General features: G+C 46.2%; 2 protein-coding genes across 2 annotated transcripts; both read right to left on the minus strand.

Moving 5' to 3' along the window:
- Window positions 1-11,284: 11,284 nt before the first annotated feature.
- On the minus strand, window positions 11,285-42,645 carry LOC310787314 (uncharacterized protein). Its single transcript, XM_083648700.1, has 9 exons — window positions 42,512-42,645; window positions 32,050-32,154; window positions 22,984-23,109; window positions 20,965-21,300; window positions 18,726-19,028; window positions 18,022-18,288; window positions 15,655-15,747; window positions 15,354-15,432; window positions 11,285-11,948 (listed from the first exon to the last, which is right to left on the minus strand). The coding sequence occupies exons 2-8, from the start codon at window positions 32,120-32,122 to the stop codon at window positions 15,395-15,397; spliced, it is 1,236 nt and encodes a 411-aa protein (XP_083504826.1). The 5' UTR covers window positions 32,123-32,154; window positions 42,512-42,645; the 3' UTR covers window positions 11,285-11,948; window positions 15,354-15,394.
- A 24,661-nt stretch (window positions 42,646-67,306) lies between these two features.
- LOC310787602 (ferritin, middle subunit) lies at window positions 67,307-71,865 on the minus strand. Its single transcript, XM_083649066.1, has 4 exons — window positions 71,554-71,865; window positions 70,581-70,727; window positions 69,366-69,491; window positions 67,307-67,762 (listed from the first exon to the last, which is right to left on the minus strand). Exons 1-4 carry the CDS (start codon window positions 71,653-71,655, stop codon window positions 67,607-67,609), a joined length of 531 nt encoding a protein of 176 aa, XP_083505192.1. The 5' UTR covers window positions 71,656-71,865; the 3' UTR covers window positions 67,307-67,606.
- Window positions 71,866-72,089: the final 224 nt, after the last annotated feature.

Below are 72,089 nucleotides of genomic sequence, written 5' to 3' on the forward strand. Positions count from 1 at the left end.
ACTGGGTCGTTAACATGGTAACTAATGGTCAGTTCTTAAGTAACTACCATTAAGGAACTACCTATTAACTATTCATGAACTAATCATTAACTATTCATGAACTAATGGTTAGTATCTGACTAGTTCCTCAATAACTACCCATTTTTTGTGTTACAGTATTGTAAAGTGTTACCAAAAAATGTAAGAAATGGAACGAACACTCTAAGAGACAGGTCAATAAGCTGGATACCAGTGCCAAGCTGAACGACACTGATACAGACTCAGATACTGAATTAGCCCTGCACATGGTACAAGTAGCTGATGATTGCATACAGAGCGAAAATGTCATACAGCAGGACAATCCAGCCTATTCAGTGATCTGGGTCAGACCTAAAGTAGAGGGATTAACAACAGAGATGGAGTTATACACTGGTGCAGCAGTCTCCCTCATTTCAGAAAATGTGTACAACACACATTTCAGGCACATGGCACTGCACCCAGGGGCGTATGCAGAAATTGAATTATAGGTGGGCCTGGATCAAATTGGGTGGGCCTGGATAGGAAGGGGTGCAGATGCCCGGCCTTTGGCCGGGCCCACTCGGGTGGCCGGCCGAAGGCCGGCCGCCCGAAAAATTTGACGTGTTATTTTACTAAAAATAATGCATTTGACCATCATTTCAAGTAGAATGATACCACCCAAGCAAGAATATTTCAAGTGTTTCAAGTGCTTTACTGAAATATTTGGACCATATAATGATAATACAATTATCTCAACCTTAAAAGGTTACATAGGTGCCAAATGTTGCATACATGAATGCTTATACTTGTGTGTATACTGTTACTTTATACAGAAATTAGAACCACTGATCCATATACTGCTGTGAGTTTAAAAAATAACAACACTGAGGCTGCTTCAAGTTTGAACAAGACGCCCTCTGGTTTATTTATCCACAGAGAGAACAAAATTCCTAGATGTCATGAAGTTGTCATGCATTAGACTCTGGAGATGATGTGCCCTGCGTTTTTACAAAAGTAACAAAACCATTGGCTAGCAATGCAGCAGCAAGTTTGCCTCTAGAAAACAACCAATTAAAAAAAAAAAAAAAAAAAAAAAAAAAAAAAAAAAATTGGGTGGGCCAGGGCAAGAAGTGGGTGGGCGTGTGCCTACCCAGGCCCACCCGTAGATACGCCCCTGACTGCACCAAACCCACATCCTGCTGAAAACCCGAGTGGGTGTTATGAAAGTCAGAGTGCATAAACCACAGTAAACAAAGAAAGAGCGCTCACTCCCTCTCTATGTGGTGAAAGGCGATGCACCACCACTGTTTGGTCGTGGTGAGAGCGATAAAAAAGATACATCACATGCAGACAGACACGTTGGAAACAGTGCTGGGCAGGCATGCTGATGTATTCAAAGATGCACTGGGGACACTGAAGGGCTTTTAATTTTCCCTGGCACTCAAACCAGAACATCAGCCCAAGTTTTGTCAGGCTCGTGTGGTCCCCTATGCTCTCAGGCACAAGGTGGAGGAGGAGCTACAGCGCCTGCAACAATTAGGTGTAATTTCCCCAATGGAATTCAGTGAATGAACCACCCCCACCATCAAGATCATAAAGAAAAAGGGGTGTCACAGAGTGATATGTGACTGATATGTATATTGTCAGATACCCCCTTGTTTAATTATAATATGTTAATTTACGTCTTTGCATCAGAGAGTCAAACAGGACGTGGGAGTGGCTTAGAGATTATAGCCATGGATTTCAGGTGCGCAGCCCCCCTCTCTGCCATTTTGAAGCCAAGCCATGGATTCTCTGGAGCCCCTGTTCTCTCGTAGTTTCCCCTCTGTTTTCACGTGTTAGTGTGTGTGTGTCTTTTGTTTTAAGAAGCGTCTTATGAGTAAAGGCTGCCTGAATCTGGCCTCCACACTACCGACTGGGCTGTCCACACAAGCCGGGCTGTCTAGATGTCATCGCCCCATGCTGTAGAACGTAGGCTGCTCCCATCGCTTTTGAGACTTCTGGCTTGATATTTCTGTGCAAAGACGCTCTATGTTATTGTGACAAAGTTTGGATTGTACTAGACACGAGCTTGATCCTATTTTGAGAGCCAGACCCTGTCACATTTGGGGAACTCGCCGGGATATGAGTCGGGGTGAAATGTTTGCTATCATTAGCAGCTAACAGAGAGCGAGTGTGGTTGCTACGCGAAGCTAACTGACGAAGTGGGCCTTTCCTCACACTATTAATAGTTCATTGATAAAAACGGAGCACAGTGCCACGTGTGCTTATTTACTGTTGCTGTCCGTATCTCCAAATGAGAACGTGAAGCGCTTTTGCGCAGCTGTGTGTGTTGTGAAAACTGCACTGAGCAGTGCAGGCTAACATGTGCTGCTACAAGTGTTGTAGGCTTGGGCCAGAGTTATATGATTATTGCACGGGAGTTTTCACAAACTTAACGCATGAGCGATTAATAATTGGATTGGATTAATAAACTTTTGATATTTTGGGATAATTAATAAAAAACAAATAATAATAAAATAAAATTTGAATCTGCTGTTTTGTGATTTGTATGTTTCTATTAGATTAGCATAGGGCTATTGTTGCGCCAAGTGGTAGTGGATTGGTGTGACAATGGGGAGTTTAGTTTGGAGGTCTCCGGTTAATTAGGGGGAGGCTTTCGGGTTATATTTGGCCTGCTAAAAAGGTTTGTACTTAGGGGAGTGCAGAGCTTAGGGGCAGTTTAGCTGCCTTTTGCTATAAGCCTAGTTAATCAGAGAACTCTTGTAACAGGATAAAATGATGGGGAAATGTAGACTAGGTAAATAAATTAGTAGTAAGGTACTCTGTGGTTGCTTGGATGTGTGGTGTGCGGTAGGTGTGAGATTTGAGTGTTAAGTGACTGTTGCTGTGTGTTAAGTGCTGTTGAGGGTGAGTGCTGAGTAGTTAGCTTAGGAATAGTGGCGTGTGCACGAGGTGTAATGTCATTGAGAGCTGGACGCTTAGACACGTGTTGGAATAACAGGCTGGCATAGGTAGCATAGCGCTATTTCTCATAATATCGTAACATGGCAGACGTACGTCAAATGACCAAGGACGCATTACGCAGGTTGACAGTGGAGCAGCTGAAAGAGATAGCTGGAGCGGAGGAAGTAAGATTAACCCCAGTCAGAGATGACAAAGAAGGAGATACAGATTGCAATTACAGCAGATTTGGACCTAAAGGAGATTTGGGAGGAGCAGAAGCAATTGAGAAGGGAAGAAAGAGAATGGGTAGAGCGAGAGAGAAAGGAAGAGAGAGAACAGGTAGAGCGAGAGAAAAGGGAAGAGAAAGATAGGCTTTCGCAGCAAGAGAAGGAAGAGAGAGAATGGGCAGAGCGAGACAAAGATAGGCTTTTGCAGCAAGAGAAGGAAGAGAGAGAATGGGCAGAGCGAGACAAAGATAGGCTTTTGCAGCAAGAGAGGGAAGAAAAAGATAGACAGCTGCAGTTGGACAGGCTGGAAAAAGATCGCAGTGAAGCTAGAGAGAGAGGAAAAATACAGCAGTGAAGCTAGAGAGAGAGAGAGCATAGGGACCGTATTGAAGCAGAGAAGGACCGTGAGCTACAAAAGGAGCTAGCTGAACTGGAACGGAGAAAAGTAGCCTACTGGACGTGGAACAACAAGTTTCATGGAGGTTCAAAAGTGGGCGTGGCCTAACACAAAATATGCCGTAACTTGACACCCGTTTGTAACTCCCAGGCTGTTTCTCCAATTTTCAAGCAACTTTTTTCCACGTTCACCTGAACGTGCTCTACAAATTTGCATCAAGGACTATTAGGTGTTCAATTTGCGCAAGGCTTGAACCCCTGCCATTGCCGCTTGTTCATAATTATTATTATGTTACATTATAAGGAATGCTGAATAAAAGCAATATGAATGATATGGCCTATCTTATATCTTGTAGATCGAAATTGACTGGCTGGGTGGAGCTGGGAACAGCAGAGCTCAGAGGCGTCATTGGGCTGCTGATCTTGGCCGGTGTATACCGGTGTCATGCCGAGTTTTGCACCCCCGCCGAGAATTGCATCCCCACCTTCCGGGAGCATATTGTAATGATTTATACGGAAACTTAAGTGTTTAAAAATGATATAATTGTCGGTAGACGTGATCTCCAAGCCAGGGGGTCTGTCCTGGCTCATGGAAGCCGACTTTGGTGCTTAAAATCCAGGTACAGATGACCTCGAGACCTGGGGATCTCTCCTGGCTTCATGGAGGGGGTGCACATCTCGGCGGTTTGTACCTGCCGACATTAGCATCTCTGTTCTTAAGTTAAAACAGCCCCAAAATATGGTGGGGGTGCAATTCTCGGCGGGGGTGCAAAACTCGGCATGACACCGGTCAAGGGAGGAAGCAACCCTGAGCCTCTGGGATGAGTACACCGGGCGGCCCGTGTTCCGTGCCACTATGTCGCACGCCCGCTTCTCCCTGATCAGCTGCGCCATGCGCTTTGATGACAAGGAGCAGCGGGAGCATCGCATGGCTGGCCGGGCAGGCAAGCTGGCAGCCGTCCAGCCCCTGTGGGGGTCCTGGGTGGGTCGGCTCTCCCTCCCCTACAGCCCGGGACCACACGTCTGCGTGGACGAGCAGCTCCTGCCATTCAAGGGGCGCTGCCCATTCAAACAATACATGCCCTCAAAACCTGCCCGGTATGGGATAAAGATCTGGGCAATGTGTGACTGTGCCAACAGTTATGTCTTGAACATGCAGATATACACGGGGAAGAAGGCTGGGACTGCCCCGGAGAAGAAGCAGGGCCAGCGGGTTGTACTGGAGCTTACGGAGGGGTTGCGGGGGGACTGTCACTACCGATAACTTTTTCACATCCTACCAGCTGGGGCAGCTCCTGTCCCGGAGGAGGATCGGCCTCCTGGGAACGGTGCGGGCCAATAAGCCGGAGCTCCCCGGAATACTACTACTACTACTAATAATAATAATAGGCCTAATAACTGATAATAAATGCCTCATCATATAGCATATATGACATTCTAGCTGAATTTATTTGATTGTTGCTTTTATGAGGAGCAGCCTATTCATTTTTCTTTTCCCCCTCCCCCCCTTTCCTCTCCCCTCCAGTGCCTGGGGACTTAGCAGGGGAAGAACAACCGTCGCAGGCTGTTTCTGCAGCAGTTGGGGAGGGAGCTCGTGGCGGAGCAAGTGCAGACAAGGGAGCGTCTTCCCAGAGAGCCAAGGGCTGCTGCCCTGGTAAGACAGGCTCAAGCGCCTGCCCACCCTGACGAGGGCAGGCGCAGCAGGCCCCGCCCCTGCCTGGCCCGCACCCCGACCCTGGGTGGCAGGCGAACCTGCCATTTCTGCACAGGAGGCAAAAGCCGAGTCACCACCACCTGTGACCACTGCAGCAGGCCACTCTGCAAGCAGCACAGGAGGCTGGTTTGCCACCAGTGGGGGCACCAGTGAACTCTGGACTCTCTCTCTCTCTCTCTCACTCACACACACACACACACACACACACACACACACACACACACACACACACAGTCCTTTTGACAGTTTTTTTTGTTAGTATGCTAATAAATTGTTCTTTTTCAAAGTGAAGTTGCATTTCTGCTTTATTTCCAGAGCAAAAATAATGTAATACATTATGAGAAGGTAAAAAAGGCAGGGTAAACAGCTGAAATGGTCAATTACTAAAAACTGGCATTGAAAGGGTTGAAATTCTGAAAAGTAATGAACATTGGGTCTGTAGGATGAGATCTGAAGGTACTTCAAAGATTGAGCAAAAAAAAATATATTCTACCCTTATGTTGGCCAAAATAATTAGCCAAAAATGGTCAATTGCTTGCCCCGAAATGACTCACTCTAATTGACCAAAAATGCTCAATTAGATGGTCTAATTACTCTAATACATTTGACAGTGCATTTTTGGGGCCGGTGTGCATGCACAGCAGGGCCCTTACATTCCACTCAGTCGCCCAGACCATTTTAGCACGGATTCAGGCGTTGTAATTGTCTTTCCACTTTCCAGTCCGGTAGGTGGCGGTAATGCACCTCTGGCTAATATTGTGGCTAGTCAGAGAGTTCCACAAGAGCCGGTCGTCGGACATTTCACCGTCTGGTGCCTCTCTCGATCCGACAAGGAATTTATTGATTCGATTTTTGAGGAGTTGACATGTATCGTCTTTTTTGTCCTAATGTAAAGCAGCTGTGAATGTGAATAATAGTTTGCTCCTCGGACTAGGGCTGCCCCGGCGAGTCGACGTAATCGATGACGTCGACGCACGCTACGTGCAACGCGCTCCAATCGTCACAAAACAAAAATAGTGTAGCTCGTGTTAGCGGCTAACTGTTACTTGTCGTTAATTTACATGGCAGTAAAATGCCACTGAATGAGCAAATTGATTTAACTTTTAACGATTTCGATTTCCACTTTCGATACGGACCGCCAGCATTGGTTAGTTGTTAACGTTGTGACAATTTATAACGTTTATAACGTACTCTGTGATGATTTGCGTGTCACCTCTGACCTTAGTTTTCCTTCCTCGGACTACTACGGCATTAATAGGCACACTTTTCAAACCATGGGGGTGAGAGATCGTGAGACCAGCGGATCTCTTCCAAAAAGATGTAAACCAATTGTCTTACTTTCACTTAGGGAAAAGGCATATTTAGTTTTCTGATGAATAACTGCTATGTCTTCCTTTAATAACCTCTAAGCCCTAGATCATATGGTTATCTTCCCCCCCCCCCTTCCCGGACTCCGGGTAGACAGTCTACTGAGATAAGTGGCGCTAGACGCCTCTTCCTTTTACATGTAAGGAACCTTGACCTAAATAATAGAATTACCTAATATTCTGTGGAGGGGACTGAGGCCCCCGGACTAGTCCGGCTTTCCTTTTACCAATAGAGGGGGCTGCCAAGCTATCACACGAGTACCTCTTACCTTGGAGAAGTTGAAGGTCTCCTCACAGATGTTCAGAGAGATGCGAAATTAAAACATGAACAAAAAAACAAAACAAAAAGTCCAGGGTGTGTTTACGGTTTTTATATAAGATTCTAGTATGTTTTACAAAGCATTTAAATCATTGTCCAGTACATGTTGCCCAATATATATATATGTCGATGTAGTTCAAATCACTCTCTTGTCATTCATCACCCTTGGCTTAAATGGCATTTCAGTCCTTTTCTTTGTTTATATCTCCCCTGAAGGTCTCTATCTAATAGGAGCCTGTCTGGTAGTCAGTCAATAAAGTATCTCAACCCTACAAGCTATTTTTACGTCCTCCACATTGGGTTCCAGCAAGGGTATAAACGTATAGCCTATCAGCCTGATCTGCTGCACACTAACTCAAATCTACTATTCCCGTGAGGGTTTTTCCCCCGAAGGGTACTAATCTTATAGCCTATCTTTTCCTAAAGGTCCCTATCTAATAGGAGCCTGTCTGGTAATCTGTTAATAAAGTATCTCAACCCTACAAGCTATTTTTACGTCCTCCACATTGGGTTCCAGCAAGGGTATAAACTTATAGCCTATCAGCCTGATCTGCTGCACACTAACTCAAATCTACTATTCCCGTGAGGGTTTTTCCCCGAAGGGTACTAATCTTATAGCCTATCTTTTCCTAAAGGTCTCTATCTAATAGGAGCCTGTCTGGTAGTCAGTCAATAGAGGTCTCTATCTAATAGGAGCCTGTCTGGTAGTCAGTCAATAGAGGTCTCTATAGGAGCCTGTCAATCTCCCTGCATCTCTTCTCCCTGGTGGAGCCGAGACAATCTGCACTGAAATCTTCTCCCTTATATTTGTGGTTTTTAGGGGGGCGTGCTTTTCATATTTTGCTGAGTCGTCCTAAACTCAATGACCTCAATCCTAATTGGATGCCATTTGATCCCACTGCTCGTGACTGTCCTGCCTCTCAGTCAAGCCACCTCCTACATTGTCTGTGTATGCTCTGCCATAGGCCTACTCTCCTCCCAGCTCTGATTTGGAAACATTTGTTATATGACATAGGCTTACTTCAACACACAATATGCATCATTACATTTGTCATTTTCAAACATTGCGCATGTAATATAGAGTACTTCAGCATATACCGGTAAGTAAATCCACTATTATCATTGAGGTTACATTTCACTATTGTTTGAAGCCCATGGTCACATCTTTCAATCAGTACATTTTGATTTTCAACTTTCCATGTCTCATCATGCTACTGAAAACCCTTCACTGGTTAACACAATGCATTTCAATGATATACTTCAATCCATGCTTCACGTGACATATGGTTTAAAACATTGACTTCAGTGTGCACAGCATATATATAGGAAAACGTAATGCTCATGTTACAATGTGCTTTATGTGCTCATATAGGTACTTGTGAATTGTTAACATGCATATAGAAAACTTATAGAAACCCTTTGACTAGTATCTTATTATACTTTACTGAGATTCCTTTTTCCTCCGTCGGCCTTGCATCTTGCATCCAGATGAGCAAAGTTCATATCAAGTTTGTCTATCATAACAACTCCGACCGGTTTGCGGTGTTGCGCAATAGCTCCAACCCCTGGCTGTATTCAGACTGATAGTATAACCCGGAAGCTGGAGCACGTTATAAACATTATAAATATAGTCACGTTATAAACTAACCAATGGGTCCGTATGGAAAGTGGAAATCAAAATGGTTAAAAGATAAATCAATTTGGTCAGTCGGTGGCGTTTTACTGCCATGTAAAGTAACGACAAGTAACAGTTAGCCGCTAACATATTAGCCACATTACCCATCAGCGGAGCGTCATTTGACGTCAGCACACTCTTCCAAACAGGTCGCGTGCCTCATTCCAGTCGATTCCAGTGGGCATTCCCATGCTTTCACATGGACCCATGTTGGGTGTGGATGCTACAGACAGTCTTGTGTCTAAATGATGTGTGTATTTATTTATTTATTTGTTTATTTGGACGGGACAGTGCAAAATTAATGAACACTAATTTCCATCCGTTGTCCCCATAAAACACAAAACACAATAATGTAAAAATAAATGTAAAACATAGTAAAACATACATAAAACATAGGTGGTAGCAGCAGTACACTCTAAAACTAAGTAAAACATAAGTAGCAGCAATACACTCTAAAATACATGGCAGCAATTACTCATATAAAATTAAAATTACATAATACACTAAAAGAAAAAGAAGGAAAACATACTACCTGTGAGTACATGACTGGTTTGTTTTCAGCCATTTTTTGAGACTGCTTTTGAAAGTGGCAAGGGTGGGGCTGTCCCTTATGGAGACGGGGAGACTGTTCCATATTTGGCTGCCTTTTATTGACAGCACATTCTGGCCAAACGTGGTCTGTCTACGATTGACCTTGCAGTCTCCTCTGGTTTCTGACCTGGTGCCAAGTCCAGTGCTTCTATTTTTATGGATGAATTCCTCTAAAGGAGGGGGAGCTAGTCCATATAGGCACTTGTAGAAAAAACAGGCACTCTTCAAGACCTTGAGATTCTCAAAGCTCAGGAAGAGATGCTGTTCCAGAATGTTACAGTGGTGGTATGACAAAGGTTTTCTAGCAAATGCCTTGATGGCTCTGTGATAAAGCTGTTCAATAGGTTTTATGACAGTGGCACCTGCAAACGACCAGTTTACAGTGTACAGTCCAGTGTGTGACCATCTTACATGGAGCATTTTGTCTTTCTCCAAAATTAAGAGCACTGTTACTGAAAATTGCACACCATTGTACTGTAAGATGATGATTTTATGTTGGACTGCTGCTAAACTCAGTTGACATTGCACAAGGTTTTTGGTATTCCTCCTGAAAGTGACTTGAATTTAATTTATTCTATTTTATTTTGAATTGCACTATATTCATTTTATTTGAGGACAAGCTCTTGCTTTAATTTTATTTGATAGATTTTATGTTGGACTGTTAAAGAGAATGAGATGGTTAAATAATATAGACATCAGCAGGTGGTGGTGGAGGTGAGTCAGAAAATATTAGTGTTTTACCTATATGGCTACATCTGGGCAAGAGCAGTGCCACTCACTCAGCAAATTGATGGTTAAGACTGAAAAACAGTCTAATCTTAATGTAAATGGTCCTCTAATCTGGTTTCAAGGGGCCAAAAAAAATTTGCGCGGCGCCCAAATGACTCAATACACCTTGGCAGAGTTCTGCACTTTACTGAGCACACCGGCCCTATGCCAGGTTTCGACCTGGCCTTGTTTTTTATTGACACTGAATAAAAAGTAAGAATGGAACAAAGTAAATATTGGTAATAATCTTTTACATAGACCCCATTGTGATAATCCCACCCAAAAACATTCACTTTGGATTTTATCTTGTGCAGAGATTGTGGAAAGCTGAAAAAGCAGCAAGTGAAACTGTTTATAATCAAGAAAAACTGGCTTATAAAGGGTTACAATTCTGAAAATGAATAAATATTTTTGGTATGTATAGCTTCATCTGAAGTTAAAAAAAAGAGTAAAAAAGTAAAAAAATAAAAAAATAAACTTCACCAAAGCATAAAAAAATAATTGACCAGAAATGGACATGTAAAGGGGGCGTAGACTTGAGAGATAAGTATTCGTTAACAATCTACGAGGGTTTTAAAATAGAATCAGTTCCATAACACTCAAGGTCAACAGTCATGAAGTCATCTCTCATAATCAAGTGTATCTATATGTACAATTTGCCATGTGCCACTACACGCACACGCGTGCACACACCTCCTTACATAACGTTCTGGTTGGTGCTCTGCAGACTGGCTTTCAGTGGATCAGTGAAAGACAGCAATAGAAGCTCTCCAGAAAGCTTCCTTCAAAAGGTAGTTATTAGTTAATTAGTCATAATTTGAGCGATGCTTTCTGCATCTGCAACAGAAGCCTCAGTCAACTTGACTTTCATGATGTCCTAATTTACAGTAAGTTAAGCGAAGCTTTGGTTGGTTGGTAGGTAAGTTGGTTGGTTTGGTCTTTTTGTGTTATGTAACTGTAGAAATAAGAGTGTAACCACTGGCTGTGGTGGTTTACACAGTGATGGGCAAGCTACTTGGAAAATGTAGTAAGCTAAGCTATCAGTTACTCTCGATTAAATATAGCTAAACTACATTGAAGCTATCCCCAGAGAAATGTAGCAAGCTAAGCTACGAGCAACATGGCAAAAGCAGCTTGCTACATCAAAGCTACTTTTTTCTCACATTGAAATCAACTTCTTGTCAAAAAACAACTTTCCACTAAACAAATAGGCAGGGAAAAACAATCTAATTTTGATTTTTTATTATATTATAAAACACACTGAAACTCTCACTGGCACAATATTCAAAAACAGACAATAAAACCCGAACGCCTTCTTCATCACTGCCAGTGGCTCCCTCTGGCTCTGCCATCTTTCAAAGTTCGTTGCTGATATGACTTCGCCAGCACATGACATATTTTGCCCTACCCTTAACCAATCGTCAGTCTTCATTGCCTAAACCCAACCCAATCAGAGGCAGAGTAGTGCCGGGTCTTGCTGCAAGAGAGGCAAGGATGCTAAAAAGCAAGGATGAGACAACAACACTTGTTGTCCATCATAATGGAACTGGAAGTGCTTTATTGGCTACACAGGCACACTTGACATATGCAATGTCTCCTCCTGTTTAATCCAAACCGCAGCAGAAATCTCCACTGCGTGCTTTGCTCATGTATTTTCTCTGACGAGTAGCTTGTACCTTTTGCGGGAAGCTACAAGCTACTTGGGTCTATAAATAGCTTAGCTACTGAAAAAGCTACTTGGTTCAAAAGTAGTGAAGCTACCACCAAGCTACTGAGAAATGTAGTTAAGCTATGTAGCTTCGCTACTTGTAGCAAGCTACTGCCCAACACTGGGTTTACATGTTACAACCTGTTGGATAATCACATATTGACTTCATTCATTTGAAGGGGTCTCCTATAGGGTCTTCTGACAGGGGGACATCCGCACCGTCTGTAACACACACTAACACTAACACACACACACACACACACACACCCAGGTAAATCAGTGAAAAAAACAGCAGCTTCACCTCCTTGCATAACGTTCTGGTTGGTGCTCTGCAGAAAGCTACAAACCGCCTTCCAGTAGAAGTGCATACAAGATGTGATGCACCCCTCCTGCTAGTTAGCTTAGCACAATGAATGGTAGTTGATTGGTACAGCAGCATACCCCCGTTCAGTTACGGAAAAATACACATTCCAATAGCGCCAAAAGAAATTACGAGAAATGGTCATTTTCAAAGCAAATACATAGCCGGAACTACTTTCCAAACATGGTCGCCTGGTGTAGTGATTCTACACAGCGCCTCATGCATTGACTGAGGCGCAGGCACTGTGTGCAATCATAGTCTGTTCCAAACTTCTCAGCCTCATCTGGAATGGTATTTCTGACATGCTATTGTACCATTTGAGCAAAAGGGGGCGTGGCAGATGCCAAAACATGGCCTAACCAACACAGTCTCACAGAAAATTGTAAAATAGCAACGTTTTGGAGCAACGTTGCTACGTTACAATTTCGGCTCGAAAATTGTAAAATGGTAACGTTCTGAGATCTTAGGGTTAGGGTTAGGGTAGGGGTTAGAAACAGAAAATCTCCGTAAACCACGCCCAAACCTGTAGAAATGTACATTACCATACTGTTAAACCAGCATTTATCTTCCATAATGCATTAAATCATAATCACAATGCTATGAAGACATTAGCTGATCACCACAGAGCTGCACAGACAAGTTTATCAGATAATTTCGCCGTAAAATGTGTCCAGGTGATCAGCTCTGAAGCCCCGGTGATCAGCTCTGAAGCCCCGGCTTGTATGGTCGCTGCCCGTCCGCTAAAATCCGATTTCGATATAGGTCTTATTTTGATCAACTGACCTCATAACGGGGATCTATACTGTTACCTGTGTCTACTAACACCATTAAAAGATCATAAAGATAACGCTGTTTCTGGTAGTTTACTTTTAATCTATGGCTACGTTGATAGTTAGCTAGCCTGCCTTGGCAACTGGTTGTGCTGTGGTTGGGATCATCTGGTTTGCTGTGGCTGGTGTCAATCAAGGAAAATCCTGCCCCAAAAGTTAGTCTTTTTTATCGCCTCTTTTACTCGAAATGGGACCATAATTTAGAAAACAGAGCCCATGAGAGCATGAAAAAGACTTGAAATTGTTTATTCAGGCCATAAACTCATTCAGAAAATGTTTATTTAAGACACAGACCGAGAGAGAAGTCGGCTCACTTTTCAATTGAGGCCAATGTACGTGATGTCACTTCCGGACCGTGATGCGCGCCCCCTCCGGCCTTTCCAGAGAATGGAATTAGAGGACTGGCCTTATGAATTTACATATTCTCTCGCCCACTGGTTAAAGGCCATAACTTTCATGCCGTTTGTCCGATTTTCAAGCTAGTTTTTCAGGTGAACCTGCTCTACAACTTTCTCACTGGGACCCTCAAGACTGCCTGGAAAGTATTTGAGATATTTTGAAAAGTTTGGAAAACACATTTTTACCTCTACTCCGTTTAGTACGAGTTTGGTACAATGGGGAAAAAAGCAAACAATATGTATATTTTGAACAGCCAATACTAGTGCTCCACCTAGTGTCATAAATTGGTACAGCCTGGCCCTGTAGTGTATTAAAGCAGTAAACACTAACAGTGAACATAAACTCTCTTGCATTAGGTTATATTTTTATGTAGGTCTGGCTGGAGAAAAAAGAGGTCACAATCAGCTACAAAACTGAAAATGAAAAGAATAAAAAAAACGTATGCAATAGTACGTGATGTTCATACACAGGTCGCGTTAGTAGAAGAGGGTTTTTCATTTCCCACTAACTGTTGATGAAGTGGGCGGTCACCGTGAGGTAGCTTTCAGTAGCACTGGAGGTCCATCCATCGGTTGTTAGCGCAACGGCGGGTGCAGTGGACAGGTCGTGCTCAATCACTGCACGTGTGCGCCTGTACAGAGCTGGACCACAGTGTCGCTTATGTGTTCACGGGATTGGACCTTGTAACGAGTATGTTTAATAAATGTCTGAAGCCAGATTGCTCTATGACTGCATATGGGCGCATACCCATCGAAATGTAGATGCCAATCACCTCTCTAATGTTTATGGCCCTGTCTGTGTTGCCATTTAGAGTCTGGTTAAAAGCAGCGTGGAGAAACAGTTGTTGTCCCGTTTTCTTTTGCCTCTCTCCGGTGATCGGTGCATCTGGGTGATGTCGTCCAAAATGCGTGAGCATTTTCACGCACTGACACACTGTACAACCGCCGATTCGCCGAACACCGACAAACCGTCTTTGTTCGATCCACCACTCGCACTCCATCGCTGTTGTACTTAACTGGGAACCCGAAACTTTCCAATACAGCTGATTTGAAGCAGGCAGCTCTGTTCTAGCTTGTGTTGTGTTGCTTGTGTTGTGAGTGTTCTACACTCGCCATAGTCAAAGTGAAAAAAAAATCGGCTTCCTCATCTTGTTTTGGTGTGTCTTATTCTCTGGTTGGTTCTCGTTCTTTAATAACCTCTTCTAAAGCCACCTATTTCTGAAGAAAATGGTGAAAACGACATACCCAAACTAAAATGCTTACTGTGGCTGAACCGCTAGGGTTACAGACCTGACCTTTTCTGAAAGGTAAGACTTTGAAGTTTCTGTTCCAAGTATCAGAATGACTCTGTGTTACTGACCCTGATTAACACCAGCTCAAACACAGTGGTTGATTCTCGCCTAGAATAAAAAACACTTTTAGAGTGTAAACAGTTACCTGTGGTTGTTGTATTTATGGCTAGAAACCCAATGGAGACATAGCCACAAGCCTTACCACATCCAAACTCAAAGATGAAAAAATACCAAAACATGAGTATTTGGCACTGGTTTTTGTAGGGAGATACCTAGGCGGATTTCCAAAAAGCCATTATAAAAAGCCATTTGAAAAAGCCAAATAATCTGAAATGTTGTCTTTGTCTTTGTACAAAGACAGCTATAACTTCTGCTGTGTTGATCTGATCTGAAAAAGGAAGACAAGGTTCGATGCGCAAGATTCAGCCGGTTAATTTGGTATGTAGCATGAACAGCATTGTTCAGAATTAACTACCTAATTAATCACATAAATGACAGATGAACAGCAAAAAATCAGAAACGTAACGGCGGGGGTTATGGTGCCATGTAAGAGGCTAATGGCTTTACCGCCACCTTCTGGATTGGAGTGTGTATCGATGTATTCTTCATATAGCTACACGCACCAAACCGTGACTCCCATACCGTGACGTCACGGGACAAATGCACGTATCGTGACACCCCTACTAGTAAGAGACACTGAGATCTGTCAGACATCCCACAATGGTTAATGGTTTTCTAAATATGTTTTGGTGGGAAATGCTCACCTGGTTCATCGTCAGGCTTTTTTCCCTTCAAACAATCGATTTTATCCAGTTTGGAGCCAAGACGGGAGGAGGTCACGCCCTGAAATGAAACACAAAGACAATGGCAATATTTTATCAATGTAAGGTGTCATGCTTTGGCACATCTGCACACGCACGCACACGCACGCACCATATAAATATGTTTTATAGATATAAAATGATGAACAATAACAGAGCCAAATATGTAAATTTGCATAACATGGAACTTCTGATTAGGAACGTAACCCTCATGCGAAAACTTCAAGTAAATCAAAATACTTACTAAATTTCTTAAGTAGCACCACCGCAGTCACAGCAGCAATCAGGACAATCAAGACAATCACCACAGCAACAGTCCCACCGGAGTTAGAGGGAGCTGTTTAAAAACAAGGCTTAGTCATTGCTGGGTTTAATTCACTTTCAAGTCAAAAGATTCATAAGTAGGCTTTATTCCTCCTTCATGGGCAACCCACAATAAAAACAACAACATTGAAATAAAATAGTGTACTATACATTTATTGCATTTTTCAAATTACTGTACCGACAACAAAGTCCAAAAATCTAATAACCTTGACTAAAAATAAGATAATGTCACATGATGCAAAACCATTAAGTTAAACATCCCTATCATGCCCACGTACCATCAGGGTTTTCTGTGCCAAAATATTAGATCTGTGTTTATAGAGTACTGCAGGAATGACGTATTTTTGTCGCCTTAACCAGTATCAAAGAGAGAAAATCTCTGCACAACCGTGTACGTCAGAAAAGCAGGATCAGTTGAAAAAGGAGGACTCCCGCACACTGACTACCACTTCAAGGCTTTTATTAATATAATTGCTGCAACGTTTCGGTCACACGACCTTCATCTGGCATATGGTATGACAAAACACTGGAACCTGTTTAAGTAGGAACCAGGACAAGAACAATTATCCAATGGGAGCAAGGCAATTATGTCAAGACCCATGGAGCAAATCAGTGCAAATCACACTGCAGGTGTCACACAATTACAATTACAGTATTGAAGGAATAGTCTACAGCAGACCCTGGAATAAATAGAAAAAATAGGCTATATGAAAACAATAATAATGATATAACTCAAAGCATGACATTCAGAAGGAGTTCATCATTTAGGCCTTTTGGCGATAAGGTTTGTAAATGAAAAATCCAAAAGGCTTCTCTTCTTTTCAGTAGAAGGTCATGATCCCCGCCCCTAGGTGGCGGGGCAACCCTTTCAATGCCACAGAAGTGTAGGGAAGAAATATCATGCTTCATATCATTAAAATGGACAGCTACGGGGTAGTCCCTGTCATTACGCCGAATAGTACTCTTATGTTCACTTATGCGTTGTTTTAATTTACGTGTGGTCTTGCCGACATAAGCAAGACCACACGGACAACGGATCATGTAAACCACATGAGTAGAGGCGCAAGTGATAAGGCTGTTTATCATATATCTTTTCCCGCTGTGAGGATGGAGGAAGGAGGATGTCTTACAAGTATTGTGGCACTGAGCACAATTCCCGCAACGGTAATTACCGTTTTCCAGAGGAGCAAGGAGCGTCTGACTCTGTTGTGGGATCCTCTGAGTGAAGAGGAGAGAAGGTTGCATGAACCAGATGATCTCTTAGATTTTTCTCCCCATTCCCATTTTATTAAATCAATATTTTTGAAGCATTGGCATATTTTACAGTCTGACATGGACCCTTTATTTGTAAATAAACGGGCAAAAAAAAGACAGGAGAGAAGTTCTAGTTATTCATCTTCTTTCCTCCACTCTATAGCTGCTGTGTTCCCCATCTCCAGCAGCAGGCAGGCAGGCTGGGTGTAACGTTATAAGCACTCCCCACTAAAGCTTGTGGTTACTAATGTGTGTGCATCGTTCTTTATTTTAAAATGTATTTAAAATGTGTAATCCTGCTAGTAGATAGATAGATAGATAGATATTTTTATTTCTGTGTCATGCACCATATTCAAGGTGCCCAGCCCGTCTGGGCTTACAAGACACAACTCATTCAAGTTCAACAATACAAACAAATCAACAAACAAGCTACAAAACGCTCAAACATAAACAAGACAGAGTTATATATTCAGATGAACAGCTTCTCCATTCTGAGTTTCCAAGCCCTCCCAATAAACCTGGCCAAACTGAAGACTTCATCTCTGAACAACCATTCCAACTTCGCATCATCTCCTGACCAAAATAGTTCCGGTTTCTTATTTTGCATTAACTGAAATAGAGATAATCTTGGTTCCTCATATAGCGTACAATGAAACAAAAAATGAAATTCATCTTCCACAACACCTAATTCACATACAGTACAAAGTCTCTCCTCCTCAGCAATATAATTGAACCTGCCAACCTCAATAGCCAAAGGGAGGGTACCCGTTCTCAACTGGGCACATAAAGATCTTCTGGATCTATCCAGGGGTAAAGTAACATAGGGTTCTGGAGTGAACATATTTTTAATTTGAACATATGTTCTAAGTTTTGGTTTGAGCCAGATAGTAATCCCAATTTTTTTACTAAATGTCACTGTAATCTTGACTAGATACTTTCTTCTGTAACTGTAAGGGATTACAGTTACTTTTTTTGCAATCTGATTATGTAATCCTGTTACATGTAATCAATTTCTCCCGAAGATTGTACATACCTAACCAGAATGGATTGGCACAGGGGTCACTCTCATTGGCACCAAGTGGGTTCTTCATTTGGCAGATGTTTTTAACCTTCTGCCATTTGCCATCATTGGTGATGTTCTTCAGCTGCGTTGACTCTTCCCAGGCTCCTCCATCTGTCCTCCAGCTGTAGGTGACTGGTCCAGCATGTGTGACATCTCCATCACAGCTCAGAGTGCAGAAGGGTGAGGAAGAAGAACAAGATGGCGGCCTATGTGACACCGAGGGCTTTGGGACTTTGCCTGTTGATGGAGAAAATGGGAGAAGTTCTAGTTATTCATCTTCTTTCCCCAACTCTACAGTACCTTACTACCTTTTGACCACAGTATGAATGCATGTAAAGTCAATAGAAGGAGGTCAATGGAGCAAGATGGATGCAACTTCACCCAGTCAAGTTTAAATGGTAACTAAACTCCCAAATATTCTTTTTGGGGGGGATGTGCCAAATGAGCTAAACTTCCAAAAAAGTGGTGTATCCCTTTAAGCTTAAAGGAGAATTTCATTTTTTTTTACCTGGAGACCTCTCCTCACATTAATTCTTATCTGACGACTCACCTAACCTATCCTTAAAATATAAACATTTTCTCAATACATTGTGTCAGTTGACCACACTTTGCAATAACAAAAACACAACAACACACAGTTAAGATTTGTTTTGCAGGACAGCATTCATACTTACTGATGACAGGAATCGTATATTTCTTCTTGCTCTGGAGTTGGTTGTTGAACTCCACAGAATACTCTCCACCATCTTTTTTAGTCAAATCTCTGATTTCCAAACGTCCTGTCGATGTATTCAGGTGTGTGCGGTCTTTAAATTGTGCATAGTACTCCACAGGCAGACTGATACTCTGGATCCATTCTGCAATGTAATTGTTCCCGTGTCTCCACAGGATGCTGGTTAGGGGTTTGGAAACAGCAGAAGTGTCTGGCAGCAAGTCAAGTGTTCCTCCCAATTTAAGGTATATTGGCTTCCCTTGAGCTACAAAGAGAGAACAATTTGTCAGAGTCAAGGGGAAAGTAAGTTTACGACACTTTTCAGCCTTTCAGTTGCGACCTGGCAGAAGGCACAGCCTTTTGAGGGATAGGGGGTAGGGGATCAAATAAATACAAAGTTACTTAGAACAAATTAAAACACAAGTTAAAACACAGTTAAAACATAGCAAGACAGACAGAGCAAATAAAACAAAAACAGTCGGAGCAGACAGGCAGGGGATAAGAACTAGTTCAGGAAGCAGTTGCAGGTGTATTATAGAAGAGACTGAATCTCAATGTATGGATTTAAATATACTTTTATAAGACACTTCCTGGACTCCTGGTTTCAATTCATTTGGTTTATATAAGCTGTTATAATTATCATATAGCGAATCTATATGTGTGAGATGTCATGTCATGGTAACTCATATCATTAATTATGCTTATGCAATTATTAGGCAATTATTAGCTTATTGATTAGGAAATGCCAATGGAACTTCAATTTTCTCCAACACAGACTGATAGATAACATCTAGCTTTTGCAGAGTAGTTTTGCAGGCAGATCGGTAAATGGTGTCACCATAGTCTAGTATGGGAAGAACTGTCATTTTACCCATTTTAAAGTCCCTGGAAACCAGAAATATTTTTTTATTATGTAGCATTTTGAGTTCATCACATCACAGGAACCTATGTTAATAAGCCACCAGCCAAATTTGAACGATGATGAACGTCACAAAGTATATAAATTTAGGTTTGACAGTCATGGCAAAAGTCATGAGAATCAATTAGATTTTAGAGTGTATTTTCTCCCGCGGACTGTGTGGGCGTGTCCCGTCTGCAGCAGGTCTCCTCCGAGAGAGAGAGAGAAGGAGAGAAAGAGAAGGAAAGAGAGATGGAGTGTGTGTGTGTGTGTGTGTGTTTTAGGCCATGACATACCTGACCTGAATGGATTGGCATGGGGTTCACTCTATGCTATGCGCGTTGCTCGGCGCATAGCCTACTGAGAGAGAGGAAGAGACCTCTGCCGCTGCGAGTGCACAGCGCTACTGTGTGTGTGTCAGTGTGTGTGTGCGCGCATGCGTGCATGCGTGTGTGTGACTCGATTAAATCTTATGACATGATAAGATCATGCATTTTAGCATCGTGCGCACCTCTCTCTTCAATGAGGAAATGGAAATCCAGAAAAGTGTCGATTTTTGGGGTTAGGGTTGAAAGTAATGTCAACTACTTTCTGAGGCAAACAATTACTCACATAAGACCCTAAATTTAATATTTAGAAGGTTTTTGTGGATTTTGGTTTCCAGGGACTTTAAGTTGTTGTCGTGACGTCACGTGGATTCCTCGTATTCAACTTATGTTGACCCGCCCACATTTTCTCTTCCGTGTCAGAGGCAATTGTATTTGTTCTTTTGGTTCAGTGTTAGCCGGCCGGCCGGTTGGATTGTAAACTGTAAACTATGAATGAAGTTTGGGAACATTCAGCAGCTACACCGCGGCCAACTTCAGTTATATGCTGCTCATAGCGTTACTGCTGCGAGGAGCTGATGGCTGTCCCCAGTCGGCATAAATATGCAAATATGCCAAATAAATAAATTGCTAAATAGCCTAATATTGTGTGACCTATAACCTAAGTGATGTTTCCAATAAGCCACGACTTAAATAGAGATTTACACAATATTTTTTCCGCTGTTATGTTGAGTGTTTGTGAAAAAGAAAAATATAGCAGACGCTTTCTTTACTGTAGCGCGCCACTCAAAAGCCGCACACGCAGCATCACCGGCCAGCGCTGGACCCGCTGTGACTTGACGAAGGCGGAAAACCCAAATATCAAAAGAGACACGGCAGTCCTTTTTTTTAATCTATCGTGCAACAACACACACACACACACACACACACACACACACACACACACACACACACACACACAAAAAACAACTTCTCACCTGTGACGTTGAGTTGGACTCTATAGTGGATGGTTGTATTCACAGACGTTTTTATGAAGCAGGTGTATATTCCGCTGTCCGTCAGCTGGACATTCTGTAGAACGATGGAGAAGTTCCTGTCTTGGTGCAGCAAGGGGAAATCGTAGGTTCGATTCCTGAAGCGAGGGTCCTGGATGGACGGTCTCGTGCTGATGTCGTAGACGTTGAGGTCATCGTCAGTCCGCCAGAAGACTTCGAAGCACGGCGGACGTTTGTTAGACTCACTGGAGGTACATGGTAAGAGGACATCTTCTCCTCTGAAACCACTGATCTGCTCCAGGCTGTCCAGGGCAAGAGCTACAAGATAGCAGCAACATTTGGTTTTATTATAAAGAGCGTAGCCCTAGTGGGGTATAGCTACCAGCTAACAAGTTAACACGCTGGTCCGGTCGCAATATGCAATTAAGCAGATTGAAAACAACATTAGATCAGCAGCTGTGAGACGCCAGCGCTGCCGGCGCACAAGTGCAAACCTTTCTGTAACGCTCACAACTAGGGCTGGGACGGATCAGAAAACCCACGGATAGGATCGCGTGACGGATTTTGAGCCACGGATCACGGATTTTTCGGATCAGCAAAAAAAAAAAATAGGCTATATCAGATTTTTTCTCTCAAAATTAGATTTTCGATTTGAATTTTTAATACTATTATACTTCTCTAACCATTTGTTGCCCTGCACAGCTCAAAACATATTTTTTTCTCATGACACAATTTATGCTTTTATTCTGAAGGCAAAACAACCCGCCTTCTTGTTTTAGGTGGCACTGCGCCTAACTTCCTGCCTGTTGCTTGCTAACGTAGTCACATGACACGGGTACAGACCAGACCGGGTGAGTCTGGAAACATAACGTTGATGCTACGTTATGCTACTCGGTGGCCCCACGTGTTGTTTTGTTGTTATGTGTCCAAGGCAACATTTCACCGTCCGGTGATAATGTGTTCGTGAAACGTGTGCGCGTGTGTTAGTGTGTGTGCGTGTTGTGGCTCTCGCTATCTTGTGGAGCCCGCAACATGCTGCTCGCATTCCTGTGCTTTTTCAGAGGTGTTGAAATAAGTTTGTGTGACGCTGTCTTTAGTAGCCACTAGCCACAGCCTTCAGAGAGACTTTACAGAGAAGGGATGAGGAAGCTCACTTGTGCTTGCCATGATGATGCCTGTCTGTGTCTGGCTGCGCTGCAGGCGTTCTCATACACTAACGTTAAACGTTAAATGAAACGAAAGGGGGGGGGGGGGGGGGGGTCCGCGGACCACGACGTTCCGAACCGTGTGCCGAACCGTGGGGGCTGATCCGTACGGATCACGGATCAGGCCCGGCTCCAGACCCAAGTTACAGAGGGGGCCTGCCACTAGCTTGGGGGGGCCAAGCTACCCAAGGGGGGTCCCCCGGAAGAAGATTTTGTACATTTTAAAGTAAAATTCGTCAACCTGGTGCATTTGAGAGCAAAATGAAGAGGCTAAATCTGTGAAGAACTACACACATCTCTAATGTGTTGTGACTTTACAAATAATTAGGCCTAAACAATTAATATTAAGTGTATTTACACATTGTGCACAAATTGCATTCATTGTGACAAATTTACAATAGTTAATATCCAGCCAGAATCATTGCAAATGGATGTTCAAAGTAACAGTTAGCAATAGCATTCAGTTAATCAATGCCTAATGACAGCCAGATTCCACGTTAAACTTTAAAACAGAAAAACGGAAAAACGTTTAGCAAATTTTTTTTTTTTTTTTTTTTTTTTTTGGAATGGGGGGGCCAGTTTGTTGAATGGGGGGGCCCGGCCCGGTCAGGCCCGCCCCTAGCGCCGGGCCTGTCACGGATTATCCGTGATCCGTCCCAGCCCTACTCACAACTTTCTCTATACAGACTCTGTCCTCATTGGAAACAACTGGAAAACTGAAGAAGCTGGAGCTGTGGAAAAGAAGCTCAGTGGACACACGGCCATTAATGCAGTAGTGGCAGTGGCATACACTTACCGTGGCAAGAACTTGAAAGAAGTGCAGCGCCGTACAGCGGTGACCAGTGGGACGACCAGACCAGATGGGCACGCAGGTGGTCCCCAGGTTGTGGTAGTAGTAAAAAAGTATATGAAGATACCACAGCTGTGAAGAAAATGACACAGGACAGAGATAACTAGACAGAGCAATATTCATTACAATGTGGACATCATGAGATTAACACACACAAGCACACCTACAAAAGGACTACAAAAATGGCCGCAAGTCAAAATCTTCGTTCAGCCTTTTTGGGGCTCGAGTGTCCAGAGTGAAAATCCAAAAGGCCTCCGTTTTAAGTAGTAGAGAGTTGATGTCACCTCCACGTACAGGGTGTTTAACAAGTTCAATGCCACAATATCTAAGAAGAAATATAAGAAGCTTGTGTGATCAGAAGCCCAGTGGCTGTCCATTTCACACAAGCTTCTCATGTTTCTTCTCTTAGATATTCTGGCATTGAACTTGTATATTGAATTTGATATTTGATATTGCCAGTTGCTATTTGATTATTGTGTATACTGGTAGAACAAGTGCACTGTATGTCTAACTCTTCTATGTATCACATGATGTGTCAGGTGACCCCTGTGAGGGTACTTAAGGGGTGTGTCCTACACTTCATTCATGTCTGAGGAAGGGCTTTGCCCGAAACGTCACACTTTTTGTGGTCTCGATTAAATATTTGGGAGCAGCTGCCAGTGTGCGGACTCTTATTTTTTATTACTTACTTGCACTTCGGTCCTGCACCTGGTTTAAACCCCTCACTGGATGTGCGTGCCTTTTTGTACTTTTTAGATTTGGTACATCGTGACGTCACGGTGGGGTTAGCGCGTGCCCCACTCATGTGAAAAATAGTTTTTTTGCCCTCATGTGATTATTACTGTAGTTCACGCGGCGCGAGCCCTTTAAGAGCAATGCATCCATGGGTAGGGTTAGGGTTAGGGTATATTTATATTTACCTGTAGCCACGAGGGCAAACAGCAGCAGTATCCTGTAGATAGAACACAGCATGTTAATAAATACCCAGTAAAACAGCAACTTCTGTCACTGGCTCACCTGTTATTCCCTCATCATCTACCAACAATAGGCACCACCCACATAAGATAAACTGGTTATAGTTAATGTGATCATTGATTGATCGTTATTATCATTATTTATCAGTAAAAATACCAATGTCCTGGTTCCAGCTTCACAAACACACAGAATAGCTGTTTTTTTCAGTCTCATCTCATCAACTAGATAGGAGAAAGGATACAGACTACAGGCTGAAGGTGTTGTGACTAAAGTGAAAGGAAGAAGCAGTGTGCAAACGGGGACAGACCACCGTGAAGAGGGGATACAAGGAATCCCACACAGTCTTGGCACAAAAAAGGTGAATGATGTCACGTCACACACACCCAATACAAGCTCTAATAATAATAATAATATTAATACTAATAATATTAATACTAATAATGATGCCGGTCTGTGTTGTAAAGATCACAGGTGTCTGTGCAAATAGCATGCAGTAATCAGTAACCCGGGTACTAGTCCTGTACTTATGTATGTAAACAATAGACGGAGGCTTCTTGTAGCTTTAGCTTGATTTAATTGAGGGCAGCATGACATGTAGGCTACTAGCAGGAAACACATACTGAGGGTAGCTTGACACTTCCTGTTGTTGCACACAGTACAGCGCAAGCGTATTACACTACTCCTGCATATACTACCGTATATGACAATGTATACAGGAATATGAATAACCTGCTTTATGTGTTCCATGTAAACGCCATATCCCGAATATGATCAAAACCAGGATAAGCCTCAAAACCAGGATAAGCCTCATAACTGTGATACTCAGGTCCATGTAAAAGCAGTCAGTCACAATCAACCAATAGTCAATCCAGCAAGCTAACAGAGCTACCATAACATCTTCATATTAAACAAAATGGTAAATGGCCTGCATTTAGCGTTATATAGCGCTTTTATCCAAATCGCTTTACAATCAGTAGGTACATTCACCCATTCATACACCGATGGTGGCAAGCTGCCACGCAGCGTGCTGGGAGGAGCAATTTGGGGTTCGACAATCTGGAGGAACTACAGCTAGCGTTGTTAGCTGGTAAACAAGTTATCTCTCCTCTCACACACACACACACACACACACACACACACACACTCTGCTGCCAGAATATCACGCTTAGTATTAGTAAAGTAAATGTCATCCAGTTGTTCCTGTTTTAGTAAAGTACGGTAACTGTCATCCAGTTGTTCCTGTTTACTTATTCATTCAAAACAGACAAGCTGGAATGAAAGGCCGCACACGCGCGCACACACACACACACACACACACACACACACACACACACACACACACACACACACACACACACACACACACACACACACACACACACACACACACACACTCTCACCCGGTGATATGATGCATCTCAGTTTTCTATTATTCTAAGTGTGCTAGATTCCAAAACGGTCATGAGAATGTACCTAACCCCGGGGCGTGAATCCCACTTTCGGTTCTTCCGATTTTACGGCGGTTGGCATCCAAATGTTGCATTATACCACCATCTACTGAACTAAACCTAAACTGAAACTACTAGCTAAAATAAACAAAATAACACCATATCCACCCAAAGTACTCAGATTCATAATTACTTTCCATATCACTCAGATGCAGACGCCTGAGTTTGCACAAATGCATCTCTCAGTATTTTATCTATCTCTGCTCCAGATACATCAACCACATCCAGAAATCTCTTTGCAGCGTCAACCACCATTTCAGTCCTCTCCGTCTTCCCAGTCATACTAGCAGCACAGTTTTCAGCTGTGTCTGTCAGCGAATATTTTTTTTAAAGTAAAATACGAGTGGGATGTCATAGAGGAGGTCTACCCGAGGGTCCCGAGCGTGTGCATATGTTTGGCAAGCTCCCACTTTGAACACAAACCTGTCCAGTGTCCAATTTGTAAAGGCTATGCACTCTAGTGCAGTGGTTCTCAAATGGGGGTCCGCGGACCCCCAGGGGTCCGTGGCACTTTGCCAGGGGGTCCGCGAAAAGTTTTCAGGTAAAAAAAAAAAAAAAAAAAAAAAGTTTTTTTTTTTTTTTAATAAATAAAAAAAAATGCTACATGTTACTTATTCCTTCTCAAACTACTTCCTACATGGTGCTAGTCTATCAAAATATCTTGGCTGTCATTGATTGTGTTGCATAGTGGTTTTCTGTAGGCCTACTGTTGACAAATTGTGATATTGTAAGTCGCTTTGGACAAAACAAAAGCGTCTGCTAAATGACGTAATGTAAATGTAATGTAATAAAAAAAAAATATATATATATATACAGTATATTTTTGCAAAATCTTCATAGTTCAACGAAAATAGTTTATGCTTTAAACCTAAAATGGTTCATGGATTACATTCTAATAACAAACCTATCAAATTAAAAGTCAAGCACGTTACCGTGGCAACAATTAAGCGTAGCCCAAAATCACAAATCAGAATGAGGGGGTCCCCGGTATATTTTATATCTTGTAAGGGGTCCTTGGCTAAAAAACATTTGAGAACCTCTGCTCTAGTGAACAGCTTTTATCTATTAAGATACTGAGAAGAACGTTCTCAACAGGGCTGTGGCGATTCACTTATCTCCCGATTCGATACTATCACGATTCTTGGGTGCCGATTCGATTTATATTGCGATTCTTAAGTATTGCGATTCTACGATTATTGCGATTCGATATTACGATTTATTGCGATTTTTGTTTATTTTTTTCTTTTATTTTTTCAGTTTGTTTGCTTTTTTACACTAGATTAGAACATGGGAAAAGTTGAATCATACACTAGAGACTGTATATTATATATCATGAGTAGAGCTGGGCGATATAGTTAAAAACAGACAATATTGATATATTGTCTGTTCTTTCATTACTATATGTACTGTTGTGTTATTTTATTTTATCACCAAATAAATTCATTCATTCATTCACACTCATCTCTAGGGGCATGTCCCCCATCTCCACCTGTAACGCTGATGTTGGTGTAGTTCTAAATGCCCCTGTACACAATCCTAATGCCTGATACTGAATATTATCTAACTTTTTGAGAGACGTGCTTGCTGCTGACCCGTACACAATACACCCATAGTCTATTGTTGATCTAATGAACCCGGTTTAGAACACGGCTCTCTCGAATACTCGATTCTGATTGGTCAATCAACAAGATTCACCGGTCATTATTTCTCGACAACCGACCGCTGCTCTGCCACACCTGGATTAATCAGTTGATAAGAGCCTTTTGTCAGCAAACACTACTAATTAGGCCAACCAGTTGCAGCTGTGGTGTCTTGTGTGCCAATTACGAATGAAACCGCTTTGCCGTTGAAAACGCTATTAAAAAATCTATTTGAATAATTATTTTTGTCAGATTATTGAATGATTTAGTTGTAGGCCGTGTTCTAAGCGGGATAATGTATATTGAGGCGGTGATTACTGGGAAATAATGACCTTCAGGTGAATCATTAAGCCCTCCGCTGCGCGTCGGGCTCAATCATCACCTGTCGGTCATTATTTCCCCCGTAATCACCGCCTCAATATACATTATCCCTTACGTATATAGCCTTCAGAGCTGTTCTATCCGCCCCCCACTCACTTCCAACTAGACACCTCATCACATTTAAAACCCTCTTACATTGATCTACTACCTTCTGAATATGTGCAGCCCATGTCATTCTTTCATCAAACCATAACCCTCAAAACTTAAAGTGCTTCACTCTTTCCAATTCTTGATTATATAATTTTAGTTTTACCTCTCCATCAATTATTTTCCTTGTAAAGAACATCGTCTTTGTTTCATCAACTGAGAGTTTAAAACCCCATTTATATGACCATTCTTCTACTTTCACAATAGCCTCCTGCAGTTTTTCCTTACAATGTACCCCACATTTCTTCCCCTATTCCAAATCGCCCCCCAAAAAGTGATATCCCCATTCCATTCCCCATTCCCTAACACATAATTTACAAGTACGGAAAATAACAAAAGACTTCTTATTGGTATAGATATCGGTATCGATATCAATATGCACGTGTCCAAATTGAATGAAATGCGGCACTGCACTCCGTTGGGTTCCCAGCAGCGCACTCCCACAGTTTGAAGTCTCAAACTCACAGTTCGCCCAGACCAACCCCCCGCCATTTTATTGAGCACATGTATTAGAATGCCAACTTCTTATCCATATTTCTCCATGTTGACTTTTTACCTGCACCACACGCTCTTTAAATAAGATTGCCAAGATCTACTGATTATTTCCTCTTGATTTTATTCACAGTCAGATTTGATGACATATTGACACTAGCCATCATTTTTGGCCTGAAGAAATGTCACCAGTACCTGTATGGTATGCACTGCACCATCGTGACTGATCACAAACCGCTGCTGGGTCTCTTGGGAGAGAGTAAGGGCATCCATCCCACAGCAAGCGGTGGCCAGGATGCAGAGGTGGGAGTTAATCCTGGCAGCATACGAGTATACACTGGAGTATAAGGAGGGCTCAAAACATGGGAACGCAGATGCACTGAGCCGGCTCCCACTGCCGACCAGCCTCGTCACCACGCCACGAGAAGGGGAGGTGGTGATGCTCATGGAGCACATGAATGGAACACCACTGCAGGTGAAACAGATCCAGGAGTGGACTCGCCGGGACCGCGTCTTGTCCAGAGTGCATCAGTGGGTGCTGCAGGGTTCCTGGCCCCGAGAGTGCACAGATCCAGAGGTGCAGCCGTACATGAGGAGGCAAAATGAACTGAGCGTGGAGGAGGGCTGCATTCTGTGGGGCAGCAGGGTAATAATACCACCGCCGGGGAGACAGACCATGATTGCAGAGCTTCACGAGGCTCATCCGGGGGTCTCAAGAATGAAAACATTGGCCCGCAGCTACGTGTGGTGGCCAAACATGGATGCAGATCTGGAGTCAGCAGTGCGCAAATGCCACGCATGTCAGTCAAACCAAGCCACTCCAGCCGCAGCGCCGCTACATCCGTGGGAGTGGCCCAACCAACCATGGATGAGACTGCATCTGGATTTTTGCGGGCCAGTATTTGGAAAAATGTTTCTGATCGTAATCGATGCCTACTCAAAGTGGATCGAGGCTCACCCAATGCCGTCTATAACTTCCTCGGCTACAGTAAAGAAGCTGAGGAGCATCTTTGCCACCCATGGGATCCCAGCAGTGTTGGTCAGTGATAATGGGCCTAGCTTGGTGAGTGCGGAGTTTGAGCACTTTTTGAAGAAGAATGGCATAAAGCATGTCACAACCGCACCATATCACCCGTCATCTAATGGCTGTGCTGAGCGTGCTGTGAGAGTGTTTAAGGAAGGAATCAAGAAGATGGGGGAGGGTAGTGTGGAGACAAAGCTATCCAGGTTCCTGTTCAAGTACCGATCGACCCCTCAGACCACGACCGGAGCCACGCCGGCTGAGCTGCTCATGAACCGGAGGAGCAGGACTCAGTTGGATCTGGTGCATCCGTCACTGGCGGGCAAAGTGGGACTGAACTAGGCCAAACAAAATGAACACCATGACAAGCATGCCCGGCACCGCACATTCACAGAGGTGGACTCAGTCTATGTGCGTGTATGCGGGGCAGAAGTGGATTCCAGCAACGCTCATTGAGATGCCAGGCCCAGTATCTTGGAGAGTGAAAACACATGACGGCAAGCTGGTGAGGCGACATCAGGATCAAATCCGCCCACGTTATGACAGGACACAAACTGAATCCAATCTTCAAGAGGTGAGTTTCCCGGTGGACCCGACACCACAAGAACCAGAATATCGAGAGCGACAGGATCAAGCACCAGAGGTGGTAGTGCCTGTACCCCCAGAACCGGAGCCTTACAGAGACAACCCTTATCCAGGGCGGGTTAGGAGGGCACCCCCTTATTTTAAGGATTATGTTCTTGAAGGGGCAGAATAATCTGTCTCGAGGAGGGCTGTCGACTCCCTACCTTGTAGATTAGTTGAAGTTCAAAGAAAAGAGAAAAACTGAAAAAGTTCAAGTTCACACAAAAAATATATTGTTATGTGTGGACTATGGGGGGAGAGAATGTTGTAATGTGAATGTTCATGTTTGGGGATTTCTATCAGGCAGGCAGAGGACCACTAAGGGGTCTGGGTGGGGTCCTAGCGGCCGCCTGTGTGTTTCAGTAGAATAGGAAAAGGCGCCAGTTGTAAGCAGCAACCTGTCAATAAATGACTGCAGTGCCTTTGCTGAGTCAATGGAGAATTGAGTCTGTTTGCTAGTATTGAAGTTACTACACCCACTATAAACTACAGTAGGATTCCAGGTAGGCCTACCTCTGCTGTACTCCATATTGTCATCATCTTGCTCCAACTCTGCCTGATCCTCCATCCTAATCCTGATCCAGTCACAAACGAGTTTATGCCAACCGCCAAGTTAAAAAACAAACAGTAATTTGTCGTATTTTAGACTAGCCGCGCGCCAAATACACTCCAGCAACGCAGAACCTCCATGACGTCATACAGCCTCTCCGACGTAACATCAGCTCTCCCTCTCAGACTCAGACAAACAGGAAGGGAGGGGGAATCACATGCATACGTCAAACGCGTCAAACCTCGTCACAGACACTCGCCTGCGCTACGCGACGTCGCAGACACTCGACCAGAAGAGACGCCGTCAAGGCAGCGTTATTACGAAACCCACCGTGGTTATGCCAAACGTAGAGGACGATAGACGAGAGCAAGAACCTGAGAGCCAGTAGCAGAGAATGGGTATGGAAAATGGAGCCGGAGGCGGACGAATTTGTTGCAAAAAGAAATAGCACTGGATCCATCATCTGGCAGTGGTTTGGGTATCGCAAGGACGATGTTGAACAAACAACGGTTATCTGCAAAACATGCACCAAACCCGTCGGCTCCATAAAGTCAACCCCAGTCAGTCAAGTCAACACAGCGAGGTGCATGTGTGTGTACGTGTGTGTCTCAAAACGAAGTATTTATTATAACTACACCATTTAAAGAAGCAGATTGATAATCAACTTTAATCCTGTTTTTCTGCAAATTGTGTCTCAGGTTTCTGTGTGGCACTCAAGGTTAGGTCTGGCCAATATTGTGACTAGATGAGACAGATCTCGTTTTAGATTTTGTTATGGTAATATCGTGATACTGCATACTCGTCTTTTCCTGGTTTTAAAGGCTGCAGTAAAGTGAAGTCATTTTATGAGCTTACCAGACGTTATTCATTATATCATTATTCACTGATGATTTTTTATAAAAAATCACATTGTGTAAATATATTTTGTAAGAGTCCATATCGCCTGGCCCAATTTACAATTGAAAATCTAGCCCACTTTGTAGAAAATACCAAGATATATCATATTTCGCCATTTCAGCCTAAAAATACTGAGATATGATTTTTGGTCCATATTGCCCAGCTCTACTAAGATCTTTGTTGTCATCAGTGTTGGGGCTAGTAACGTGTTTTAGTACTAAATGACCATGTTAGTTTTTCAATTATTGTCATCTTTTAGTAGTTCCATTACATAGAATATTTTTACCACCGCAGAGACCCAGGTTCATTCCCCGCCGAGGGCTAATCATCTAGTCTGAACTGGGCATAACAAACGGATGCCCCTTAGATTTAGTCAAGGACATGCCTTAGCGAGAGAGTCACTTCCGCTAAGGCTTAGTGGAAATGACTCTCTTCCCCGTTATCCTCTATAGTAAAACAAACTGGAGATACAGAGAATCACTTTGTATCATGGAAAGCTTTTTAAAACATTAAAAAAGGATGTCCTGAGCAACATTACTTTATTTGATTGTTTTATCAATGTGTGCTCAGCACATGACCTCTGCATGTCACCACCCCAATACGAAGGCCGCCCTAAAGACTCTGGATTGGTTCTGTAATCTTAGTTTTGTCTGTAATGGTTTTAACAAGGAAAGTAGGGAGAGAGTCCTTTTGCATAAATTAAAACCATGTAACCATGTGATTATAGTTCATGGTGCTTCTTTCCACTCTTTTTTCCTACATTATCTGTGTACTTACCTCCATGCGTGACGTCGCTCATGCCCTTCAGCGCCTGCTGTGCCTCCTTGTCCTTCCTCCTCCTCAACCTCATCTTCCTCACCAGGGTGTCAGGTGGGCTGGCCCCTTGACAGGCACACAGTCATTTAACACAGTTTTAATACAGTGTTCAGTCTCGAAAAAAAGACACACATATATAGTCAGATTCATTATGTTTTGATTTGAACTTTTGTGGGATTTTTTGGGAGATTAGCAAAACTATACATTTTTGGAAAGGGTATTGTATAAGGAATCATAAAATCAATGTTTCCATTTGCCCATATGTCTATGTGGTGGCCATATTGGAATTTACAAAATGGTCACCATAAAATTTACGTTTTGTAATATCTTGATGGAAGATGGAACATTGATTGTAACTGCTATACCTACATTTTCAGGGTCAAGGAATCCAATGGTGGTAGTTACAAAGCTACAACACTTTATAACATTAACCCTTAGATGCATCAGTGGGTCAAAAATGCCCCGGTGTAGTTGTTTTATTGCAATAAAGTCTAGACGTTCGGCGCATATCTTTCTAATAAAAAGTTATCATTTCAAATTCCAGCTGTTCCTCAAAAAACATGTCTTTTTATATCTCTCATTAAAAATTGTAACTTACCTTTGATACTTTTTAAGAAACTGTAGTTTTGTATTACTGGCTGGTCGAGTGGTGGCCAGTGGTGACTGAAATGTCATATTATAAACAAACCATCAAGTGAGCATGCAGACACCCCCGACTGATGATGTCATACACACTGATGATGTCATGCCCAGGGCATGATGCTCCACAATCATCGTGTGATGTGACTGATGATGTCATTATGTGGCCAGGGAAAGGGAATTTTGGGGTCCCCTGCTCATTTAGATTATCTTGCTGAACACAAAGTTGTTTCATAAACTTTTGTTAACTACAGACCTTATTTCATGCATTTAACCAAAATCCCATTACAAAATCCCATTGACTTTTAGATGTAAGAGCTGGAAGTGCTAACATCCAGCCCAGACTCATTCCTGCAGTACTCTATGCATAAAGCATTAGTAATCTATTAAGACTCAACTGTTAAATATTTACTGATGATCTATTCCTTCCCCATCATCTTGATCTGTTTTTTTTTTTATAAGAAATTAATCTGAAACAGAGGCCCTCTGTTACAAATAAAGTGAAAACTCATCAAAACGCAATCACCTTTCTTCCACAACGAGGGTGTTACATAACAATAAAAAGTAGCTATGCTTTGGCTGTAAACAAAGAAAGTTAAAACCAATTTAACCAATTTAATTAGTACTTTGCATCCTGGCTGCTCGGCCCATAAAGAATGCTGCCAAAGACAAACAATCTTCATTATACAGGTTGAAAGGACAGAACGTGCCCGTGGTCTGAGTTGGGCGAAAATACATCAAAAAGTATTTTAATACAAATTACAAATACTTGCTCAAAAAATTTATCACAATACAAATACTAAATACTGGTCTGAAAAATATGTATTTGAAATACAAATACGTATTTTGAAAATACATAAAAATAAATTTTATAAAAACTGATAAAGAGCTGCAACAATTAGTCATCGATTAATTGCCAAATATTACATGAATTGCCTATTTGGATGATCAATTAATCATTTTGAGCCATTTCTTTAAGGATAAATGTCCTAATTCTCTGATTCCAGCTCCTCAAATGTGACATTTACTGGTTTCTTTAGATGTTAAATCGTCTCTTAGTCCGTTGTTGTGTTGTGTTGTGTTGTGTGTTGGCGCCTCGGGAACCAGACTATTAATCTTGCGATCTTGGGGCCAAGGGTTCAAACCTCACCTGGAACAACTCTTGTATTTATTTGTTATAGGGTGATGGTAACTAATGGTAAGATAATCATGAAGTAATGATGCATTCCCTAGTAACAACTAAGTATGATGGCCTGCTTTACTTGAGGGGTCACAGAGATGGTAACTAATGGTGAAGTAATCATGAACTAATGATTAATTCCATAGTAACAACTAAGTATGATGGCCTGCTTTACTTGAGGGGGCACAAATATGGTAACTAATGGTGAAGTAATCATGAACTAATGATTAATTCCATAGTAACAACTAAGTATGATGGCCTGCTTTACTTGAGAGGCACACACATGGTAACTAATGGTGAAGTAATCATGAACTAATGATGAACTCCCTAGTAACAACTAAGTATGATGGCCTGCTTTACTTGAGAGGCACACACATGGTAACTAATGGTAAAGTAATCATGAAGTAATGATGAACTCCCTAGTAACAACTAAGTATGATGGCCTGCTTTACTTGAGGGTGCACAAATATGGTAACTAATGGTAAAGTAATCATGAAGTAATGATGAACTCCCTAGTAACAACTAAGTATGATGGCCTGCTTTACTTGAGGGTGCACAAATATGGTAACTAATGGTAAAGTAATCATGAAGTAATGATGAACTCCCTAGTAACAACTAAGTATGATGGCCTGCTTTACTTGAGGGTGCACAAATATGGTAACTAATGGTGAAGTAATCATGAACTAATGATTAATTCCCAAGTAACAACTATGGTAACTAATAGTCTGTTCTTAAGTAACTACCCATTAACTACTCATGAACTAGCGGAAAAAAACTTAAGGAAGTAATCATTACTTACTGGTTCGTTAACATGGTAACTAATGGTCAGTTCTTAAGTAACTACCATTAAGGAACTACCTATTAACTATTCATGAACTAATGGTTTGTTCCTGACTCGTTCCTCAGTAACTACCCAATTTTTGTGTTACAGTATTGTAAAATGTTACCGAATAAACATCTAGGCTATGTAAAAATAAAATAGCTGCCACAACCTGAACCCGGATCACCAGCATGGCAGCCCTACACCTTAACCACTCCGCTATCTGCCCACTGAAATAAAATGGCAACTTGGACTGATACATCATCTTTAAAACATTATGTGTTCGTTGAGGACAGTGTGAGTGCCATTTAACCACGTATTAAGGTGCTCTTATGCTCGAGCAAAGCTCCGTGGGGGTGGGGCCCCGCGAGTCTCCGTGAGTCACCGTGCAGACCTCGCGCTGGGGCTGATGCCATTATACTCAGAAAGTGATCAGCATGTATTGTAGCTATTGTACAATGGTGAGAAGAATAGCCCGTGAAAAGTCGCAATGAAACGCTGTGTAGTACTGAGTGCGCTTTCACTCTCAAACGACCGCACATCAGCACATGAAGGACTCACCAAACTTGTTTTTACTGAAAGCCGTTTTTACTTCTCAGCCCTGATTGCCTACTCTGTGCTGCTTTTAATCTCTCTCAATCATGCTCTCAACACAACACATTTACTTGGTGAAATGACTAAAAACGAACAGTTGCAAATCTAAGTTTATAGCCTACCACATGGGTCAAGAAATGTGGTGAAAACACAGCTCAGTGTTCAGGGTTCAGTGAATCGAAAGCAGCCATGTTTGGAGAGAAGCTCGCGCTGTTAGAAAAAAAATCAGGCAGAACGCGAGCGGCTGCTGGAGCTCGCGACTAACCACGCCCAACAAATTTACGTAATTTGACGCGCCCGCCCCTCGCTCCACCCCCGCGCCCTTCACGGCAGGGTGAGCATAATTCAGCCTTTATGCATGCTAATATTTGATTTATAATAGCTATTTTTTATTCTAATTACATGCTATGTTCAAGCTTTAATTTACTCTAGTTGTAATGTCATATAACCTATTACAGTTATTATTTGCGACAGTGGGTGGCACTGTGGGGCCGTTTTGTTGCGCATGGGCAGAGGGGGAGGAGGAGCCATGTGTTACATATAGGTATATGTTAGTAGCCTGTGTTACAGGGACACCTAGTGGTGCCCTTAAATGGTACATGTGATACCCGGATGTTGTATGTGGGCATGCGCGGGGGAAACCGCAGTTTAATAAAGCTATACTGAAACATGGCGTCAGAAGCGGGATTTCTGAATAACAAAGACAGAAATAAATAAAACCACGCTATGGCAAGCAACAGCATCCCAGCGCCCGAGGGTATGCGCATGTCGGGAGACTTGGCAAAGAACTGGGAGGTCTTCCGAGCGGAGTTTGAGGACTTTTTGCTGGCTACCGGACTGAGTGAGAAGTCGAAGCTAATCCAGGCAGCCTCGCTGAGACGGCTAATGGGAAGTGAGTGCTGTCATGTTTACACGCACAGCCTCACGTTAACCGAGGATCAAAAGAAGGACCCAGCTGCTATTTTGAATGCGTTGGGGGATTACTTCAAGCCGGCGAAGAATGTGATCTACGAGAGATACATGTTTGGATGTTGTAAACAAGAGACTGACGAGCCAATAGACCATTTTCTGACAAGGCTAAAAGAGAGAGCATCGTCATGTGAGTACCGTGCGCTGAAAGACGAACTGATTCGAGACAGGCTTGTGTTGGGCGTTGCGAGTGAAGGCACCAGGAGGCGCTTACTACGGGAACGAGAGCTGACGTTACGAACAGCGACGGAGATCTGTCGGCTTGCTGAACTGACAGAGAAACACATGAGAATCATTGAGACCCCGTTGGCGCAGGCAGACAGTGTAAATGCCATGGACAGACAAAGTGAGAGGCGCAGATTTCAAAGGAAAGCAGCGGAAAAAGAGCCACAGTGGAACTGCAAATACTGTGGGAACAGCCACAAACGGGGCAGAGAGCAGTGTCCAGCCTACGGTAAGGCTTGCCGGATATGTGGCATATCAAATCACTTTGCCAAAGTATGCCAGGCTAGCAGCAAGTCTGACAAAATAAAGAAAGTGAATGTGCTTGAAGATGATGAACAAGAGGAATCAGATACTGATGAGAGACTGTTTCAAGTCACAGAATGTGTTAATATCGCAAAAGCCCAGCAGGGGCGCAAGTGGTTTGTGAATCTATGTCTGAATAAAAAAAAGCAGCAGTGCCAGCTGGATACAGGCTCCACCTGTAATGTTATGGGCCACAAGATAAAAGAGAAGCTGTCACCCAGAACGGCGCTACGCCCGAGCACAGCCAGGTTGAAACTATACTCTGGGAAATTCATGACATCACTGGGGAAATTCCACACAGAATGTGTTATCCAGGGAGAAAAGCACAACCTCACGTTTGAAATAGTCAACACGGAGCAAAAGCCTCTTCTCGGGGGTGACACATGTGAGCGTCTGGGCCTTGTAAGCTTCACAGTTCCGGAGGAACTGAATAAAGTTGATGCAAGTCAGTCTACGCCCCGTACGAAAGATCAGCTGCTGAAAGACTATCACGATGTCTTCAATGACCCAATCGAGTCGGTCCCGGGCGAGACACACTTTGAGCTGGATCCTGATGTAATGCCAGTACAGTGCGCGCCGAGGAATGTGCCGGTAGCGCTGAAAGAGAGAGTCAAGGAGGAGCTGGATAGACATGTCAAGGCTGGCAACATTGTGCCGGTGACTGAGCCAACAGCGTGGATAAGTAGCATGGTGACTGTTGCAAAGCCAGAGAAGATAAGAATCTGTATCGACCCAAAGCCCCTCAACCAAGCACTGCTGAGGTCTCACTACCATATGCCAACGCTGGAGGATGTGTTGTATAAGTTGCCCAAGGCCCGCCTGTTCACATTGGTGGACGCTCGCGATGCGTTTCTACAGTGCAAGCTCGATGACGTGAGCAGCCGTCTGACAACCTTTTGGACACCGTGGGGTCGAATGAGATGGCTTAAGCTCCCTTTCGGAGTCTCAGTAGCGCCTGAGATCTATCAGCGCAAGCAGCATGAGCTGCTAACGGGCCTGGCTGGTATCGAACCGATCGCTGATGACATCCTGGTGGTCGGATGTGGCGATACAGATGCCGAAGCAGAGCTGGACCATGACAACAACTTGAAAGCTCTCATGGAACGATGCAGGGCAGTGAGACTCAGGCTGAGTGAGCGCAAGCTGCAATTCAAGCTCAAAGCTGTACACTTCCACGGCCACATACTCTCCTCGGAGGGACTGAGAATCGACCCAGAGAAAACACGAGCCGTGCAGGAAATGCCGACGCCCACGGATGTGAAAGCGGTGCAGCGCTTTATTGGGTTCGTGACGTACCTTGCAAAGTTCCTGCCGAAGCTCTCTGAGGTTTGTGAGCCGCTCCGCAGGCTCCTGGATAAGGACGTTATGTGGCACTGGCTGCCCAAACATGAGGATGCGGTGCGTGAGGTGAAGCGGATGGTCACCAGCACGCCCGTCCTCAAATACTATGACATCACAAAGCCCGTTACGGTCCAGAGCGACGCGAGCATGACTGGACTAGGGGGCTGCTTGTTGCAAGGGGGGCAGCCGGTGGCTTTTGCCTCGAGGGCACTGACGCAGACTGAGCAGAACTACGCTCAAATAGAGAAAGAGTGTTTGAGCATTGTCTTCGCCTGCCAGAGATTCCACCAGTACCTATATGGCAGGGAGACTATCACCGCAGAAACTGACCACAAACCGCTAATCACGATCTTCAAAAAGCCCCTCCTGAGCGCACCGAAACGTCTCCAGGGCATGTTGCTGCAGCTGCAATGTTACAATCTGGATGTCGTGTACAAGCCGGGGCCCGAGATGTATGTCAGCGATACCCTAAGCAGGGCCACGCCACCGTGCCGCGGGTCAGACGCCCCATACGTGCAGCATGCTGTGTGCGCCATTGACAGCACCCAGGCCGAATATGCACAGCTGGACCAGGCACAGCACCTCGATGTTACAGCTTTCAGGTTTCGCCAGATTGTGCAGCACACGGAAACAGATGATGTACTCCAGGAGCTAGCGTCTGTGGTCCTCAATGGCTGGCCAGACTTTAAGGAGGACACCCCGCTGGCGGTGCGGGAATACTGGCCCTTCAGGGATGAACTGAGTGTTCAAGACGGGGTGCTGTACAGGGGGCAGTGCGTTGTTATTCCGAGGGCCATGAGGTCTGAGCTGCTCAAACGCATACACGCTAGCCACATTGGTGGGGACGCGTGTTACAGACGGGCCAGGGATACGCTTTTCTGGCCAAATATGAGAGCAGAGATAAAGGACTTTGTGGCAAACTGCTCCGCGTGCAACGAGTACGCACGGGCCCAGCAGAAGGAATCTATGATGTCGCATGACATACCTGTACGCCCATGGCAGGCAGTGAGCATGGATGGTTTTTCATATGCTGGCAAGGACTTTCTCATCATTGTAGACCAGTATTCAGACTTCTGGGAAATCGATCATCTGCCAGATCTGTCTGCTGAGACACTCATCACACGCTGCAAAGCCCAGTTTGCGCGTTATGGACAGCCGGACAGAGTGATCACGGACAATGGCCCGCAATTTGCTTGCGAACGGTTCAGGAAGTTTGCAACAAGTTGGGGATTTACCCATGTCACGTCCTCACCCCGACATCCTCAGTCAAACGGCAAGGCGGAATCGGCCGTTAAGATCGTCAAATCACTCTGCAAGCGGGCGAAGTTGGATGGCACGGATACATGGATGGCCATCCTTCACTGGCGCAACACACCCACAGAGGGGTTAGACAGCAGCCCGGCCCAACGCTTAATGTCACGCAGGCTCAAAGCGTCACTGCCGGTCGCAGACAGTCTGCTTCTGCCACGTGTGGTGGATGGAGTGGCAGAGAAGTTGCGGTGGAAACGGCGGATTGCAAAATCATTCTATGACACGGCTGCCAGGGACCTTCCAGAGCTGAATGTGGGAGATCCCATAAGAATGAGGCCTCTCCCAGGTGATCGCACAGGGAGGTGGCGACTGGGCCAATGCCTCCAGAAAGTCGCTCCTCGCTCATTCATGGTGGATGTGGATGGCACACTTTACAGACGCAACCGGGTGGATCTGCGTGTTGCGGAGCGCTCAGCTCGAGCCCAACAGTTGGACACACGGCAGCCTGAGCGAAACAGCCCTGATCAGGCTCATGTCACTGGCGAGACAGCCCCGTCCGAGACACAGATTGTCTCGGGTCAGGGTGAGACAAGCAACGACGAATGTCCTCGCACACCGAGGGCACCGGTGCAGGGCTTGATGCCGGGGGGTTCAGGCGCGGCAGGCCAAGGTGTCTACTCACGGAGTGGCCGCCTGTCACGGCCACCACAACGACTGGACTTGTGACTTTGGGGAAGAAGAAAGAAAAAAAAAAAAAGAGGGGGGTAGACTGTGATTGACTTGGACTGTTTGACTCTGGGACTGATATGCTGGACTGGACTTTGTTCGTGGTTAGAAACAGAAAAAAAAAAAAGAAAAAAAAAGAAAAAAAAAAGGAATGGTTTATGCAATGTTATTTGAATATTTGAAATTGTTATTCTCCAAGGTAAAATGTTGTTGGCACGTTAATAATGTTTTATGCACTGCACTGTAGTGAAAGGCCATAAGCATGTTATTCAAACGGCTAAAGAAAAGGAGATGTTACATATAGGTATATGTTAGTAGCCTGTGTTACAGGGACACCTAGTGGTGCCCTTAAATGGTACATGTGATACCCGGATGTTGTATGTGGGCATGCGCGGGGGAAACCGCAGTTTAATAAAGCTATACTGAAACACCATGTGCTCGGACAAGCCAGAACAGCAGGAAATCTGCAGCAGATAACATCGCAACAAGTTTTAGACCGTGTAGACCGTGTAGACCGTGTAGACTGATTTAGAGTAACCATACGTGTTTATTTACTTTTTGTAGAATATATTTTTGTGGTAATGGACCATACTTGCAACTAGGGATGTTCATTTTGAAAATTTTCCAAAATCGATAATCGGTGAGAATTAACGATCAATTATCGATTATCGATTTTATTAATACTTAGAAAATTTTCAATATTTTCAATTTTTTTTTTTTTTTTTTTTTTTTTTTAACAAAATGAATGCCTATGGCAGAAAATACGAAAGACAACGTGTTCTCCTCAATGAACTCTTTATTTCAATGTGTCTCCTCTCCAACACTGCTGTCCCCGGCGCATGCCGGTGTGAATTTCTCATGTTTAAAACAGTTTTGTTGGCACAAAGGCCCGTGCCCAGCCAGAAAACTAGAGACTATATGAAGCTCCACCTCACGTTAGTCGGCTGTGCAATGGAGTGGGCGAGGAGGAACGAATTCCACCCAAACCTAGTCCAAAATTTTTTTTTTTTTTTTTTTTTTTTTTTTTTAATAATTAAAAAATCGATCCAAATGCCACAGGATCGATTCCAATCCTTAACGATCGATTATCGATTTTCGATAATTGATGAACATCCCTACTTGCAACTGAAAATAAATGTTCACGTTCAACGTTTCTCTGCCTGGACTTGTAATTACACTTGGGTTTTTGCAAGAAAAGTGGATTCTAAGAACACGAGTCAAAACAAGATTCTCTGCAGATTAGGTGGCCTAGGAATGTGGAAACAAGAAAACGGCCACCATAGACAGGCTTAGTTGTAACTTTTGCAAAAAGTAGACAGGGACACGCACATCCAAACTAGGCCACACTGGGCCTGGGTGCTGGATCAAAAGGGTACTCACAGTGAAAAAAGAATGATCCGCAGTTCCGCACACCAAAACGAGCTCCCGTTAGGTTTTTTTTATTTTGCATACAGCGTGACGTCTCGGGCCACACCGGCCCTTCCTCAAGACGCTTTCTGAAGTGGCAGAGAGACGCCGTCTTACATACCCGTATCAATATACATGACATGACTTCTGTCATGTCAAGACGGTGGGGGATGGGGAACTCTGCTTCCTCTTTTGCGTGCGTGCGTGTGTGTGTGTGTGTGTGTGTGTGTTTGTGTGTGTGCGCGCGTGTGTGTGTGTGTGTGCGCGCGTGCACTGAGGAATGCAGCCCTACTGCGGGCCTGCGATCCAGAGACAGAACAGGGGGAGGGGCCGGCTTCAGGATGTAGGCCAAAGTTATACCAACTGGGACAGATAGCGGGGAGCTGTGTGTGTGTATGCACACAATGTGTATTGCCTGAACATATGGAACAAGCATTGCTCTGTGTGTGTGTGTGTGTGTGTGTGTGTGTGTGTGTGTGTGTGTGTGTGTGTGTGTGTGTGTGTGTGTGTGTGTGTGTGTGTGTGTGTGTGTGTGTGTGTGTGTGTCTTAGGCCGAGTAGAATAACGTCAAGTTGCTCTTTGGTCAGGGGTGGCACAGTTGAGACTAAAAAGAAGTAACCAAGGCACTCTTGTAGGTGATTTTTCACCTACAAGAGTGCCTTGGTTACTTCTTTTTAGTCTCGTTTTATTCTCTAATTGTGTTAACTTCATGCAAATGTAAAGATAGTATAATGAATAACAACAAACACTGATCAATTTGCTGCGGACCCCAGGAAGCCCCACATACAAATCTCATTCCAAGCGGAAACTAGTAGACCTATCCTATAGGCTACCCACTACTAACCTCGCGTCACCAGGCTCTTTACTACAATAACAGTAGCTACTGCTGCTGCGCACCACTGTTTGATGATGTGTAGCCCAAAAGCATAATCCGTGATGAACTGACATGTAATAATTAGTGAGTTTACCTTATTGCCTCCACAGCAGCACCCTTCCCTTCACACCGTAGAGCAAAAATAATAGAGTCGATGTCCACATCTGTTTCTCAGGCTTCTCATTCCTTTTGGGCTGATGCAAGCCATTGCTAAAATTTCCAACATCATAACCACGCCCTGTGCCCGCCTACGCAACAGTCAAGCGCCGGAGCAAGTCTTTTGTGTTCTTCTTTTGAGATGGAGGAATCCCACACCACAAACTCTGGAGGGCACGCAGCCCAGCGCTTTCATGAACCAACTGAATAGGGTGGGCGGATCGATCCCAAAATATCGATACTCCCGATACCTGAGTCTCGTTTTGAAGATCGATCCTGACATCAAAAGATCGATACTGAACACAGCTTTTGTGCGTGCATTCATGCAGGGCTTCTCCGCCTCGGATTTGCTGTTATGGTGTCATCACATGTGCACTGAAACAACGAGTAGCCTATACATGCCTGGGCCAATAATAGTGCTTGAACGATATGCAGGGCGGGTCTTGTAAAGGAAGGCAAGCAGCAGAGCACAGAGTGGGATTTAAATCCGATGCGCACAATCGCATACAAACACACATGCCATTCCGGCAGGAACAGGAGCAGATCATTTGGAGTTTTTTTACATCAGTAAATGACAATTTGTGAAGTGTGACGTAGCCGCATGCAGGCTGTCCACTACTGTGGGACCACTAGCCTACTACCAACTTGTTTAAAGGAGAACTAACCTCCAAAACACTTTTTTTCAGCTTTTAACCAATATATATGACTTTGGGGGTGATGTGTGAAGAATTCTGGTCAGAATTTCCACATTTGACACCAAACTGTTGCCATTTTACCATTTGTATCATTTTTCAGCAGCATAACTGGCATAAGCGCCCTCTACGGGTCGAACACTGCTTTTTTTTCTTTTCTCAAATGAATGGGAGATTAGGGGCACACTGACGTCACAGTGCCCCCAAAGACTATGGGATTTCAAGATAATTACTCCCCTACCCCCTCTGTACCCTTTCGGCTCCTCAGAACTCCAAGCCTATTCTTATTGAAGTTTGCTCTTAAAATACTGAACCAAACGTTGTCAAAGTTGGCACATGTCTTAATTATAGTTAGTTTCCCGCTGAATGTGTCACTACTTTATTAATATCTTACCTGAATAAGCTCGAATGATGATGTATATATTATCAGTCCGAGTTGGAAGCAGTTGTCTCCAGCCCAGGCATGCGGGAGAGAGTCGTACTGTAAACCTCATGCACTAGCTCCAAGCTCCGCGGGCGCGCGCAGCAGAGCAGAGCTCTCTGTGCTCTGAGAGTAGAGAGAGCAGTCTGATATTTCCGCAAACAAATATGGTCGCAGTTTAGCGCACATGTAAAATATAACGCTATACTACGACGTGACAACGTGACAAAGCTTCTCTTAACACATCGGCTACTATCATTTCCCTGCATCCCTCCTACTGAGATTATATCGGTAATGATTTTGGACAGACTGAATGCGCGGAGGAGGAGGAAAGATCTGCAGCTGTGCCCTGAGTAGCCCTGAGAGACACTCGCATCGCTCCCACTACTGTGCCTGTCTGTGAAAAGCGTCCTGTCCAGTCGCACCTTCGCAAACAGATGCGGGATTCCCTCAATCCTGTACCCAATCTCAGACTGTATTCTCTAAATCGCACACCAGCTATTTCTGTCTGTTTGTTTGTTGCTCCGTGAGGTTACAAGCGCCCCATGCATGCAGCAGGCTGTTTCGCCAGCCGGGGTCTGGCAGGAGGGAGGAGGCGCAGGCAGCCTGCACTGCGCTGAGAGGAAAACTTTGCACAACTTTTAACAAGAATCACGAAAAGCCCCCAAACTAAAATGAAAAAGGGACTATATGGCAACTTGGACGAGGGAATGACGTAGAGAAATCTCGCATTGTGTTACCCCAGAACGGGGGGTTTGTCGTATTGTGCGGTGTGCTGCTTAAAACGAGCCCATGCCACTTTGCTCTCGTAACGTAGTTTAACACACTGCCATAGAGTTACATGCAGAAAAATAATTAAATTTCTAGTTCGCCACTGAATTACCAAATTGATATAACTTTCAACCATTTTGAGCAAAGCTCTTTCCAAACAGGCCACCAGCGTTGGCTAGTTGTTGATATTTATACAGATATGGCCCTTCTCAAATAAATTATTTTTGAGGCAGTAGGCAAACTGTAATGGCGTCGATTTCCGAAAAAAAATCTGGACTTCAACACAGCCAAAGAGTCCAGTATAGACAAGAGCATACGGTATGTCATTTCTTGGTTTTTTCCATAGGTATTTTCAAATCACTGTTCTTATACATATCTAGGGGGTTAGTCCCCCTTTAAGCATCTGAGAAACAAGAAAGAGAGCTCTGACCTGCAGAAAAGACGGGAGGAGGAGGAGGGAAATATCAGACAGACACCCCGGTTTTCACCAGAGAGCAACCCCACAGCACTTCCTTTTTCTCAGCATTCGGCAAACTGCAGAAATATTCACTCGACATCGTTACTTTTGTTTTCGCTGCTCAGCTGTATAGACGGTTTTCACGGAATGGTCAGTCCTGCACTTTTTTCTTTTATGTCCATAGCAAACACTGCAACAGGAAGTGAGCGGGGGTTCAATTTAGAATGTTTTTGTTGTCAAGTTAAAACCGTCTATATAGTCGTTCAAATAATATTAAGGATCTTCAGCATTGGTTAATGTTACATTTTCAAACTGTATCGGTCATAATTTATAGTGGTTGATAAATTGGTAAACCTATTGATAAACCTCATAAATAATGACACACTAGGCTACATGAAAGTTCATAAGCCATATTTAATAATAAAAAGTATCGGTATCGGTATCGATATCGGCAATTCTGGACCAGTATTACTTGGTATCGGATCGACACCAAATTTTGCAGTATCGCACACCCCTGAGCCTCTTGAGAACGGACAGCGATTTCAGCGGACATTGAGAGCGGACATTGAAATGAATTATGGTCGCATAATAATTGTAATCTACACAATGTACAAAATCTACAAAAACATGCATGTGTTCACGTTCACGTATCGTTAATTTCCTCATATAATATAATGTATCATATCGTTAATTTCAAGCTCAATTCTTACCCAGAGAAAAGGTATAGTATAAACGGTGTTGTGTTCACAGCTCATATAATACAATTGTGAAATATTGTCTAGTTGTCTAGTGGTGTATTGGGTTCTATTATACCAACTCGGCACCAAAAAGTATTTGCACATGAATAACAAAATGTGAATATTGATATAGGCCACAGTTGACGGTCAACAGCAAAAATATTCGACAATGATGCCGGTCCATATTACCTGAAGCATCCATGAAGCACATCTCCCCACTGTGCTTGAGGTTGCTGTGCACTCTTTTCATCAAGGGGGAGCAGATGGCAATTAAAAGCCGCTTGCCACTGGATGTTGTTACTTTAGCACATTGGTCCTTGCACTCAGTGTTGTACTGCTCAATCTGCCTCTCCAGAGCCGCTACCATCTGTACTCCATCATAACTGCCATACTCCTGACTGAATATCTGATGGTAAAGTCTGTCCAAAGACAATAAATTAGCGAGGCAATTGTATACTCAACTTTCAAAATTAACTAATGGTGCTTTTTATTTAGTAACGATATCTTCCTTGAATAAAACATTTCTCTTTCACAGGTTCTGACAAGGTGAATGAAGCACAAGTATGAAACATTATTCTTTGCAGGTTCTACACAAGTACTAATCCTGTTTCTGGAATGGCAACAACTGACAAAAAGAGTAAATTTATATAGGAGAGTTTAATAAATTACTTTTATCATGCATTTATTTGAAAAGAAAAAAGTATCAAACATATTTACCTGTAGCAGTCCATTAGAGTAGGACAGAGTGCTCTGTCTGCTGTGACGAACACATAATCATCCCCATGTTCCACCTGAAGATCATGCTTGAGCACATCTAAGGCTGAACTTGGGGAGTGTCCTGCTTCAAAAAGCTTGGTCAGTTTCTCTTTTGCCTTGTTGCCCACATCGCGGTGCCGCAGTGCACCAGCCACATAAATGTTGTGGTTGTGGTCGCTGCGGATGGTTACTATTGCAGGAAAGGTTAGCGCAGGCGTCGACCAGGAAGGTCGCTTGTTGCAATTGCTCGTTCGTTTCCGTGCTCTTTGTATTATTATTATTATTATCGCTCTTTTTCTAACACTTATCGTGTGTATATATTGTGTAAATAGTGTATCCGTCTGTAACCATGCGGTTCAGAGGAATTTTTTACGTATTTTTGACCGGTTTACTGCTCTTACAATGTATCGCCTGGGGACAACAGCTGGCGCCAGGACATGCGGCTATTGTTTACAGCAGAGAACAGCTGCTGGAGCTCCGCTCGCCGGCCGGCGAGTCGGTCCCAGCGCCGCTTATTCCGGAGGAACTGATAAAGAACGCACGGCGTGGAAGAAGGGGGAGAGGCAGAAGAGCGAGGCAGAGGAAAAACGAAGCCAGGAGAGAACGTCGGAGATTCAAGCCAAATCTCCCCTCGCTGATCATGGGCAACGTTAGATCGATAGCGAATAAGATGGAGGAATTAACAGGTCTGGCGAGGACTCAGAGGGAATTTCGCGAGTGCAGCTTAATGTGTTTCACGGAATCCTGGCTAAATAAGGACATTCCGGACTGTAACGCATCAATTGATGGCTTCCAGACGATACGGGCGGACCGAGATTGCACCTTGAGTGGTAAGAAAAAAGGTGGTGGCCTTGCCATTCTTGTTAACAATAGATGGTGCAATCCGGCTCATATCAGCATTAAAGAACGGTCGTGCTCACCGGACACAGAGCTTTTAGCTGTGGGACTACGGCCATACTATCTACCTAGGGAGTTTTCTCATGTGATTGTTGTGGCGATTTACATCCCCCCTTCTGCTAACCCGATATCAGCGTGTGACAATATCCACAACGCCATTGCTGGACTCCAGACTAAGCATCCGAGTGCATTGGTACTGATATCGGGGGATTTTAATCACGTGACTATGACGAAAACACTGCCCAACTTTAAGCAGTACGTGAGCTGCAGCACTAGGGGCGACAGGACAATTGACTTGATGTACGCGAACGTGAAGGATGCGGCCTACTCTTCGTCACCCCTCCCCCCGCTTGGCCGATCCAATCACAATCTAGTCTACCTCAGATCTAGATATACCCCGATGGTGAAAAAACTGCCTGTGACCTCCAGGACAGTGAGGGTATGGTCAGAGGAAGGAACTGAGGCTCTTAGAGCCTGTTTTGAGGTAACTGACTGGCAGGCACTCTGTGACCCACATGGCGAGGATATTGATGGGATCACAGAGTGCATTACGGACTACATAAATTTCTGTGTGGACTGCAACATACCCACAAAGGAAATAAAATGTTTCCCGAACAATAAACCCTGGGTAACTAAGGACATCAAGGCCATCCTGAACGCCAAGAAAAGAGCATTTAGGTCAGGTGATAGAGAGGGGATCAGGGCCATCCAGGTGGAGCTGAAAGGGAGCATCAGAGTAGCGAAAGAATGCTACAGGTCGAAGCTAGAGGCGAAGCTCCAGCAGAACAATGAGAGAAGTGTGGAGGGGTGTGAAAGCTATTACTGGCTTTAACAAAGCTGGCAGCGGGGGGGTGGAGGGGGGGGTTGATCGGGCCAATGAATTGAATCTGTTTTTCAATAGATTTGATACAGCTGGCCCGGGAGCCCCCTCCCCCGACTCTCCTGACTGCAGCATTCCAACAGCAGCCCCCGCCACACGGCTCTCCCCCCCCCTCTCTCTCCCTCTGGCTCCGGCTGATGGCCCTGATGGCCCACCTCCCCCCCCCCTCATACCCCGTCACCCAGAGACGAGGCCACTCACCCCCTCTCCCCCCCCCCGATGGGCTTCAGAGCTGATGATGCCACTCCCCCCCACCCACGCTGACCATCACAGCGGACCAGGTGAAGAATCAGCTGAGGAGACTAAACACGAGAAAAGCAGCTGGCCCGGATGGCGTCAGCCCCATGGTGCTCAAAGCCTGTGCCCCCCAGCTGTGTGATGTGCTACAGCTGATCTTCAACAAGAGCCTGAGTCTCCAAAAGGTCCCCGTGATGTGGAAAATGTCCTGTATCGTTCCTGTACCGAAAAAGCCAAGACCCAGTGGCTCCAACGACTACAGGCCGGTAGCTTTGACGTCCCACATCATGAAGACCCTGGAGAAACTCGTCCTGGAGCAGCTCAGGCCTATGGTCAAACCATCCCTTGACCCCCTCCAGTTCGCCTACCAGCCCCGACTGGGAGTGGAGGACGCGGTCATCTACTTGACCAACCGCGCCTACGCCCAACAACCCTGCCAGCACGGTGAGAGTCATGTTCTTCGACTTCTCCAGTGCGTTCAACACCATCAGGCCGGCTCTACTGGGTGAGAAGCTGATGGCGATGCGAGTGGATGCCCCCCTGGTGGCCTGGATTGTGGACTACCTGTCTGGCAGACCACAGTATGTTCGCCTGCAGAACTGTGTGTCAGACAGAGTGGTCAGCAATACGGGAGCACCACAGGGGACGGTCTTCTCTCCCTTCTTCTTCACCATCTACACCACGGACTTCACCTACCAGACAGAGACTTGCCACCTTCAGAAGTTCTCTGATGACTCTGCGATAGTGGGATGTATCAAAGATGGCGATGACGATGAGTATCGGGATGTGGTGGCCAACTTTGTCACATGGTGTGAGCAGAACCACCTGCAGCTCAACGTGTGAAAGACAAAGGAGCTGGTGGTGGACCTAAGGAGGGTCAAGGCTCCGGTGACCCCTGTTTCAATCCACAGGGTCAGTGTTGACATAGTGGAGGATTACAAGTACCTGGGCGTGTACATTGACAATAAACTAGACTGGGCTAAGAACTCTGATGCACTCTACAAGAAGGGGCAAAGCCGTCTCTACTTTCTGAGACGGCTGAGGTCCTTCAACGTCTGCCGGACCATGCTGAGGATGTTCTATGAGTCGGTAGTGGCTAGTGCCTTCCTCTATGCTATTGTGTGCTGGGGCAGTAGGCTGAAGGCAGCGGATGCCAACAGACTTAACAAATTGATCCGTAAAGCCAGGGACATTGTGGGGCTGGACCTGGGCTCTCTGACTGCGGTGTCAGAGAAGAGAACGTTATCCAGGCTACGCTCCATCATGAGCAATGACTCGCACCCACTCCACGGCGTGCTAGTCAAACACAGGAGTACATTCAGTGAGAGACTGATTCCACCCAGATGCAACACGGAGAGGCACAGGAAGTAATTCCTGCCTGTGGCCATTGGTCTATTTAATGCCTCTCTTAAAAGAGCACCTCGGAGATGCTCAGTCTCCCTGAGACTGAGCCAGCCGATAGGCTAACTGGAAAAGTGCCTGGCTGAGCCACGTGTAACGTATAGGGCAAGCCGAATAATATAACTTCAGTGTGCAATAAAGATAGGCTAACTGGAAAAGTGCATGGCTGAGCCACGTGTAACGTATGGGGCAGGCCGAATAATATAAGTTCAGTGTGCAATAATGACAATTGGCACGTAAGGTATACTTACTCTACGTATTGCTTACTTAGACGTACTCCACTTTTTTTGCTCCTATTGCATTTAATACTGTTTACTGTTTATACTGTTATACTGTTTATTCCATGCTATGTTGTGTTCTTTCTTCTTCTCATTCTGCTTATTTTACTATCGCATTACTACTGTGTATTTTATTTAATTTTATTTTATGCTATCTGTGTTATGTGAACGAGCAACTGTAACTTGTCCCAATTTCCCCCCGGGGATCATTAAAGTCTTTCTGATTCTGATCTGATTCTGATTCTGATGTGAGGGTCCTTGCTTCTGCTGAGAAATTTATAGACAAAAATGTCATGTTCTTTAGGAAAACAGTGCCAAACCGCATCCTCAATGTCATATTTAGAGCAAGCCTTACCTTACTTACCTAGTCTGTTTGCGCTCAGTGCTTTGGATTGACACAGTCATCGTCGCAGGGCAGTTTGTGTTCTTGCTCCTGCGTGGCGGCACTGCATTTTCTTTGAGTACGTAAGGTCGTACCTTATGCTGGCATCTTAAGTCCACCTTAGGACAATACATGTGTTATTTTACAACAGCTTATAGGTCTTATAATTATAATAGACTACCTGCATTTACCCCACCAAAAATGTGAATTTTCACACACACACACACACACACACACACACACACACACACACACACACAATTCTTTTTTACTAGAACATCAACCTAAAAAACCTAAATAAAAAACCTAAAAAAAATAGGATTGTAGGATGTTCAATGCAAAGTGTCTTACACTGTAAAGAACTTTCCGGCCCGTTACTGGACGCGTGCGGTTCACCCTCCAGGTGACTGTGTGAGATTTCAGCCATGCCATCAACTCATCCTTTGTTGACAAGGCCATCCGAAGAGTGGCCCTGAAGTTAACGTGGTCAGCTGTCTCACTAAGGGTGTCGTAACATGGTATGAATAGCCGTCTGGCATAGAGGCCTATCAAACACAAGAGTAAAAAAAAAAGTAATTTTTATTACATACCTATAGCCTATAATATAGCTACCATTAGCCTTTTCCACTTCACACCCAATTGACCCATTTTGTGTCTAAGATGCAAGCAAAACTAAAATGGCAAAAATGAAAATGGCTAATTTGTCTATTCAAAGCAGAAGTTTACTATGGTATTTATTTTATAGGCTACTATTCAAAGCAGACCTTCAAAACAGGAAACCCAGAGATATTACTCTTGGGGTTGATGCAGATTGATGGGATTTTCTCACAGGGCTTTCTGAGGAGAAAGATAATTATTGCCTCAAATATCAGATTAAGACGAGATGAAAAAAGTTGTGCTATAAGAACAATCTAACTGTGTTAGTTTTGCTAAGAAGTTAAGTTAAAACATTGTTAATTTACCCTTTTACCGAAATCATGTTGTAGCAGCACGCTGAGCTGCATGCAGGCTGAAGCCTTGTCAGTCTGCTTGTCACGCACCAAGAGCTTGTCAAGTAATCATCGTCCCATTGGCTCACGTGAGCGGCCAATCCCGGCGCTTGACTGCTGCGTAGGCGGGCACAGGGCGTGGTTATTGCCTATCCTATGGGGTTAGAAATCACGCGCCGCCGAGCGTTTCATGATGTGCACGTACCGTTATGCAATGAAACGCCCACATCCCAGTTCTCTGGAAGGCAGCATCTGCTGCTCCCAGCCAGCCAGAGAACTGGTCTGGTCTATCTATAGCCAACCGTAGACGCCACGCCCAATCGCTATTTCGAATCACACATAGAGACAACAGGGAGTTCTTGCTTCAACAGTGTTTGAACGGAACTTCTACGTTCGTCCCGCTCTATACTTATTACTATTTTGCATTCCGGTCTTGATCAACTCGACGTTTTCTACTTGAATACTACTGACAAAAGCGATTCGTGATTTTGAATCGCACATAGGTTCCGCAAAAACCACGCCCTGTGCCCGCCTATGCAGCAGTCAAGCGCCGGGATTGGCCAGGCACTCATGCTCATGTTGGGCTCTCTGTAGTCTCTCTCTCCCCAGACTCAAATATTACGTTGAATCGCTGTGCTCCGCATACTACATTTATATGCTGCATTGTCCATGTGGACTCTCGTATATAGGCAAGTCATTGAGACCACTCAAAACTCGTATCGCTGAACACCGCAGCACAATCAGAAATAATGTAACATCTAGCACGGTGGCTGTCCACCTTACCTCTGCAAAACATCCTGTATCCACTCTCAAATACATTGGGATTGAGGCTCTTAAACTGCCACGCAGAGGGGGTGACATCAACAACTCGCTACTCCAAAGAGAATTATTCTGGATATATACATTGGGCACTATGGCCCCAAAAGGCCTAACTGAGGAATTCGATATGAGACCTTTTCTATAGAGGGTGATGTAATCCTATACTCAACCTGGTATTAGGTTGTAATGTTACCTGGTATTAGGATGTAATCCTATACTTCAATCTGTTACTAGGATGTCCCTATTGTGATGCTCTTTCTCTCTCTAATAAATAAAAACAACAAAAGACAACAATAAAAGTTAAGAGAAGGCTCTGTTGAAGAGGAAGGTTTTTAGCCCCCTCTGGTGGTCAGGAAGGGTATTCCAAATGGGGTCATCCCTATGTTCCCCGTTTTTAACACTCTCCGTAACATTTGGGGTGTCTATCCGCTATGCCGACCACCCGCAATGCCGACCTTAGGTTTAGGCGTGAGGGGTGGGAGAGGTTAGGTTTTGGGTTAGGGTCTGGGGGAGGTTAGGAAGGGTTCTATGTTCCCCGGTCCCACAAAAATGGGGAACATAGGACCCGGGGAATATAGGACCCGGGGAACATAGGTACGCTCCCTTCCATACGGGGCGCTGCCGAGCAGAAGGCCCGATCCCCCATGGTGCGGAGCTTAGTCTTTGGGGGGTGGAGAAGGTTGGAGTTGCTAGATCGCAGGATGCGAGCGGAGGATTGTGGTGTTAGAAGTTCATTGAGGTAGGGAGGGGCATGTCCGTAGATGCACTGATGTGCTAGCAGAGATATTTTGTATGTGATCCTGGAGGAGACAGGGAGCCAGTGTAGTGACTGAAGGATGGGGGTGATATGATTGTATTTTCGCACTCTCATCAGGATCCTAGCAGCGCTGTTCTGGATGTACTGGAGCTTCTGTAGGCTCTTGCTAGAAATCCCGATGAGAAGTACATTACAGTAGTCAAGCCTTACATTGAAAGTGCATTTTTTGAGCCCCACTGGGTTTTCTCCGGGGGGCTCCGGTTTCCACACAGGCAGAGCAGCTGCAGGGCTATGGAGTTTCTCGCTCAATACAAATAGCCCGTCACTCTTTGCACTGCATTGTTTCTGGTAACACTTTAGAATACAGCCCGCAAATAAGCATGTAGTTATAGTATAACTACGGGGTACAAGGAGTGTAGTTATAGTATAACTACAGGGTACAAGGAGTGTAGTTATAGTATAACTACGGGGTACATGGAGTAGGCTATAACTACGGGGTACATGGAGTGAATTTAAACTTTAACTAGAGGGTAACAAGATCTGTAGTTATATATAACTACAGATCTTGTTACCCTACCTTTATTTATCTTTTTTTAATTTATTATTATTTATCTGTTCTCGTTCCCAAAAGTTGTGTTCGCCATTTCTCCTACAGTTTTCACACTACGTAGGCATGTGAGACATCAAAATGTGCGGCTCATTGATGACACCTGTGCTCAGGCTTTGCGAAGAGTTTCGTTGGACGGTTTTCGCGATATTCGCGATAACGTACAATTTTTTCCCCCATTCACTTGAATGGGGTTTCGAAATAATGATATGAATGATGTGTTCAGGGAAGCTGACCAGCAATTTATCTTCAGAAACAGTTTACGTTGTAGTGTTCGCTATATTAAACATCTATTTCTTGATTATAAAGAAAAATGGGCCAATGACATCTGGCTCAAACCAAAACTTAGAACATATTGTAGCGATGTGGGGTTGCCAGTAAACATGGGATTGTTTGAGTGTTAGGTTCAGTTCGCTGGGGGTGTTGTAGTGTGTGTCCTACAGCCAGTGGTCGAATTGGGGGGGAGCTAAGGGGAGCTGAGCTCCCCTAAGAAGGACATTGGCTCCCCTGAAAGACTGCTTTGTGAAATGTAGGGGGAGCTCTAAAATATTGGCTGTTTCTTTTTCAGACAGGTTATAGAGTTCGATTTTCTGTACTGAAATAAATAATACTACAAATACGTCAAAGTTGTGTCTTTATTTTGCTCTAAATCGCTTATTAACGTTCACACTTCGATGTTTATTATTTCTATTCCTGCTGGGGCCATCCATGCGTGGCGGCGCTGCAGTCAAATCCCTCACCTAGTTTGCACGTTTGACTTGTCTTTACTTGCCGGCTGTATTTGAAACTTTAAAAAATAAAAACAAACCGTGATGGCATCCTGGGCGATTGGCGAAAATGTCTAAACGAAATCAACCTAGCCTCGCACAATTTGGGTTTGCCAAGAAACCTAAAACGACAACTAATGTTGAACATTCTGCACCCGTGCTTCGCGTCAGCTCAGAGGGGGAGAGATCAGCTGTGTCAACCGCAGCACACAGCAACGCACCAGGGACGTCTACAGCGAGTTTGCCGAACAGGCAGCCGGTACGAGAGCCGCTGGTGGTTGATGTAAACATCAGCTCGGACTCAGGAGAAGAGAGCGAGGCTCTATGGGACGTTCACAATGACAGCTCGGAGGAGAGTTCAGGTGCTGAGCCGTCGGTTGACAATAATAATGACAGCTTGGATGAAGAGAGCGAAGCTTCAGTAGCCGCTCCTGCTGCAGCACCAGACGGCCCCGCGGACCCCGCCCCCACCACAGACACAGTGCTGTGCACAGACCCACAGGTATTTATTTTAGAAACATTATTCTAGAAATATTTTTTGTTAATTAATATTTAATTTTACAGCATATTGATTGTATAGGTTATACAGGATTCTTGAAGGGGTGTTTTGAGCAGAAAAAACGTTGCCTGTGTGTCCCCTTGCTGCTTTTCTTTACTCTGATTAATAAATGAGTTCGATCATCCAATACGGCTAGTAGAATGTTTTTCACAGGGTCTTTAACCCAGCAAGCACCGTTCTAAAAGAGGAGCAAATGATACATTTGTTTATTTATATTGAGACCCGTTATGTTGCCAAATTGCATCAATTAATTTGCTTCAAAGTGAAAATTTCGAGGGGGGGGACAAGTCCCCCCCCCTCCCCAACCCCTCAAAAAATTTGGCTCCCCCAGGACCCATGGTCCAATTCGAACCCTGCCTACAGCACTTGAACGCGCTGTGAATAGGAGTAATGCACCTGAAGGGAACATGGAGTCATGTGGGGTTGCTAGCTCGCTGGGGATTGGTTGAGCGGGAGGCGGCCATTTTGTTGGCGGGGAAGTGTGTGTGTTTTGACCAGAATGATAAGAGCCGGCTAACAAGAAGGAGAGCTAGGAATTGCTCGTGTGTTGTGGCTGTAGGTCTAAGCCTGTAACAGAGACCTGTGAACTATAATAAATGCACGGAATTGCAAGTCGACCTTCGTCTCCTTCCTCCTTCCTTCCGGTCCGGGAGCGGATTATTACATTGGTGTCCAGAAGTGACTACGAACTTTGGCCGCTCGCCTCGCGCAGTAACAGCGGGAAAATGGAGCGGAGCAGAGCCCGCCCAAGGGTTAAGTTGGAGAGAATGGAGATGGACGAGGCTGAAGCCTCGGAGTTCGCGAGGACGAATGCTGCAGTGGAGGGCTTGATGGGGAGCTACAGATGGGTGGAGGAGAGCCTCAGGCGGAGGGAGAACGAAGCCGAACCGGGCCCCTCTAACAGACAAGGACCCGTGCACGGAGCAGCAGAAGCCGGGGGGGATCCGGTACAGCTGGCGCCGGAGAGGAGTAGCAGCCGAGGCGGACGGGTCCCCATCAAGACGCAGAAGTACGCTGGTAAACATAGTTGGGAGGCGTTTCATGCCCAATTCGAACTGATAGCGGCTAATGAGGGCTGGACAAAGCAAGAGAAAGGGATAAAACTAGCTACGTGCCTAGTGGATGACGCGCTAGCATGCTTGCTACTGCTAAGCCCAGGGGAAAGGGGTGACTATGGAGCACTGGTGGGGGCCCTGCAAAGGAGATTCGGGCATTGTGAGCTGCCGAGCATACAACGCGCCGAACTGTGTAACAGGCGCCGACAGCCTGGCGAGCCGCTGCGTGTTTTGGCTAATGACATTGAGACTCTATCAAGAAGGGCATATACTCACATGTTGCCAGAGGTGCAGAGTGAGCTCGCCAGGGACCAGTTTGTTCGAGCTTTGACCCCGGGTTGGCTGCGCGCCCAGACCAAGCTGGCACACCCAAGGACGCTGCAGGAGGCGTTGGAACTGGCATCAGAGAGAGAGATTGTGGGGGCGGCAGCCGCGGAGGACAGCGCGAGGGGGGACACCCCCACCGTGAGGGCTACAGTGGAATACAACCCGGCCCAGGAGGAGCCAGCATGGGCGAACAAGCTGACAGGACAGATAACTGAGCTGATACGTGCTGTGACGCTGCAATCTCCGCCCGGTGCGGCACCACCGCAACTGGACGTGAGGCGCTGCTGGGAGTGTGACCGCCACGGACATCTGGCAAGGGACTGCCGCAAGCATGCGAGGGGGCGGGAAAACGGCGCAGGCTCGTGTAGAAGGGACGGAGCGGGCCCCCGGCGTCATGTTCCACGCTGCCCTGTCATCGGCAGAAGGAGCCCAATGGCACAGCTGGGGGAGTGAGGCTCCGTTTTCCCCTGGAGCGGAGAACGGCGCTGAATCGGACATGGTGGTGGGGTGGACAAGGGTTGGGAATCTTCTGGGGTCATGCTACGTCCCAGTCAGCCTGGCAGGGGTGCAGTGTGTGGCCCTGGTGGACGCCGGGTCCACTGCAACGATACTGAGTCCTGAATTCGTTCCGGAGGGAGTGCGGTGGGAGTCTACAGTGAAGCAACTGCGGACAGTGACTGGTGAGTTGGCTCCCATGAAGGGAAGGGCGAGGGTCATGATAAACGTGGGGGGACTGTCAGTGAGTTTCCTGGTATGGGTAGCAGATGTGCAGGAGCACTGCATACTGGGTTTAGACTTTCTTAAGTTTACTCGCTGCATAATGAACCTAGGGGAAAACACCCTGTGTTTCCCTGGCGGCCCCACTGTCAAGTTGATGCCCTGCCCACAAGCCCCCGAGAACAGGCCCACTTGCAGTGAGAACTACGGAGACATGCGGGGACGCTGCAGCTTTCCCGGCCATCAGTGATAGCTCCTCCCCCACCGGCCCTAGCATCCAGCAGGGCTATGTCTCGGAGCCACCAGGCTCACTTCCTCTCAACCCCTCCCCCGACGATCAGCCCCTTCCCCCGGCCACTAGCCAGCCCCTGTCGGCAACGGCAGCCTCCTTTACGCCACAGGGACCCCCTTCGCTAGTAGCGCCAAAGACGAGCGGGGGGTTGGACAGGGTGGCGGCGATAAGAGAGATGTGGGAGTGAAACCGTAGCGGGTTAGAACCCGGGGAGCAAGAGGAGCTGTGGCGAGTGCTGATAGAGTTTCAGGACAGTTTCGCCCTTTCGGATGAGGATCTAGGCCGCACACACCTGGTGCAACACCAGATAGACACTGGGGACGCACGGCCCATCAGGATGCCGGCCCGCAGAGTCCCCATGGCATACCGGGAGGAGTCAGAGGGGGCAATTGAGGAGATGCTAAAGGCGGGGATCATTGAACCATCGGACAGCCCCTGGGCCTCAGGGGTTGTGATGGTGAAGAAGAAAAAGAGCAACAAGAGGAGGTTCTGCGTGGATTACAGGCAGGTAAACAAAGTAACCAAGAAGGACTCATACCCGATGCCCCACGTCGACGAGTCGCTGGACACGGTGGCTGGCTCGGACTGGTTCTCCTCGCTGGATCTGCGCAGTGGCTACTGGCAGGTGCCCCTCAGCCCCGATGCCAAACAAAAAACTGCCTTCCGCATGGGGAGGGGGTTGTGGCAGTTCTGCGTCCTCAGCTTTGGATTGTGCAACGCCCCAGCCACTTTTGAGAGGCTAATGGAGAAGGTGCTGGCTGGCATTCCTCAGCGGGAATGCGTTGTCTACCTTGATGACATCTTGACACACGGGGGTTCGTTCCATATGGCTCTGGGGACGTTGAGGAGGGTCCTGGAGAGGATACGGGAGGCGGGCCTGAAGCTCCACCCAGACAAATGCCACTTTATGAGGAGGGAGGTGGAGTTTCTGGGGCACAAGATCTGGGGCGAGGGCATCAGCACTCAAGAGGAGAAGATCCAGGCGGTGAGAGACTGGCCCACCCCCACCACCAAAAAAACAGCTGGAGAGCTTCGTGGGTCTCGCCTCCTACTACAGGAGGTTCGTGCGGGGGTTCTCCAGTATCGCGGAGCCCCGCCTGAAGGAGAAGGGCGCCACGTTCATCTGGAGGCCGGAGTGCCAGGAGGCATTCGGGGCCCTTAAGAAGGCGTTGACGGAGGCGCCCATCCTCAAACCCCCAGATTCCGCCCTGCCGTTCGTCTTGGACACGGACGCCACCAACACGGGCATGGGTGCCGTACTGGCTCAGGAGGGGCCGGATGGAGAGAGAGTAGTGGCCTACTTCAGTAAGACATTCAACAAAGCTGAGCGTAACTACTGCGTCACTCACCGGGAGCTTCTCGCCGTGGTAGCGGCTGTCAAGCATTTCAGATACTACCTGTGCGGCATGCCATTCACCATCAGGACTGATCACTCCGCTCTCCAGTGGTTGTTGTCCTTTCGCGAGCCGGAGGGACAGATAGCACGCTGGCTGGAGAAGCTACAAGCATACAATTTCACAATTGTACATCGGGCCGCGGCACGCCACACGAACGCTGACGCCCTGTCCAGACGTCCTTGCGCTTCAAAGGGGTGTCGATACTGCGACAAGAGAGATGCACGGGAGGAGGAGCGCCGGGGAGAGGCAGGGTTGTGCCCCATGCATGAAGAGGCGGGGCCGATCTGCAGAGAACTGCGGGTGATCGGAGCAGCTGAATGGAGAGCAGGAGCAAGACCCAGCTTTGCAGCCGGTCCTGCAGTGGGTGGAGGCGGATCGGAGACCACCCCCGGAGGAGGTGGCAGGGGCAGCAACCGCCACAAAGAATCTGTGGCACGAATTTAAGTGTCTGTGGACACAGGAAGGAGGGCTACAGAGGGCCTGGAAGGAGCCGGCCACCGGGGAAAGCCGGTGGCGGGTGGTGGTGCCCAAAGCACTCCGAGAGACAGTGATGAGAAGCTCCCATGGGAGCACAGGTGCGGGACACTTCGGGGTGAACAAAACCATCCGCCGCCTCCGTCAAGGTTTTTACTGGGGGTTGATGCAAAGAGACGTGGAGGATTTTTGTCGCTGCTGCGACCTGTGCGCAGCCCACAAGGGCCCACCAGGGCAGTCACACGCCCTGCTCCAGCAACTCGCCGCGGGGGCGCCCATGGAGAGGGTAGCCGTGGACGTGATGGGGCCGTTTCCGTGCTCTGACAAGGGGAACCGCTACGTCCTGGTAGCCATGGACTATTTCACAAAGTGGCCCGAGGCGTACACGTTGCCGGACCAAGAGGCGGGGACGGTGGTGGATGCGCTGGTGGAAGGAATGTTCAGCAGGTTCGGAGCGCCCGAGACCCTCCACAGCGACCAGGGGAGGAATTTTGAGTCGCGTGTCGTTGCAACTCTCTGTGAGCGGTTGGGCACGAAAAAAACACGAACCACAGCACTGCACCCGCAAAGTGATGGCCTCGTAGAGAGGTTCAACCGGACTCTGGCTAAGCAGTTAGCTATCCTCACAGCAGAGCACCAGCGTGACTGGGACACCCACCTGCCTCTTGTTCTCATGGCTTACAGGTCCGCTGTTCAGGAGTCCACCTCCTGTACGCCTGCGCTGCTCATGCTGGGGCGGGAGCTCCAGACCCCAGCGGAGGTGGCGTTTGGTCGGCCGCCGGATACTCCTGCCGTTCCACCGGGGAGAGAGTACGCCAGGAGACTCCAGGATTGGTTGGAGTCCGCCCACAACTTTGCTCGGGAACAACAGGAGAAGGCGGGTATGAGGCAGAAGAGGAACTATGATGTGAGGGCCAGGGGGAGGCATTTCCAGGCCGGGGAACTGGTCTGGGTCTATAGCCCTAGGAGGAAGAAGGGTCTGTGCCCCAAGCTGGACAGTCATTGGGTGGGGCCCTGTAAGCTGTTGGAAAGGTTGGGGGAGGTGGTGTACAGGGTGCGTGATTTCTAACCCCACATAGGATAAGCAATAACCACGCCCTGTGGCGCCGGGATTGGCCAGGAGCATTGAAGCTTGGGACTAAAGCACCTGGGGTTTTTCATCTTTTAAAATAAAGATGTTTAAAAAACTATTGCTTGTTACATTTTCAATGCTGTACCTTTTCTCTGGGTAAGAATTGAGCTTGAAATTAACGATATGATACATTATATTATATGAGCTATGAACGTGAACACAACACCATTTATATTATTGCATGTTTTTGTAGATTGTGTACATTGTGTAGATTACAATTATTATGCTTATTATTATTATTACTATGCTAAGGAAGGTAGGTGACCATAAATTCATTTCAATGTCTGCTCTCAATGTCCGCTCTCGAAATCGCTGTCCGTTCTCAAGAGCTATTCAGTTGGTTCATGAAATCGCTGGGCTGCGTGCCCTCCAGTGTTGCTCCTGGCCAATCCCGGCGCCACAGGGCGTGGTTATTGCTTATCCTATGTGGGGTTAGAAATCACGCGTACAGGGTCCAAATGTCACTCGGGGGGAGGGTGGTGGCACTGCACAGGGACCGGCTGGCCCCTTACCGGGGGGATTGTCTTCCAACCACGGACGCTGTCTGCCCCAGAGACGTTGTGGTGGAATCCCCCGGGACATGGAGTGTTAGCCCCTTTAGTCCTCTCCCTGCTGCCCTCCAAGGGGGTCCCACAGGGTCAAGGAGGCCACAGAGGCGGAGAAGGGCTCCAGTGAGTCACCAGGACTATGTGTTGTAAAAAAAAGAAGAAGAAAAAAAAAGACTTGTAATGTTGATGTTGTTGTGCATGTTTACTGATCCGCCTACCTCTGACTCCGACCCGCTGCCTCTCGGTTAAAGGGGCGCCAGCAGGGTCCCCGGCAGGATTCTCGGGAGGGTTCTCAGCACGGGTCCCACCATTCTCCCCCCCTCCCTCCACTAGGTGGGAGGAGGCTCGTAGCTTGGTTGACTTTCACACCCAACTATGGAGTGAGTCGATGGAGGGCATCTCCAGGGGGTCTGGGTCTGTCTACCATGAGGACGACGTCCTCGACATCCATCCGCAGGATGACGCACCCTCTCTGATGGAGGGCCCGGATCGGTCGGGGATTCACCCCTCGGGGGTTACTCCCCCTGACAACATCTTGGCCGAGTCGTACCAGAAGGAGTTCAGGGAAGTATTATCCAGGGCCGTGGCCGAGCTCGGCATTGAATGGTCCGCACCCCCGGCCCCTGAGAAGTCTCTTTTCAGCGCGCGCCACTTCCGTCCCGTCGGACACGGCCAACGACGCAGTTTACCTTGCTGCGAGGATGTGCGACTCGCGGCCCATCGGTCTTGGGGTGCCCCCCTTACAACCAGGGCCCCCATCCAGGCTTTGGCCTGCTGGTCAGACATCGAACGCGGGTCCGAGTTGGGTTACTCGAGTTTTCCGCCTGTGGAGAAGGGCGTGGTAAAACACCTTGCCCCTAATGAGAAGCCTGTGCTCCCATCTAAAGCCTGCCGGGACACGGCAACGCTGGCGGAGAAATCCTACAGGGCGGCAGGCCAGTCGGCCGCCATGGCCAATACTGTAGCGATCTTACAGGGCTACCAGGCGGTCCTCATCGACCAGCTTCAGACAGCCCCTGACGTAGGCACGTTCACTGAACTGCGTAAGGTCTCTGACTACGTGTTCAAAATGCTGGAATGTGTGGCGGATAACGCTGGAAGGGTCATGGGGTTCTCGGTGGTCACCCACCGTCACCTTTGGCTACAACTCACTAGCCTGGAGGGCGCTGAGAGGAGTGAGATGCTGAATGCGCCGGTCTCACCAACCGGTCTCTTCGGCTCTATGGCGGATTTCGCCAGCCGGGCAGAAAGACGGCGTCAGGATTCGGTGGCGGTTACCTCCCTCCTGCCGCGCAGGCACAGGGTGACTCCCCGCCCTCTCCCGGTCCAGAACCGGGGCCGCCCGGGTCGTCCGGCGACGCCCAGTCCCACCGCCCCCCCCCACACGGGAGGTCCGCCCACTGGGGCTCAGCCCCTCCCAATGCAGGTGTGAGCAGACCAGGTGGGCCAGGCAGTAACGCCACACCTCCTGAGCCATCTTGGGAGCCCCGCGCGGTTCGTATGCAACATAACCAGCAGCCGGGTCGCAGTTTGGGTCAGCATCCGCGACCAGGCCCCAGGGCCCGGTGCGGTCCTAGCGACCCCCCTCGGGGGAGTGGGGGAGTGCTACACGCTGCCAGGACCCGGTGTCCCGCACCGCTGTCGAGCACCCAAAAGAGCTTTGCCAATGACGTGCCCCTTGCCAGCGAAAGCCGTGAGGGGTGCAGCGCTATTGTGCCCCATGACGGCTCCGGCCCTACGGGTTCCACAATGCGTAAGCATCGCTCCCCCACAACTTTCCCCCCCTTTTCCCTCCCCACGAATGCCGTCATGCCGCGCGGCCGACGAGACCTCGTCGCAGCGGGCTGCAGCCCTCTCGGGCCCGGCCCGCCTTACAAAAGTTGCCAGGAGATCACGCACGTCGGAGCGCGCCGCAGCCCTCTCAGGCCCGGCCCATCTCACGAATGATGCCAGAAGCTCACGGGCAGCGTAGCATACCACAGCCCTCCCGGGCTCGGCTTTTCTCAGGAGGCCTCGGCCTCAACAGCCGCCCTTCCGGGTCCAACACGGTACCCCTGCTCCAAGGCGCCAAGCCTGCCCTGTCGAGCAATCTCCCCACTTGGAATAGGCTCTGTTCTCCCACACCTTGGGTGCTTCGAAATCTGGCAAAGGGCTACGCGCTGCAGTTCGCTCGCCCCCCCTCCTCCCTTAAACGGTATCCCCGTTTCGGGACCGGCGGATGAGGGTTCCATAGCTGTCCTCAGCGGGGAAGTCTCCTCGCTCCTGGCAAAGGGCGCGATACGCCCCGTGTCAGGCCCGGACAAGCACTCGGGGTTGTACCACAGGTACTTCATAGTACCCAAGAAGGACGGATCCACGCGGCCCATTCTGGACCTCCGGCTCCTCAACTTGACGCTGAGGAAGGTGCCCTTCCGCATGTTGACGCTTCCCAGTCTGTTCAAATCGATCAGGCCTGGGGATTTCTTTACATCCGTCGACTTAAAAGACGCCTTCTTCCACGTCCCTATCATGGAGAGACACAGGAAATACCTTCAGTTTTCCTTCCTGGGAGTGGCTTACGAGTACTGCGTCCTCCCCTTCGGTCTGTCCTTGAGTCCAAGGACCTTCACCGTCTGCGTGAACATAGCGCTGGCCCCCCTTCGCGAGAAGGGGATCCGCATCTATGTCTATCTCGACGACGCCCTCATAGCGGCGAACTCGGGCGACATGGTCACCACGCACACCGAGGTAGTCACATCACACCTCCAGGCCTTGGGGTTTCTTATAAACTGGCACAAGAGCTCGCTCGTCCCGAAACAGGTTGCAATCTTCTTGGGTCTGGAGTTGGACTCTCTTTCCATGCGGGCTCGTCTTTCCACAGAGAGACTGAATCGCCTTTTGAGGACAGCCCGGATTTGGCATCGCGCTCACGTGATCTCTGTCCACCAGTGCTCAGTGATCCTGGGACTTATGGCCGCGGCATCCGCCGCCATTCCCCTCGGGCTGCTACACATGCTACACACCCTTCCAGAGGTGGTTCCTGAGTCATCGCCTGGATCCTGCGAAACATCGATCCCGCGTTCTTACGCTGTCGGATCGTGCTCGTCAAGCCTTGGCCATATGGACGGACCGCCATTGGCTCTCAGAGGGGGCACGGATGGGACCGGTCCCGCTCAGGCATGTCATTCGAACGGACGCCTCCCTATGGGGTTGGGGTGCAGTGTTCGAAGGCCAGGCAACAAACGGGCAGTGGCAAGCCCACGAGCTTCGCCACATAAACGTGTTAGAGTTGGAGTACTGTCCCAGGCGGGCGGGGAGATTCTCCACCCTTCCTCACACAAGTGGAAGTTGGCAGCCTGGTTCCTGAACGGGAACGGCTGTTAGCACAGGGCCTACCGACAAACGTGGTACAGACCATACAGAGCGCTAGAGCTAGCTCCACTCGCGCGCAGTATGCTCACAAGTGGCGGTCCTTTGCACGCTGGTGTGCGGAAAGGGACCTGGATCCAGTGTATTGTGGCGTCCAGCCCATTCTCTGCTTCCTCCAAGGCCTGTACGAAGCGGGCCAGTCGCCACAGTCCCTCAAAGTATACGTGGCCGCAATCTCTGCCTGTCACATTGAGGGCAAGACAGTGGGAAGCCTGTCTTTGGTTTCCCGCTTCATGAAGGGCGTCCGCAAGCTTCGCCCCCATACGAGGAGCGTCTTCTCTAAATGGGACTTGGTAACGGTGTTGGAGGGTCTCTCGGGACCTCCCTTCGAACCGATTGACACAATCAGTCTGAAACACCTTTCGCTGAAGACGGCATTGCTGCTAGCTTTGTCTTCCGGCAAGAGAGTTGGTGACTTGATTGCCCTGTCGGTGCAACAGTCATGCATGGTGTTCTCTGATGATGAGCGCAGGGTTACGCTTCGCCCCAACCCCACTTACCAGCCCAAGAACATTATGGCCGGGTTCAGGTCTATGACCATAGACCTGGTGGCGTTTAACCCTCCTTCCTCCGATCCATTGGAGGAGAGGAGACTCCAGGCGCTTTGCCCCGTACGGGCGCTTCTAGCCTATGTGAATAGGACACGCACATTGCGCACTTCTAACCAGCATCATGGTCAACCCACCACACCTTCGTGAGGTATTATAGCCTGGACGTGGTAGGCACGACATTCGCTCACGCCGTCTTATCAGCCTCCACGAGTTAAATGCCTCACGGCCCGCTCCGTTAAACCTACTGGGTTCCCGTGCGCTATGCCATGACAGACCTTTTTCGTCCGAAGGTCGCACTGCGGTGCTTCGTTGCAGCAAGGACGGTTGTAGGTAGCACTAGTGAGAGCTCGAGCTGAAGCGAAGTAAAACGTAAGGGTTGTGCAACAACCCGGGTTTTACGAGTGAAAGCGAGAGCTCTCACTATTCAGCCTTGCTGCCAGGTTTGGCTCCAATGTTGAATGCTTGGAGTGGAGTTCCCTGTCTAGCGGGACCGCTACAAAATGGCTGGTGGTCGCGTCCAATCACAGACAGGGATGGGCCAGGTGCCTTCAGGTGCGGCTGCGGTGTTCCACGTCACCGTCACGTCACCTGGGTGGTTTGAAAGGTTAACTTTTAGGGAATAAAAGGTAAAGAGCATTCAAGTCTGTGCACTATGCGTGCTAAAGCACTAGTGAGAGCTCTCGCTTTCACTCGTAAAACCCGGGTTGTTGCACAACCCTTACGTTTTGTGTGGCAAATATATCGTATATAGTTTTCTATTATTAGTCTAGGATTGCTATGTAGCTAGCGTACCACCATGGATGCTACTGTTTACAACAGCTAGTGTGGGATTCGCTGTGCTGTTTTGTAGGCATATTCATTCATTTCACAAGTGCAATTTTGATGGTCCTCCAGGGGCGGACTGCATAATCGGGCACGTCGGGCAAATGCCCGGTGGCCTGGCCTGGCCTGGCCTGCAAATTTTTTTTTTTTTTTTTTTTTTGCAGGCCAGGCCAGGCCACTCACTGAACAGCAGGCCAGGCGCCGCCTACTGGTTTACTAGTGGTTTTATTACTTTATTCAGGGTTAAAGTGGGTGCATCTCATTGTAAAATTGGACTTGGCCCAAATTGGGCTTCAAACGGCCCAAATCTGGCTTTAAACGGCCCAAGTTGGGCTTCAAACGGCCCAAATCTGGCTTTAAACGGCCCAAATTGAGCTTCAAACGGCCCAGATTTTTCGGCGGCGCCCTTCGGACGCCGGCACACGCGTCGGCCCGTATCGGCCTGGCCTGCTTGGTATCTAATGCCCGGCCTGAATTATGATCCCAGTCCGCCCCTGCCTCCATCTGTGCTTTTAGTTAACATTAGTATGTCTGTGCTCCATTTTTACCGGTGAGTAAACAACAAGCAGCGCTGCAGCCTGGCTGCATACACAAGAGCTATAATGTGTGTGACGTCACCATCTAGCTTTCAACATGGCAGCGCTCAGTGGTGAAACAGGGCAAAAACAGGGAAATACATTTGTTTTGCAGCCAATGTAGGTGTAATTCACATTTGATTGCAGGGTTCTGTCTTACCCAAGGTACAGAGCAAACAAACCACACTTGTATTGTTCAAATCAATGCTTCATCTCCACTTTAAATCCATACATGTAGCTTTTTTTGGTTAGGAAATCATGTTGCCTCTATGCAAAAGTTAATTTCCAACATGGACAGGCTAAAGCTGGGGATTGGCAAGGACCTCATGGGTATACATGGGTGACGATACCATGCACCGACGCTATGCCAGGTTTCGACCTGGCCTTGTTTGTTTCATTGTACACTATATGAGGAACCAAGATTGTCTCTATTTCAGTTAATGCAAAATAAGAAACCGGAACTATTTTGGTCAGGAGATGATGCGAAGTTAGAATGGTTGTTCAGAGATGAAGTCTTCAGTTTAGCCAGGTTTATTGGGAGGGCTTGGAAATTCAGAATGGAGAAGTTGTTCATCTGAATATATAACTGTCTTGTCTTGTTTATGTTTGAGCGTTTTGTAGCTTGTTTGTATTGTTGAACTTGAATGATTTGTCTTGTAAGCCCAGACAGGCAGGGCACCTTGAATATGGTGCATGACACAGCAATAAAAATCTATCTATCACAGGGCAGTTATGCGATTAGAAATGTCACCATCTTGTGGTTAGAAGGAACAGAGTTGGGTCTGTAGACTGGGTTGATAAATTACATGTTGGGTATTGTAGCTTATCGATTGTCCCATTTCCCATCTATGCGCCTTTTATGACAACTGGAATGGTTATTTAAAAAGTAGCAGCTGTAAAAATATTCCCCAGTCCAAAAATATTTACAGGCTCACTTGTAATACTCATTTAATTAGTTTGTTAGGTTACGAAAGTAAAGTAGTGTCAGCAAGTGAAATTGTGGTCCGAGACGCAGACAGACATAAGACTCCAGCTCAAAACGTTTATTCGGATTAAGAACAGATCAGAAACATTTAAGTCACAACTTGTTTGTTCAAAATATGACACAAGTGGAGGCTTAGGTGATTGAGAACAAAGCGCCATAAGCTGACACAAACATCCACCACTTCCTGACACAACAGTGACTGGCCGAACATTCACGGCATGGTTAACAGGTAGAGGAGCTCTGTGATTGGCTGGGTACACAGGTGGAGGAGCTCAGTGATTGGCTGGGTACACAGGTGGGGGGTGAAATCAAAGCTCCAGGTGAACGCTCGCTTCCCCGGTGTTTAGCTCTTGCCCCCCAGGGTGTGCTTGTCGAACAGGTACTCTGCCATCTTGTTGTTTTGGGCGTCCATGCGGGCGAGGTTGCTGATGTAGTCGCCCAGCTTCTTGATGGCCTCCACCTGCTCGTTCAGGTAGTGGGTCTCCAGGAAGTCGCACAGCTGTGGGACAGACAAGACGGTCTGTTATGATTGGTTTGGTAAAGACTGAGGGAGAGAACGAAAGCAGTTTTGTCAATAGCATGAATTCCCGAGTGCATGGGCTAGTATGAATTTGCATGTGTGAACAACATTGAAGACGAGAGAGGATTCTCAATCAAAAATAATATTCAACATTTAAGGGAGAAAGTTCCTCTTAGTAGACAAATGATGTCATTGGAGACAAAACAACACTAAGATTGGATCCACCAATTTCATGGATGAAATTTCAAAACCTTCTCATGACTTTAAGGATCCATAATAGAATTTCCATGCAATGTGAGGCGGTGACTCTGAATCAATATCAGACATCATTACTACATTGGACAAATAGGACACACCTCTAATAATTAATTAAACCGTAATTGTCTTTTGTTAGGACACACCTCCATTGGATTGAGTGATTTAGAGATATTGCATCACATGACATGGAAGCTGTTTAAAACAAGGATTTTCACAAAACTATAAAATACAAGCAGCACTAAAATCCAATATAAAGAGCAGTGTCCTATTACTACTTTGTCCAGTGTAGTGATAACCTGTGGTATTGATTTAAAAATTACATGGAAGCTATTGAGACTAAAAAAAAAAAATCATTCATAAGAAATATAAAATTTGCATTTTATGTTAGATTGCGTGGAAGGTTATACACAGAAGATTACTGTAACAATTAATTTCATTACACACAAATGCATGACTTTTCGCAAACTTTTATGGATTTTACTAATCTCAGGACTTTTCCAGGCCTGGAAAACAAGATTTTGAAATGACTTTTCAGGTCAGATCCATACATGAGGGTCTGTGTGGTCAGATCCATACATGAGGGTCTGTGTGGTCAGATACGTACATGAGGGTCTGTGTGGTCAGAACATGAGGTCTGTGTGGTCAGATCATGAGGGTCTGTGTGGTCAGATACGTACATGAGGGTCTGTGTGGTCAGATCATGAGGTCTGTGTGGTCAGATACGTACATGAGGGTCTGTGTGGTCAGATCATGAGGGTCTGTGTGGTCAGATCATGAGGGTCTGCGTTGTCAGATCATGAGGGTCTGTGATCATGAGGTCTGTGTGGTCAGATCATGAGGGTCTGTGTGGTCAGATCATGAGGGTCTGTGTGGTCTGATCATGAGGGTCTGTGTGGTCAGATCATGATGTCTGTGTGGTCAGATCATGAGGTCTGTGTGGTCAGATACGTACATGAGGGTCTGTGTGTTCAGATCATGAGGTCTGTGTGGTCAGATCATGAGGGTCTGTGTGGTCAGATACGTACATGAGGGTCTGTGTGGTCACATCATGAGGTCTGTGTGGTCAGATCATGAGGGTCTGTGTGGTCAGATCATGAGGTCTGTGTGGTCAGATCATGAGGTCTGTGTGGTCAGATCATGAGGTCTGTGTGGTCAGATCATGAGGGTATGTGTGGTCAGATCATGAGGGTCTGTGTGGTCAGATCATGAGGGTCTGTGTGGTCAGATCATGAGGGTCTGTGTGGTCAGATCATGAGGGTCTGTGTGGTCAGATCATGAGGTCTGTGTGGTCAGATCATGAGGGTCTGCGTGGTCAGATACGTACATGAGGGTCTGTGTGGTCAGAGGCCAGCTTGTGCAGATCCAGCAGAGCCTGGTTGACGTTCTTCTCCAGCTGCAGGGCCTGCTGCATGGCCTCCAGCCCGCTGCCCCACTCATCAACCTCTGGTTTCTACAAAAGGAAGAAACATTAGAATTAATTGACGCGAGGTCTAGTCACGCACAAAGCAATAGATTCTTTGCAGAGATTTTCCAACTCTTTTGGCCGATTGCTGAAATAGGCACATCTTTTTTCCACCCAATTTCAGAGATCATCAAGTCTCTGCTATAGTAGAATTAACACAATATGCCTACTCTTACGGTGATGGCCCACTGGCAGCTGCAGACATAAACTACTTCAACTTAGTTATGTAAAACATGCATAACATGCATTTTTTTTTAAATGTATTTATGTAACTTTTAATTTCGAATTGAGATGGATTCTACTTAAATACTGGACTGTAATTAAAGTGTCCTTTTATCGGCCTATTGTATCAGCAGAAATGTTTGTTTCGGGCCAGTACTGATATTTCATTTGAAAGCCTTTACCGTCTGATACAGGTGGTCGGGTGGATATCATGGTGCAAGTCTAACTGACATACCACACAAGTCTAACTGACATACCACACAACCTCATCTAACTGACATACCACACAACCTCTTAACTCTGCTAGATATGTTCCCCTCAGTAGGGCTGGGCAATTAACCAGAAATGTATTGAAGCAGACATTTAGAACCTCTAACCCACTTAATCTTGCTCATGTCAATTCACTGAATTAATTATTTAATTCTTTCCCCAATGTGTGCGTTCTGAACTGAACATGAACTGTCCTCAAAAAATACTGTCGTGTTCGTGCCTCCGCCCAACTAGAGTAACGCTAGTCTGCGTTCACGCATCCGCTTAAAGCAAAGCTGTCGACATGGAGGATGACACGAGCCAAAACACCGTCAAACAGTACAGTACAGACCCTGTCAGAGAACTATGAGGGCAGTGTAAAAAAAAAAAAGAAAGCGTATAAAATAATTGTTTATGAACCGTAACCCTAATTGAGGTAAAAGTTTGAAGTAATGGTGATATTGATTTGAAGTCATTCACCCAGCTTATGAAAAAGCAGACTATCAATTTAGAAAAGGTCTTCTGCCGTTACAGGACGGGTGCATGCTTTCAAGATGGTGGCTAACGGCTCCTAAAGGAAACACTGGGTGGCGTCTGGTCACAGACCTTGATGTCCTGGAGGAAGATGCGTCCTCCCCTGTTGTTCTGGAAGGACAGCAGCTTCTCCGCGTGCTCCCGCTCCTCATGGCTGTTCTCCTTGAAGAAATGGTGGAAGCCAGGAAGCGCCACGTCGTCCCGGGAGAAATAGAAGGCCTGAGAGAGAGAAGGAAGGGACGCGATAAACACAGTGATTAGGGAGATATTACCCATCTTTATTTGGCCAAACGTGGCAGCTGCGACACAAATAGTAGTTAAGAAGCAACTCAACGGTCAGGAAAAAATGAGTGAGTCATGACTTTAGCCAGCCTAGCCATTGATTATACACTTTGTCGAGCAACGAGCATAGACCTTCTGATGTCATGGCAGAGTAAACACAGGTGTAACTCATGTCATGGCAGAGTAAACACAGGTGTAACTCATGTCATGGCAGAGTAAACACAGGTGTAACTCATGTCATGGCCGATTAAACACAGGTGTAACTCATTACATTCAGAATGGCTCCATTCCATTGATAGGTGTCCCTGTGCTGTTGTACATTGGCTCATTGGAATGGCTGTGGAACACCTTAAATAGAATGTAACCATCAGATTCGTGTCATTATTAACGTTATTGGTTACACCTGTGTTTACTCGTTTGACATGTCAAAATGGCTGCTGTGAAAGAGGTCTATTGGCTTTAGGAGACGATGAAGGGAAAAACAACAACCTGCCTAAGCATGACACAGCATTTAGTGTGGCTGTGGGTGGAGGTTAGTCCACTCCCCATCAGGCAACATGCAAGTCAGAGATAAACAGGAGACCCTTAACTGCTCCTCCTAACATTACTCAAGTAACGTAAGTTACAATTTGTAAGTTGTAATAAGAATAACGTCAACAGTGTACGAATAAGTACAATAAGCCAATTATTCGTATGCACCAAAGTTGTGTGCGTGTTTAAAAGCAAAAAAAAAAATCGTTTTAAAAAGGTAAATGTTTCTTACCATTGAAGTGTAGGTGTAGGACGCATACAGCTCCAGGTTGACCATGCGGTTGATCGCGGCCTCGCAGTCGCGGTGGTAGTTCTGACGGACCTGGGAATCCATTTTGGCTGGTGTGTTTTTAGGTATTTCTTATCAAAACGGTAGAAAAATAGAACTTAACTTCGGCTTTTTTTGTCAGTAGTATTCAAGTAGAAAACGTCGAGTTGATCAAGACCGGAATGCAAAATAGTAATAAGTATAGAGCGGGACGAACGTAGAAGTTCCGTTCAAACACTGTTGAAGCAAGAACTCCCTGTTGTCTCTTCTTGTTCCCTGCGGCTGAGTGTGAAATGGCAGCAGGCGGCTCGCTGTATTTATACGGCAAGACGGACCTTGTGACAGACACGCGCCTGCTAGCGATGTAACCAATCAGGCCACAAGAAGTGGGCGGGCTGTTTGACAAGATGGCCAATCATTGACCTCACATAGCACATGACTCGAAGCGTCTGGAATCATGACTCACGGAAATTAAAGGGAACATTGTTTTATGCAGGCAG

The sequence above is a fragment of the Poromitra crassiceps genome (genome assembly GCF_964638095.1).
Source record: "Poromitra crassiceps genome assembly, chromosome: 13".
Taxonomy (NCBI): domain Eukaryota; kingdom Metazoa; phylum Chordata; class Actinopteri; order Beryciformes; family Melamphaidae; genus Poromitra; species Poromitra crassiceps.

Coding starts and splice junctions, on each gene's coding strand:
- LOC310787314 (XM_083648700.1), bottom strand. CDS start 32,122: ATGAGGTTGAGGAGGAGGAAGGACAAGGAGGCACAGCAGGCGCTGAAG. Junction 23,110..32,049: donor GAGCGACGTCACGCATGGAG/GTAAGTACACAG, acceptor TTTTCTTCACAG/CTGTGGTATCTTCATATACT. Junction 21,301..22,983: donor TCTTTCAAGTTCTTGCCACG/GTAAGTGTATGC, acceptor GCTATCTTGTAG/CTCTTGCCCTGGACAGCCTG.
- LOC310787602 (XM_083649066.1), bottom strand. CDS start 71,655: ATGGATTCCCAGGTCCGTCAGAACTACCACCGCGACTGCGAGGCCGCG. Junction 70,728..71,553: donor CCTACACCTACACTTCAATG/GTAAGAAACATT, acceptor TCTCTCTCTCAG/GCCTTCTATTTCTCCCGGGA. Junction 69,492..70,580: donor TCTTCCTCCAGGACATCAAG/GTCTGTGACCAG, acceptor TTCCTTTTGTAG/AAACCAGAGGTTGATGAGTG.